The sequence below is a fragment of the Dromiciops gliroides genome, chromosome 3, assembly GCF_019393635.1.
Source record: "Dromiciops gliroides isolate mDroGli1 chromosome 3, mDroGli1.pri, whole genome shotgun sequence".
Lineage (NCBI taxonomy): Eukaryota > Metazoa > Chordata > Mammalia > Microbiotheria > Microbiotheriidae > Dromiciops > Dromiciops gliroides.
In genome coordinates, this window is record NC_057863.1 from 357115364 (window position 1) to 357187452 (window position 72089).

Below are 72089 nucleotides of genomic sequence, written 5' to 3' on the forward strand. Positions count from 1 at the left end.
GTTTTTTTTTTAAAGAAGTGTGTCCATTGTACATGTTTAAGAGAACTGATTACAAAACATTTACCAGTACACTCCTGGGCACATCCTACACTCTGAGGACACGAGATGTTAGGTATGCCCTCCCACTATAGACTCACCTTCCATCCCTGTCAGAGAAGGAGCCCTGGGCTGGATAAGCAATGGAACTGCCAAGGGTGGCTGCTCTTGAATTGCCTGGTCCTGGCAGGCAGGACACAAATGTTTCTGTCACCAGGGTAGGCATGGAACCAACTGAGGACAGAAGGCAAAGCTGCTGTCTCAGCCTCTGAGCCCAGGGGAAGAGGAAGGCCTGCCTTGTGGGAATGAATGCATATGCAGTTGCAGGGCTGTGGGGTGAGCTCATGGCTCTTTCTAAGGCGCTTATCTTGTGGTCTGATCTGGCCCTCTCTGCTCAGCTCCCAGCTGCCAGGCCAGGAGGGGGAGGATTCATGGGGTGGAGCTGAAGGTGAAAGGGATGGGGGAGGAGGGTGCAAGCTGTCATGGCTTACATCAAGGGCAGCTCCTGGTTTAGGCCCCAGAGGTGCTACTGCAGAGGCCATGGGTGAGGAGGTGTCTGTGACTCCCACCCAGAATTAGCACAGTATGAAAAGGAAGCATCCCTAATGGGGCTGGATATATTCAAAGAGAAACCTTTCCCAGGCATAAAGGTGCACTGGGGAACATGCTACACTGATGATAGCTGGAGGGTTCATGACGAAATTCCAGCTCTGGCACCCATCACCTGTGAGACCTAAGGGCCTGTGTTGCTGATGTTTGCTCTCTATGCCTCAGTTTCCTCATCTGTAAAAAGGGAATATTGGACTGGATCATCTCTTCCCTTTCATTTCCAAACGCTCTGGACCTTTGCAGGCAGCCCCAGAATGCTATGGGAAAGCAATGTTTACTGAGAGGGGGCAGAGCCAGAGACATGGGAGCTGAGGGTGAAAGGAAGGGGGGAAGATGCCCTCCAAGACTGAAAGGTGGGACAATAATCCTAATGGCTTCATCTCTCATTTCTAGCATGCTTTGTGGTTTACAAAGCCATCTCTCATCTCATGTTGAATGTAGCATGTCTGGAACCTCAGCAGCTCCATGAAACTCAGACTTTGGGCAAAGAAACATCAGGGATAAAAGCAGGTGATATTCATCTCACTCTACAATTATCATTCACCTTTCTCAGAGTCCCCTGATGCCAAGAGCACCCCAGCAAGAGTTCAGTGAATGAACTTAACAGAGCAAGGTTTACAGGAAGCTCTCTGGGCTATTGTTAGCCTCTGTGTGCTTTTTCCTTGTTCTAGAATTTTCACTGGGGCAGCTAGGTGAGCACTGGCTCTGAAACAGGGAAGACCTGAGTTCAAACCTGACCTCAGACACTTCCTAGCTGTGTGACCCTGAGCAAGTCACTTAATCCCAATTGCCTTAAATATCCAGGGTCATCTCCAATCGTCCTGATAATATATCTTGTCACTGGACCTAGATGGCTCCAAAGGAGAGAGTGAGGCTGGTAACTTTGAATAGCCCTCCCTCACTTAAATCCAATTCGTTGCAAGTCATGACATCTGTCATGGTCCTCTCCGAGAACAAAGGACAAACAACAACAGAACTTTCAACAGATCATTACTGGTCATAGGATAAAATAATTTCACAAGACCCAATAAATAAATAAAATCTTCATAAAACCATAACATCTAAAAGGAGCTAGATGAAGAAACTGAGGTCTATGAAGGTTAAGTGATTTGCCTAAGGTGATTAAGGCAGCTAGGTGGTGCAGTAGATAGAGGGATAGGCCTGGAATCAGGAAGATTCATCTTCCTGAGTTCAAATCCAGCTACAGAGACTTACTAGCTGTGTGACCCTAGGTCAGCCACCTAACCCTATTTGCCTCCGTTCCTCATCTGTAAAGTGAGCTGGAGAAGGAAATGGCAAACGACTCTAGTATCTCTGCCAAGAAAACCCCACAGGGGGTCACAGTCGACCTTACTGATCAACTAAATAACAAGAAGTCTGTGTATCCCCAGCTCCCAGTAAAGCCCCTTGAAGTGACTAATAGCTGTTCCTTTGTTAAATAGAGGGAAGAGCGCTTTTGAGAGCAGAGGGTCTGGATTCAGATCCAGCAGGTCACAGGCATGTATTAAGTGCTTACCCTAGGCCACGCACTATGCCAATTGCCGAGGATAAAAATGCAAGCAGGGGCAGCGAGGTAGCACAGTGGATAAAGCATCGGCTCTGGATTCAGGAGGATGTGAGCTCAAATCCAGCCTCAGACACTTGACACTTACTAGCTGTGTGACCCTGGGCAAGTCACTTAACCCTCATTGCCCCACCAAAAGAAAAATACAAGGGAAAGAGAAAGACAGTGCCTGCCCTCAAGGAGCTTGTGTTCTAATGGGGGAAGACAATACTTCAAAAGGATGGAAAAGAGGGAAAGTCAGCAGCTCAGCTGGAAGGAGGGCAGTCCTGTACTGTTCACTTATTTTTTCTGGGCCTTCTTCTGTACAGTGAGGAAGTGAGGCTCAGTGACCTCCGAGGTCTCTGACCGCTCTTTTTCTGAGTGCCTTCTGCAGCTGGACCTTTCCGTCGCTCTATCAGCCTGGCTGTCTCAGCATCAGGCAGTGCTCGACTATGGTTCACGGGCTGACCAGAGCAAGGACAGGCCCGGTCCGTGTCCAGATGCCTGGAGAGAACAGCAGAAGCCAGAGCATGTTTGTGAACTGACTGACTGACTGACTGGCTTCCGCCTGTATCAGCATCGGTATGTACACTTTGATCTGATCAGCTCACCCGGAAGGTGCTAATTGAGCTGATTAATTGAGCCAATTACCCCGCAATCCCAGGAGTGCTGTTAGCTCCTTCTGGCTCCAGGGGGCCAGGTGTGGAGGCTGCTCTCCCATCTGGCAAAGGCCCCTGTGTTCAGGCTCTTGTGGGAGAGCCTGGGCCTGAACTTCTCTCTGAGCCCAGGAGGTCAACATTCTCTGATGATGGTGGCCAAGGGGGAAGTGGAAAGGAGATGATTCTATACAGGGGCTTCTGGTGGATTTGGGCAGCCAAGTGGCACCACTGAGAGCCTTTGGGGGCAAGAACTGTGTCTTCAAATGAGGCTGGGGGAGTTATGAATATGATGAGAGCCCTTTCCTGTCAAGGGGTGCCCAGCTAAGGGTTCCCTTTGCTAGTTTTGGAGGGTACGTCTGAATGTTGTGTATATGTGTGTGATCAGAATGTTGTGTGTATGTGTGTGTGAGCAGATATACATGAGTGAGCCTGAGAATGAGTGTGCCTAGGAATTAGGGTTTATGAGTGCAAAGGAATGCAAGGGAGTACAAAGTGTTGGAGTGAGTACTGTATCTGAATTTGAATGAAATCGTGTAGCTCCCCCATAGGCAATATTTCATCTCCTGCCTCCATGCCTTTGCAAAGGCTGTTCCCCCCCACCCCATGCCTAGGATTCCCTCCTTATCTATTTCCATTTCTTGGACTTTCTAGCTCTCTTCAAAGCACAGCTAGAATGTTGCCTGCTACATACAAGAGGACTTTTGAGATTCCCCGTGTGCCGGGGACCTACACCTCAAAATGACTTTGGACACATTTCATAGACATATGATCTGTGTTCATATCATATCCCTCCCTCTCGACCAGCAGAAGTGACTGCTTTTGTCTTTGTATCCTAGCACATAGTAGTCACTTAATAATTGCTTGTTGAATTGGATTAAATGTAAGCCTGAACCTGACTTTATGAGCCTTAGTGTATATTCTCTTCTTATGAATAAACTGCCTTTCTGCCCTGCTCCAAGTCCCTGGGAGCCTCATACTGTCCATAACATTTTATCCAGCTAGATATTGACTCTTCTCTCCTTATGAGTGCTATGGCCTTAGGCAGAATACTTCACATTTCTTGGCTTCCCTTTCCTCATCTGTAAAATGAGCATGTTGGACTAGATGAAGTCCTTGGCCTCTTCTAACTCTAAGATTCTGTGAAGCTCCAGTTTACTCCAAATGCTGCTGGAGAATGAGAAAGTAGAGCATGTGTGTACCGGGGTGAGGGAGGAGAGGGCAGCAAAGACAAAGGTTGAACCCGAGTGTTCTGGGATGCTCCCCTTGCCCTGTGCTAAGGACACGGCAGCCTCCAGCCTCCAGAGTGTCAAGCAGAGGGAGGGAGTTTGTGAGTAGCCTGCTTGCCCAGAGCAATGACTCAGCCTCCAGGATCCTCTGCCACAGAGAGGAAAGGGAATGACTCATCAGCAGAGACACATGGAAAGCGAAAAGAAAAATGCAAGACCAGCAAATTCTCAACCTTTTGTCGGCATTTTGGACAAATGTTCTGACCCCTAATGAGCAGGAGGTAGCAGTTAGAGGCTTACAGTGCCTGGAAAAGTACTCTGGTCTGGGACCTGGTATACATCAAAGCTGAGTGTCTTCATCCTCAAAAAGGGGTCATCTTGTCTATCCCCCTGCCTCTGTCATTGTCATCATCAGAAAAAAAAAGGTCAGGATTTGCATTGGAAGGGGTGGGAGGAAAAAATAAATGTAGCCTGCAATATTCATGGTCAGGAAGCCTGTTCACTCTCTGCACTCTCCAAACTTTGCCCTGATTGCTAAGAGCACAATATAATCAACAGGACCAGCCCAAGAACCTGCTTCACCCCATGCCATTTAAATCCTGCTATGTCCCAAGTGCATCCCTTGTCCTTCCTTTCTCACTTTTCATCTTTTGTTCTTGGGATGGTGTTCAAATCAATTTCACCATTGCTTCAGCAAAGAGCCTAAGACCAATAGTCAAATAGCATTTATTAAGCACCTACTGTGTGCTGGGGATACAAAGAAAAGCAAAAGATAGTCCTTGCGTTCAAGGAACTTACTGACTATTGGAAGGAACAACATGTAAACAACTATGTTGATGGCCAATAAGATACATGCGGCATGAATTGGATAATAGATGGAGAGAAGGCACTTGTACTATTGTTTGTCTGTCATTTTCGAAAAGGACCATGACATTGGGAGGTGATGTCATGACTTACACTGAATTGGATTTGAGGAAGGAAGGACACCAACCTCACTGTCTCCTCCACAACCATGACTGGAGATATTTAAGGCAATCAGGGTTAAGTGACTTGCCTAGGTTCACACAGCTAGTAAGTGTCTGAGGTCAAATTTGAACTCAGGTCCTCCCAACTTCAGGGTCAGTACTCTAGCCACTGCACCACTTAGATGCCCTTAACTGGATCCCAGAGTGCAGAGAAAGAAGTCAAAATATAAAAAGACATGACAGATAGCTAGGGAGCCAAGTTGCAAAGGGCCAAACAGAAAATTTTATATTTGATCATGGGGGTGGAATAGGGAGCCACTAGAGGTCATTGAGCAGTGGGCAGAAGGGGATGACGTGGTCATACTTACACTTTAGGAACATCACTTTGGCAGCTGAGTAGAGAGGATGAATTGGAGTAGAGAAAAAGACAAGGCAAATCAGAAGCCCAACCTCTTTATTTTATGGATTTGAAAAACCAAAGTTTTTCAAAGTTCTGTGGCATTATTTCTGTGAACCCTGACTGCCATCCTCACCTCCTGACTCCAAGCTCAGAGCTCTTCCCATGATGCTTTTTCAGTTTATTGGATCGAGTTCCAGGGTCTGACTCTCCTCTAAGGTAGGAAACTCTTCCTAGTTCCTGAATTCAGTTGAATTAACACAACTCAACAAGCATTTATGAAACACCAGTTATGTGTGTGCCCAGCACTAGGCTAAGCTCTGTGGAAGATATGGTAGCACGACACAGTCCCTTCCCTAGCTCAAGGTCATGGCCATGGGCCATTTATAACTCAAACAGCCTGTGAATCAAGGAGGGACAAAATTCACATATCTGACACAATCAAATAGTATTTAGCCAAGTACAAGATGGAGGAGATATGACCAAACAATAGCTCCTGTGAAAGTGACCATATGACTCAGGGGATTTGGTGAACAATAGGCCCTCTGGGAGAACCCGTATAGGCTGGTATCTGAAAAAGACTCATGTGGACTTAGGAGACTCTGGTGCAATAGACAAAGTGCTCATTTTGGAGTGAGAAGACCTGAGGGCCAATTGTGCTTCTGCAACTCACTAATCATGAGTGATCTCATTGAGCCCCAGTTTTTTCACCTGCAAAATGGGAATAATAATGCATGTCCTACCTATCTCCCTGGGATGACTGTGAGCATTACAAGAGTTAAATTGCTATACAGATATCTCAACAGGGGTCAAGTATGATGAGTTTGGAATCAGAGAACCTAAATTCAAATCCTTATTCCATTACTTAATACCCATGTGACCTTGGGCAAGTCACTTAACTTCTCCGGGTCTCAGTGTCCTCATCTATAAAATGAGGGGAGATGGACTAGATGAGTTCTAAATCTTCTCAGTTTAAATCTAGAATATTATCATATGATCCCAATGGCCCGTGCATTCTGAACTCCTTCTCTTCTCTAAGCAGCTCCTTTATTTCTTCATATTGTTCCTAACACTCCAAAATCCATTGTGTTGTTGGGATTTGTCATTTTTCCACTGATGGCTGTTGTTTTTTATATAACTGTCCTTTTCCTAAGTACATTTCTAAAGAACCCTCCTTTGAAACAAAGCCAGTTAAAAAAAGAACCTAACTCCTTGACTACACTTGTTAATGTCTGCAGTGGTGGATATTCGCAGCTCCTTTGCCTTTACACTCTACCAATAGGAAAGAGGGATATTTCCTCACCTCTTCTCTGGAACCAGTATTAGTCATGGCATTTCATCTGAGTGTGAGTGGCCAGCACCTGATGAATCACGACTCTCTCTCTCTCATAGGCAACATTCAATCAATCCTGGATCTGCCCCACACAGAATGGGACACTCTCTCAAATGCATGTATTTCCCAATGCAAGTTCAGCAAGTGTTTATTTAGCCAGAATGAAAAGCACTACACGTGGCAAGAGAGGACAAAAGGGAAGGCCCACGTGTTCCTTGGCTGTTCTTAAGACATCCAGAGAAATCGAGGAAGGTCCCTATCATGTTGGGCAGACTCTTTGGGAGGACATGGACCAGATTCACCCAGGATGAGGCTGGCATGGATAGGCTGTAATCTGCATTGCTGGAGGGAATATCTACCCAAGGAGATCGCAGATCCATTTGTATAATGAAGCATGTGAAAAGCACTGTGTCAGGTGCTGGAAGAGAATAAAAGATATTAATTTATGACAGAGGAGCCCTTGAGAGAGAAGAGAACAGGGAGCTGGCAGGAGCTGAGGAGAAGGGTTTGGAGCACTGTGCCTGATATGGCGACATCAGGCAAGAAGCCACAGTGAGCCGGGAGGGCTGGATTCCGAGGGAAGTCCTCCACTTGGGCTGAGCTTCCTTCTGAGGACTAGGCGGCTTTGGGGCTCCAGCAAGCCACCATCTGGTCACTTCAGAGTCTAGAGAGCCTAGCGAAAGTGTCCCTACTGTTTCTGTTCTTGATCAAATGGCACAGCCTAATCTTGAAAGCATGAAGGGAACCGAGGAAAAACTCTTCCTTTTGACTCACTCGGATGTTTGACCAAACTCAGCTGCTTGACTCTCTCTACCCCCATCTCCCACCACAGCACATTTGCATAGGCCATGGCCTCATGCCTGGCACTCTTTCCCTGCTAGGGTTACCAGCTGGACTGGTATTTTATCACAAAAGTGGAGGACACTTTCACTCATGTATTACAGCTGTTTTGTGATATTTTAGGTTTTGGTTTGGGGAAGCCTATTCCCAACTCATTACCTACCACCTGTTGAAATCCTTATCTTATTATAGGCCTATCTCTAGCACTTCTCCCTATAAATGGATGGGCAGCTAGGTAGTGCAGTGAATATAGAGACTCCCTGGAGTCAGGAGGACATGAGTTCAAATCTCACCTCAGACACTTACTAGCTGTGTGACCCTGGGCCTGAACTCCAATTGCCATAACATCCAGGGCCATCTCCAGTCATCCTGATGTATATCTTGTCACTGGACTCAGATGGCTCTGGAGGAGAGAGTGAGGCTGGTGACTTTGCACAGCCCACCCTCACTTAGATCCAATTTGGTGCAAATCATAACATCACCCCAATTGTCCTCTTCCAGTACAAAGGACTGGATCCCTGCCCCTTTCTTATAGCCCCTACCTACACCTCACTCTAAATGTTCCTCATACTCACCTAGACAAGTTTGTCTCCCTTGCTTCCTTCACTCTATTTTATATGATGCTCCTGTCTTACACATTGAATCTCCCTTTCATTGTTCTTGCTCAGTTGTTTTTTTCAATCATGTCCAACCCTCCATGACCCCATTTGGGATTTTCTTGACAAAGATATTATAGTGATTTGCCATTTCCTTCTCCAGCTCTTTTGACAGATGAGGAAACTAAGTCAAAAAGGTTAAGTGACTTGCCCAGGGTCACACAGCTGGTAAGTATCTAAGGCCAGATTTGAACTCAGGTCTTCCTTACTCCAGACCCAGCACTCTCTCTATTGCACCATGTAGCTTCCTGAATCTCTCTTACTAGACTTTACGTTTCTTAAGGATAGAGATTGCATTGCATTGTCTTTCCATATTGGGTGCAGCTAGGTGATGCAGGCCTGGAGTCAGGAAAACTTGAGTTCAAATCCTGCCTCAAATACTTACTAGCTGTGTGACCCTAGACAAGTCACTTAACTTTTGTCTGCCTCAATTTTCTCATGAAAAATGGGCAAAATAACATCACCTACTTCCCAGGGCTGTTGTAAGGATCAAAGGAGCACTTAACACAGTTTCTGGCACATAGTAAGTATTATATAAATGTGAGTTGTTGTTGTTATTAATCTTTAATAGAAGGACCTTAAGCTTCTTCTGTGTCCTGGACCCCTTCGGCAGTCTGGTGAAGCCTGTGGATGGACCTCTCCTCAGAAGTATGCTTTTAAATGCATAAAATAAAATGCAAAGGCAATGAATTATATTGAAATACATTATATATGGATTACATAAATATATTAAAAGCCACATTCACAAAATCCCAGATTAAGAACCCTTGCCCATGAGCCTTGTTTAGTGCTTTGCACATTATTCTTTTGGACTGGACCACTGATTTTGTTTGTAAAAGGAAATTCTTGGTGACAAAATTGCCTCTCTCAATGCAGCTTCAAGTCTTAGAAGTTCTCTGAGGCACCAAAAGGTTAAGTAATTTGCCCAGAGTCACACAGCTAGTCAATGTCAGGGAGAAGACTTGAACCCACGACTCCTTACTTAGAGGCTAGCTTTCTATGCATTGTACCAGTCTGAAGGAAAAAAATCACTGAATTGAATAAAACATGGTCCAGTTTGAAATTGCATAGGGTGGAACAACGCATATACAAATAACTATAATATAAACTAATATAGATGTGTTTTAAGAGAGGTGTAAACAACATGCTCTGGGGAATATGAGAGGGGAAGGATTGGTACTGTCAGATCAAAATCCATGAAGCTACAGTGATGATGGGGAAGCCCAGAGAAGGTTGAATGCAGGAGATGCATTTTGGCTGTGCATTAAAGGAGGGTGCCTTAGCCACTGGGAACAGTGTGAGCAATGACAGAGGCAGAGCAGAGAAAGGCAATGGCAAATCATGTAATTTGGCCAGGACATGGTGCAGGAAAAGGGGAGGAATGCATGACAAGACTGGAAAGGTGGCATGGTATTAGATTGGGGAGGGCCTTGAATGCCAGGTTAAGGCAGCTGGTCATTATTTAGTAGACAACAGGGAATCACTGAATTACTCCAAGCAGAAGGGGTGCTCAGAGCTGTGCATTAGGAAGATGAATCTGGCAGCAGCAGCAGGGTAAGATGGATTGATTGGAGGAGGGAGGGAAGACTGGAGGCAGGGAGACTGGCTTCTGAAAGAAGGATTTTAGCCAGAAACACATACATACAAACCATACAAACACTCTCTGGAGAGAAAGCTGTATGAATTGGGCAAGAAAAAAACACATGTATCAGAGGAGGAATGGAGGGGAGTTTGAATGTTTGGCAAGGGAAAAAATTGGCTGCCTCTCCCAATTAATCAGGGAGGACTCCCTGGAGAAGGTGGGACCTTACCAGAAGCTGTTTGCAGAAAGAAAGGCAAAGGTTTAGGGAAGCTGAGGTGGGAGGGGGAAGATAAATGGGGTGCTTAGTCCCCAAACCAAGAGCCCTCCAACTACCAGGGAACCCCAACCAGTCTTTCTAGACTAATTTCACATAAATTATTCTCCCTTATGTACTCTATATTCTAACCCCACTGGTCTACTTGTTGTTTTCTGTAGACAATATTCCATTTCTAACATTTATAGCTTTGCATAGGCCGTTCCCCCATTCCTGGAAGGCATTCCCTCCCCATCTCTGCTTCTTGGAACCCCTAGTTCTTGTCAAGGGTCAGTTTAAGTGTTGCACTGGCTTTTCCTAATTCCCAGCTCTACCCCCTCAGTTATTAGAGGCCTCCCTTGCCCAGCCCTGAGCTTACATTGTATACATTTGCATTTGCTTATCTATCTATCATCTATCTCTATCATCTATCTATCTCTATCTATATATCTCTATCATCTATCAACTATCTCTATATCTCTATATTTATCTATCTCTATGTATCATCTACCTATCTATCTCTATATCTACCTCTATCATCTACCTATCTAGCTCTATCATCTGCCTATGTATGTCTCTCCATCATCTACCTACCTATCTACCTATCTCTATCTCTATCATCTGTCTATCTATCCACACATATATATATATATATGTGTGTTCTTGTATATGTATGTATATGCATATGTATATATGTATGTGTAGATATATATATGTTGTTTCTCTATCACTTGGCACAAGTGTCTGGCATACAGTAAGAATGTAATAAATGCTTGTTGAATTGAATAGAACTCCAAGAGTCTGTCATGGAATTTCCGAGCTGGTTGGGGCCTTAGTCCAATTCCTACATTTTACAAAGGAGGAAAGTGACACTTTGGAAAAGAAAAGTGAAGGTCATTTTTTCACTTCATTGCAGAGCTAGGATTAGAACCCATATTCCTTTTCCCATCTATCCCCTAGACCAGGGCTTCTTAAATTTTTCCACTAGCTATCCCTTTTAGCCCGAGAAATGTTTATGTAACCACCAGATATACATAGGTATATAAAATAGATATACAAATCAGACATTTACTGACAAATTTTTCACAACCCCCACATTTCACAACCCATAGATTGAGAAGCTTTGTCCTAGACTCCCTTCTCTGTTACCTTCCCACCCCACCTTCCAAAAAACCAAAAACCACCACCAATTTTCCCCATACTGTAGCTGCAGACTCTTTCCAAGAAATCCTAGAAAGGCCCAGGGTTCTTTGACACAGGGCATAGTGGCCAGCCTTCACATCCCCTTGGGCTATTCTCCCAGAAACCCTGGGAGACTGGAGCTACTGGAGAGTCAGACCTCAAGGGCATGACTAAACTCAGATTTAAAGAATCCCCGGACTCGAAGGGAGGGTATTGGAAGACTTTACTCCAAGGAACCTTTGATTGCTCTCAGCTGCTTCTAAGCTAATCACTATCGTGATGGTATCTGCAAAGGGTAATTCAGATCCAATTTCATGCCCCTGCTGCCATGAGAGTCCGCACCAGCTCCCAAAGAGAACAACCAAAACACTGTGTCCAGAGTGGAAAGTGTCATTACCGGGTTTCAGCTGGCTTCCACGAGACCAACTTTGAGGACTAACTGCTAAGAAACCAGGGCCAGACAGGAATTCTCCCCCTAAACTTCCTATAGGCACAAGGATGTGGGATCAGAGAGGGAACGTAGATGCTTTAAAGCTTGAAGAGTTTGAGGTTTAGAAGTCATTTAGCCCAGAGTCTTATTTTACCGATGGGGAAACTAAGGCCCAGAGATGTGAATTGCTTTTCCCAAGAACACACAGAAAATCAATCAATACACTATACTATGCTCCCTCTCCATACACTGATGATAGGGAGGAATTGCGATGCAAGACCAAGAGCACTGACTAGAGTCAGAGAATCAGATCTGTCCTTTGATACTTACCTGTGTGACCTTGAGCAAGGCACTTAACCACTCCAGGCCTCAGTTTCCTCTTTTGTAAAATAAGAGGGTTGGACTAGAGGGTCTGAGAGGTCCCTTCCTGTGTCAGAGCTCTGACCCTATGGAACATATCCAAAGGAAGGCAACTAGTATCATCAGGAGATATGAACTCATGCCATATATGCTGCTCTGCTTCTGAAAAGAGAAAGCACTGACTTAGAAGAGGGTGCAGCTGGGCCTTCCTTACTCTGAGGTCACTTGGGTAAAAGAAATAATGAAGCTCTGGAGAAAGAATAAAGCACCTTTCAGTGGAGAAGTTAAATAGTCATCTGTGTAGGTTGAGGACCTTGGATTGGATTGGATGGGGAAGCATAAAGAAAGAGGAATTTTGAGGTGATAGATCGATTTCCACATAGCTATGGCAGAACTAGTATGCTCAACTTACTTAACCTTTCTAAAAAGCTTCTTAACAAGGACCCACCAAAAACAAAAACAAAAAACCAGTGCTATTTTAAAAATTGACTCACCGTAGCATTAGGTTTGTTATTTGTTATTGGATAAGAATTACAGAGTAGAAACAAAATGTAGGGGAAAATGAACACTTCTTTAGCTAGCAAAGTTTTAAAAAGTCCTTGAGGGATCAGTGGTAGGAGCAGTCATTTAATATCTTTATAAATTAACTGAAGGAGGGACTGTTCAGTGAAATCTATGTCTACACATGAGAATAAACTCTTCTAGGTAATGAAAAACTAAGCCAATGGGGAAAGACTGACAGTGAATCTTATGAGTCCGTGTGAGTGGGAAGAAAAGTGGCAGATGTTTTAACGTGGGCAAGTGTAAGAGAATGTATTTAGGGATTTTAAAAAATACAAACCACCTGCAAAAATCTAAAACTCTGATCCAAGAGAGGGGCTTGATGTCTGGGCCCACACAGGTGAATTTGTAAAGGGCATAACTAGCATACCACCCCCTTTAGTTTCCAGTTCTTTGCCGCCACAAAAAAGCTGCTATATTTTCATACACAAGGGTCCTTTTCCCCTTTATTTGGCTTCTTTGAGGGTATAGGTCTATTAGTAATATGACTTGGTCAGAGAATATGCATTTATAACTTTGGGAGCATGGCCAAACAATGTATAGTATATGTATGCAATAGAATACTATCATAAGAACTGTTGAAATAATTTCAGAGAAATCTAGGAAGACTTTTACGAATTGATACAGGGTGAACTGATCAGAGTCAAGAGAACAATTGATACTGTAACAACAACATTGTAAAAACAACTTTGAAAGATTTAAGAGCTCTGATTGACACAGTGATTAGACATGATTTGAGAGATGAAGAATGCTACCTAGCTACTGACAGAGAGGTGATGGACTAATATGCAGAATGAGACATGCATTTTTGGACGTGGGCTAATGTGGAAATTTGTTTTCCATGACTATATCCATTTTTTCCAAGGTTTTCATTTTTCTTTGGGGGGAGGGTACATAAAGAGGTAGGAGGGAGAGAAAAAATACCTGTTAATTAAAAGAAATTAAAATAACTAGCCCACCAACACTATGAAACAACATTGTCTCCAACAAAGAACAATATTCATTCACAGATGATTTGTGATGTTCCTGTCATACAGTGTTTCTAACCTATCCCATGCTGACTTCTCTTTGTCATTGCTCTGCCCTCCACTTCAAATCTCCTCTTGAGCTCTCTGGATTTGTCAGCAAATTCTTTGACTTGACCATTTGCTCTATTTAACCTTTCAGAACATGACTTAAACTATCCTTTTCCCCTTACTCCTCCTTCCCTGGGATCTTCCCTTATCCATCTTCTCTTATTATCTACACAGCTCAATCCTAGTCCCTCGTGAAGAGGGGGTCTGAAACCTGGGAGCTAATAAGTACCAGGAGTAGGAGATAGAAGGGAACTCAGCCCATCCAACCCAGTTCCCTCACTCGACCAATAAAAGGCTCAAGAGGTGCAGTGAACGTGGGTTTCTCTCTCAGAATGTTCACCCTTGGGCTGCCATTTCCAACAAGGCCAACAGAGCACGGAGCTCTCTAGCAAAGGACGCTGGAGACTGAACATAAAGCAGAATCCTTTCCTAACCCGCCTCCCTGGTGTGTTTGTGTGTGAAGAAGGAAAAAAGCATCAACCAAAGCACAGTTCATTAGTTGTTATGGCAATGCTCAAGAGGACAGCTTCTCTTTTTTTTAGACTTTTATTTTCCAAATTACATGTAAAAGCAAATGCTGACATCACTTTTTTTTAAACTTTGGGTTCCAACTTCTCTTCCTCCTCCCCCTACCACTCCCACCCCATGAACTATCATCGGAATTGGCTCTAAGAGGGAATAACATAAGATGACAACTTCTTAATAAAAAAAAACCAGCAAAAACCAAAAACAAAAGATGTACATTTTCAAATGTTCCTTAACGGCCCTAATGAGATTTTACAAGTTTATCTGCTACTTCTTCCTGGTTATGTATCTAAATAAATGGTAATTAACACCTGAAGCTATTTTCTCCTCAGTCTGGTCCTCTTCCAAATCTCTCAGGTCTTTGTTTCTAAGATCGGTATAAACAGGTAGTCACCACAACTGCTGAAAGATATGACGGCACTAAAGAAGAGTAAGAAGGAGAGGTAAGAATAGCTAGATCGAGAGAGAAGGGGTTGCAAAATGAGAATAAACAAAAGATTGGGACTCTTTATTATAAAAAAAGGGATAGTCTGAGAGGGAATAGGATCAAAATCTATTCCTCTTCTGGATAAAGAGAACATGGGAAGGGGGGGCAGCTAGGGTGGCACAGTGGTATGTGGCCTACCTGGATCAGGAGGACTTGAGTTCAAATGTGACCTCGTTCCCTTGACACTTACTAGCTGTGTGGACTCTGGGCAAGTCACAGACCCTCCATTGCCCAGGAGAGGAGAGTGAGAGGGGGAGAGGGGGAAGGGAAAGGAAGGGATTCAATAAGTGTTTGAACAGTTTGTGAATGACTACTGAAAGAGCTGGTTGTAAACTCAGCTTTCAAGTGAGCTAGAGAGGACACTCCTGTCCAAGTGCATTATACAGCACCTTTCTTGGGGACTCAGGATCCAGCCTGATGGAACCATAGTCTGGCCTGGTATGGCAATTCCTACATTCCTAGATTGCTTTCAAGGTGCCCCAGGAGCTGTTGGTCTGGTAAGGGAAACAGACTCTGAAACCATTCTCAAACCACAAGGTTTAATCACTACAGTACTCTTTGGCCGGGGCGGGGGGGGGGGGGGCGGCGAAATAAACTTTGCGATGTTTTTATAGCATAAATCAAGCTCTCAACTTCTTACTGGAATTACCATGTAATCTGGTTAGTCCCTCATTCAACATAATATACTAATCAACTACTATTCAACAGTTATTAAGCACTTACTATGGGCAGAGCACTATGCTAGACCCTGGGGGAGATGGAAAGTGTAGATAAAAACAAATCCCCGCCCTATAGTCTATTAGGGGGCTAACACAATACAAATTATACATTGGTTCCCCTAACAAAGCTAACAATAATACAAAGTAATATATGAAAACGTGCTCGAGGGAGGAGCAAACTAAGTGCTTTGTGAAATCCCTTGGGGAGAAAGATTGGTTTTGATTGTGGAGATGAGAGGAACTTCTTGGAGGAAGAAGCATAACATCCAGGAATAAGGAAATGATGGTTCCCACTCTGGTCAGACCACATTTGAAATGCTGGGTAGAGCTCTGCAGGCCAAAGTGGAAGAAGCACATTGATTCATTGGAGCGCATTCCAAAAACAGCAACTAAGATGATGAAGGGCCTGGTGTTCAGCCATATGAAGATTTATTCAAGGAAGTGGAGCATTTGAGCCTAGAGAAGGCTGAGGGAGGACCTCATAGTTGTTTTTCAGTGTCCTGTGTGAGAGTGGTTCACCTAGGGCAGAATTAGGAGCAATGGGTAAAAAGTTACCAGGAGACAAATTTCTGCCAGATGTAAGGAAGCAATTCCTAGCAATTAGAGATGTCTCAAGTAAAATTGGCTGGTGTGAGAGGTAATGGGAGGTCTTCTTGATTGTTGTTTGTCCTTTGATCTTGAAGAGGAGCATGACATTGGGAAGGTGATGTCATGATTTGAAGTAAATTGATGTGAGGGAGGGCTGTGCAAGGTCACCAGACTCACTCTCTCCACCAGAGCCATCTGGATCCAGTGGTAAGAAGTAGGTCGGGATGACTGGAGATGGTCCTGGATGTAGTGGGGGACCTTGGATTTTTGAAGCTAAAGTTTTTCTGAGGTCTCAGTTTGTCTGAGGCAACACCCATTCAGTCAATGGGGGGTCTTAAGTAGGCTGAAATGTTCACTTGTTAAGTATTCAAAGGTATGAGGTTTGGGGGGGGTATGAGTTGGTCTAGTTGGGCACTAAAGTCCCTGACAACTGTGAGATTCCTTGGATTCTGTAAGGAAGTGATATTTGAGTTGGGCTTTCAAGAAAGGCTAGTAATTCAACATATGAAATGAGGCAGGAAGGAAGGACATTCTAGGTATATAGAGACCAGCATAAGCAAAAGCTTGAGGAAAGAAAGAATAGAATTTGCATGGTAGGTGGACAATACTTTAATACGGAAATAACACACAAGGAAGGAAAATAGTGTGAGATGAATCTAGAAAGGTGAGGTTATGCCCAAATGTGGAGCACTTACAATGTCAGGAGAAAAGAAATTGAATTGCTCTTGGTAGACAGAAAGGAAGGAAAATTAGTCAGCTAGGTGGTGTCATGGATAGAATGGATAGAAGAACTGTACTTAGAACCAGAAACAGAACCTGCTACTTCAAACCTCAGAAATTACTAGCAGTGTGACTCAGAGAAAGTCACAACCTCTCTGAGTTGAAATTTCTCATCTGTAAACATAGATAACAACACCTAGCTCAAAGGATTGGTGCAAGGATCAAATGAAGATAACAAATATAAAGCACTCTGCAAACCAAAGTGCTATATAGATGTTAGTTAATACTGTTATTAGGCTTGCAAGGCATGGTGGATGGTTTGGAAGTGTTAGCTGGAAGATTTGTTGAAAGGCTATTACGAAAAAAAACAAAACAAACAAAAAACACAAGGGGGCAAGTAGGTGGCACAGTGGATAAAGCACTGGCCTTGGATTCAGAGGACTTGAGTTCAAAATCCAGCCTCAGACACTTGACACTTAACTAGCTGTGTGACCCTGGACAAGTCATTAACCTCACTGCCCTGCAAAAAAGAAAGAAAGAAAAAAGAAAAGCTATTATGATAATATAGTCAGATGGTAAACATGACCCTCTACTAAGCTGGAAGCAAAGCGAATAAAAGGGAGGGACTGATGTTCAAATTCTGCCAAGGAGAATAGTACTGTGGACAAGGATACCTACTCTAATGCCTCATCATGTTATATAAGTGACAGTGGGTTCCAAAAGCCAGGGGCAATGGGTCATAGATTTGGAGCTGAAGAGATTTTAGATGTCATATGATCTAACCTCTCATTTCACAGGGGAAGCAAATTGAGGTCTTTAGAAGATCAATGATGTGTGCACAAAGCCAAATAGTAGTGTCAGAGGGTTTAGAACCAGGTCTTCTGACGTACACACAACCATTGACACAAATAGAAAAGTGTATGTATGTATGTACATATGTGTGTATATGTCACAACCATATGTGTTTGTGTGTATTATATAGTTATAGATACATATCTTTTTATATGTTATATGATATATTTGTGTGTATATATATGTTGTTGTTGTTTCAGGGTGTCCAATTCTTCATGACCCATTTTGGGGTTTTCTTGGCAAAGATACTGGAATGGTGTGCCATTCTGTCTTCTGGCTCATTTTACAGATAAGGAACTCAGGCAAACAGGGTTAAATGACTTGCCCAGGGTCACACAGCTAGTAAGTGACTGAAGCTGATTTGAACTTGGGTAAGATGAGTCTTCTTGATTCCAGGTTAGACACTCTATCCATCGTTCCACTTAGCTGCCCTCCATTATACATATGTATAGTATATATGTATATATTTACAGATATATAGTATAATGTATAGTATATGTACTACGTAATATAGTATATGTATACTGTATGTGGATATATACTATATATCTGTAAATATACACATATACATACTATATGTACATATATAGTATATGTATGTGTGTGTGTTTGCAGCTAGGTGGTGCAATGGATAGAGCACCAGGCCTGGGGTCAGGAAGACTCATCTTCCTGAGTTCAAATCTGGTCTCAGACATTTACTGGCTGTGTGACCCTAGATAAGTCACTTTAACCTGTTTGCCTCAGTTTCCTGATCTGTAGAATGAGCTGGAGAAGGAAATGGGCAAACCCCTCCAGTATCTTTGCCAAGAAAACCCTTAATGGGGTCATAAAGAATCAGACACAACTAAAATGACTCAATAACAGCAGCTAAATACACATACACACCCCCTCTCAATAGAATTAAACTCCATTACAGGGCAGCTAGGTGGTGCAGTGGATAAAGCACCAGCCCTGGATTCAGAAGGACCTGAGTTCAAATTTGGTCCTAGACACTTGACACTTACTAGCTCTGTGACCCTGGGCAAGTCACTTAACCCCAATTGCCTCACCAAAAAAAAAATGCAGAATGAGAATTAAACTCCATTAAAATGTGAATTTCTTGAGAGCGAGGACAGTTCTGCCTTTCTATTTGTATCCCTAGCACTTAGCACAGTGTTTTGAACACAGTGTTTCATAAATGTTTCATTCATTTACTGCTTTGGAGCCAGAAGATCTAGATTCAAATCTCTTCCCTCTTGCTAGTTGAGCCATATCAGTCATTTCACTGTTCTGTGCTTCAGTGTCTTCATCTGTAAAGTGAGGGGGTGGGTCAGCTGACCTTTAAAGTCCTTACTAGCTCTAAATCCATGACTCCATGATCCTCGCTGCTCAATCTCTCTGACCTCTCACTTTTTCTAATCAGGCCCTTTATTTCTCTACGTGAAAGGAGTCTGCACTATCAATGCCAGAAGATTGTTGTGAATAACAAAGGAGAAAATGGTTGCAATAAACCACATAACTGTCAGCTTTTATCATTTTTATGAGAGGAATATAAAGTGCTATGAGATCAGATGGGAGCAGCCCTGCCTCATCCAATAGGCTGACTAGGCCTGAGCCTCTGGCCTCCAAGGCTAAGTGCCTCCATCTCTGGCTGAAGTGAAGAAGTGTGCTTGCATCCCTCCTGTATTATAGTTGTCATATGAAGAAGGCAATATTCTTGCTCTGTTTGTCTGTCAGCCAATCCTCACATAGCATGATTTCAGAGTTTTTCATCATCCTGGGTACCTTCATCTGGACTATAAAACTAAGATTGCCTGAGCTCTACTCTGGTCTAGTCCAGACCAGATAACTGATCATCTTCAGGGATTCCTCATTAGCCATCAGGGTAAGTTCCAACTCCTCTGCCTGGCATTGAAGTCCCCACCATACGGCATCACTCTACCTTTCTAGCCTTATCCCTGTCCCTGGGAGAGAGCTGTTCCTTCTTTGGTCCAGGAGATGACAGAGTAGGAACACAGCATCAACCAGAGCATTTATTTCCCCCCACATACCCTTGAGTCCTGACTAACCCACCAAGGAAGGGATGGCTGACCACCGATGATCTACAGTGCTTGGTTAGGAAGGAGATACGTAAATGTCTCACTATCAAATTCTTTCAGTGTGTCTGAAGTAGCACGAATTCCCAAACCTGCAACTGCACCCACGTGCAAATGGAAGCGAGCTAGAAATAGCTTTGGAATTATCGACCACTTGGGATTATCTGCATATATGGCTTCTCTTCCTTTAGCGTGGATATCTGAGAGAGGCCAACAATACCATACAAACTCTACAGTTCCATCCCCAAAGCACCAAGCAGCTACATAGTCTACACCACACAAAATATCTAGATAAAAGTTTCAGAAAAACTTACATGCCATCATCTACACAAGACATCTGGACAGATGGATGGCTGTATCGTTCCACATCCATCCCAGATGTTCTGTTGTCTCAGAGCCAGAGCACAAGAGTGATAAGAGACAGAGTGAGTCAGTAACTGAAGGTGGTGGCTGCTGCGGATGGCACAGTGGGACCCATCCTCTCCACCCTCCCAGGCTCCCCCAAACTGTTATGCAGGAATGAGAGAAAGTAACGTGAGCTGCCAGAGGAGGGGGAGCCCAGCCCCAGCTCTCATCAGAGGCAGCACTGTTATTTTTAGTGCCGTAATCAAGAGTGGGGCCCGCCTCTGGATCGGCTCAGGCTGTCTGGGCCGCGTGGGGCTGTTATAAATGGAACAGCTCATATAGCAATCAGTAGCAGCGGGCGAGGGGGCACAAGGCAGGGCAAGCAGCTGCAGCATCTGGAAGACGGAGGGGAGATGGAGGGGAGAAGGAAAAGCAGGCCAGGAGAGGGCAGCCTCTCTGGAGCAGGTTAGTCAGTGCTTGCAGAGCTCAAGTCCACTGTCCAGGCATTCAGGAAAGGACAGGTTTCCCAAACAGCCACCTGTCAGTCTTACTATGGCTAGAGAAGGGGATCATCCACCAGCTGCAATATTTGGGCTGCCCACAAGAGCCACTTGCCCCCAAAGCACTTCCTCTCTGAGCCTATAACACTGCCTGATGTTCCACCATTAGAGATTCATTAAAAGGACCAGAGGCAGCTTGATGTAGTGGATAGAGAGCTGGACTTAAAGTCAGGAAGGTTTGGGTTCAAATCCCACCTAAGATATTAACTGGGTTATCTTAGAAAAAGTCAAATGGGCAGCTAGGTGGTGCAGTAGATAAAGCACCGGCCCTGGATTCAGGAGGACCCGAGTTCAACTCTGGCCTCAGATACTTGACACTTACTAGCTGTGTGACCCTGGACAAGTCACTTAACCCTCATTGCCCCGCCCCCCCCCCAAAAAGTCATATAACCTCTCTCAGCCTTAGTTTTCTCAATGAAAAGAAAAACCTACCTCACAGGGTTATGGCAACAATCAAATGAGATAATGTATTTATAATGTATGCTTTGAACAACTTAAATTTCTGTGAAAACATCAGTGATGGTTACTGGAAACTATTAGCTGTGTGGAATAGTGGCTAGGGAGATGGCCTCAGAGTCAGGAAGTCTCCGACTGTCACATACAGGTCGTGATACCTTGGACAAGTCATTTCACTTCCTCACTGTTTTATAAGGTAGGCAGAAGTTTCTGATTTTCATTGGTAAGGGAGTTCCTCACTGGGAGTTCTCTAAATTGTTAAAATCACAGGTTTGGTTAAAAATTATTATTATTAAGTAACAGCAATAGCTAGCATTTATAGAGCATGTTAAGGTTTACAAAGTGCCTTACAAATATTATCTAGCTTTATCCTCACACAAGAACCCTGGAAAGTAGGTGCTTCTATGATCCTCATTTTACAGATGAGGAAACTGAGGCAGACAATAGTTAAGTGACTTGCCCAGGGTCACACACTTAGTGACTGAGGCTGGATATGAACTCGGGTCTTTCTGACCCCAGGTCTAGTGCTCTATCTCCTTGTACCACTTAATTGTCTTTATATAATTAATAATAAGATTATGATTATTCTAGCAGACAGTCTGGGCTCCCAAAATCTGGAACTATACATCAGGGGCCTCAAAGTTGGGGCAAGAGTGCTTCAGTTTGCTGAGGCAAAGCAAGCAAGGGTTCTGTTTCACCTAAGGTTCTCAAGGATAAGGCCCACTAGTCAGGTCACTGTTCAGGAGCAGATTGGTTTCAGCGACTTCTGAGATCCTTTCCAACCCTGTGAGTCTGATACTGTTATTTACCTCTTTATGACCACAATCAAGAAGGTAGTACAACTGAGCTGCGAGAACAAGAAGGCAGCAGCTGCTCCCAATAACCCAAATAAAAGCCTCGTCTGGGAGGCTCCTTGTTAGTAGGGAGAGCCTAGGCTGCTGTTCTTAACCTGGTCTTACAGCTGAACACAGCTGTGTTCAAGCTAAGGGTGTTGAAAGGAGGGAAAATGAGAAAATCAGATGAGACCTGGTGTCTGTTTACCAGGACGACCTTCCCTGGGTCTTGGTTATTATAACTCTTGTGGCGTTTTTGTCCCTGAAGAAATTCTCATGCAATGGGATGTACTAGAAAGTGGTTGAAGTGCGTGTGTGTATACACACACATATACACAGATGTGTGTACATGTATTACATGTGTTTATATACATGTATAGAGAGGGAGCTTCAGATCACACCTTGTAATGTGAAGGATGGGCATTGATGATTTTCTATCATCAGGTCAGCAATAGCTACATCCGTGATTATATTCACTGAGCCCATCTTCATCCTCTTGGGTGTGACTGTGAGAGAGGTCCCAGGACCTTTACAATGAGTTCAGGCATCAGTGAATCCTGACCATCTCTAGATAAACTCACCTCCCTCCCTTCTTTGTAAAGATGGAGGACTATTAGGGGAATATTGCAATATACTATCAGACTCAGTTGACACAAATTCCTGTTTGGCATTCGAAGCCCCTCCTAACCTGGCCCCTTCCTACCTTTTCAATCTTCTTATACCTCACTCCCTGCCACATACTATTCAATCCAGTGGCATTGACCTCTTTGCTATTCCACAAACAAGACACTCCATCTCTCGACTCTGAGCGTTTCCTCTGGCTGTCCCCCACACCTATAATGTTCTCCATCATCTCTACCAACTAAACTCAGCTCCTTGAAATTCCAACTAAAATCCTACCTTCTAAAATCAGCCTTCCCCAACCCCTCTTAATTCTAGTGCCTTCCCTCCTCTATTAATTATTTCCTATTTATCTTGTATATATGTATATATATGTATGTATATACATATACATATACATATATATATATATATAGCATATTGTCTTTCCCATTAGATTGTGAGCTCCTTGAGGGCAGCAGCTGTCTTTTGACTCTTTTATTTTTATCTGAATTACTTTGCTTTTCTCTTTCTTTTTTAATCTCTTTAATAGCTTTTTTTCATTAATGGAAAGCAGGATCTCAGACTCACAACCTAGAAGTCATCCTGGATTCCTCACTATCTCTCACCCTGCCATAACCAATCTGTTGCACAAGACCTTTACATCTCTCTCTCTCTCCTCTGACACTGCCACCACTGTGGTTCAGGCCCTCATCACCTCACACCTAGATTTTTGCAATAGCCTGCAGGTAGGTGACCCTGGATCAAGTCTCTATTAATACAATCCATCCTCTATTCAGTCACTAGAGTGAGTTTCCTAAAACCACAGGTCTGATCATGCTATACCCCTACTCAATAAACTCTGGTGGCTCCCTGTTACCTCCAGGAGCAGAAAAAAAAAAACCCTATTTGGCATTCAAAGACCTTTATAGCCTAGCCTCCTCCTACCTTTCCAGTCTTCTTATACTTCACTCCCTAATATGCACTCCTCCATCCAGTAACACTGGCTTCCTGACTGTTCCACAAACAAGACATTCCTCCATCTATCTCTCTTGAGCATTCTCTCTGGCTGTCCCCCATGTTTGGAACACTCTGTCTGCTCCACTCAGGCTACGCACTTCCCTGGCTTCCTTTAAGTATCAACTAAAATCCCACCTTCTACAAGAAGATTTCCCCAACCCCTCTTAATTCTAGTGCCTTCTCTCTGTTCACGATTTTCTATTTATCCTATATATAGTTCAAGATCTGTGTGTGCATGTGTGTATGTATGTATGTATATGTATAAACACACACATATACATTTGTTTGCCTATTGTCTCCTCCATTAGACTGTAAGTTCCTTGAGGGCAGGGTCTGTCATTTGCCTCTTTGTATGCCCAGTACTTAGCACAGTGCCTGGCATATAGTAGGCACTTAATAAATGTTTATTCATTAACTGATATATTCCTTGACCAAATTGTAACCAGTGAATCCTAGAATGTTCAAACTAGAAGGGCCCTAAGAGATCATCGATCCTAACACCCTCATTTGACAGATGAGAAACCAAGGCCTAGGGAGAGAAGTGACTCACTGAAGATCATACTGAGCTCATGCCAGGGCCAGGCCTAGAACCCAGGTTTCCGGGATTAGGTGGTGGGCTTTCAAATGGGCTTTTTGACTATATCACACTGCTACCTTGCCCCTGCTCCCATGGGATGCCTTTTCAGTCAGTAAAGCAACCCCCAGACAACTTTGCGTGGGTCCCAAGCCACAGCTTTGCAGCACCTCCCAGAGCCCAGTTCTAGCCGCCTGCTAGTTGGGAGGGTGGAAGGCAGGAATGTTTATTGAATTCGTGTACAAGCATAAATCTATGTCGACCTGCTTCGGAGCAGCGTTCAGCTGCCAGACATGCTGTCTCAAGAAGCACGCTTGACTGCCCGTCCCAGAACCTTTCTAATGCACCAGTATGACAGATGCAGTCCTGACAAGCTTGACACCTCGTATGATGAGGGATCTTGAGAAGTCATCCCATCCAGTCCCCTGTCTTCCTTCCACCAAACCAGCATCCACATCAGGTCCAGGTCTCCTGTCTGGCATGGGAACAACAAAACAACAAGAATAATAATAGCTATCATTTATAGCGAGCTTTAGAGTTTGCAAAACATTTACAAATATCATCTCATTTTATTCTTATAACAACTCTGAGAAGTAGGTGCTATTATTGTCTCCATTTTACATATGAGGAAACTGAGGCAGTCAACAAGCATTTATTAAGTGCTTACTGTATGCCAGGCACTATGCTAAGTGTTGGGTCTGCAAATATAAGCAAAAATAGAGGCACTATCTTCAAGAAGTTTACATTCTAATGGTGGAAGGGAGCTGAACATAGGGATGAGAGGGTGAGAAGAAGGAAGCTGACCTGGGTGTGTGGGGGGGGGCACAGCAGAGGAAGTCTAGATTGCAGCCTGGAAAGGAATGAGACATGACTGGACTCCTTAAAAAGAGGCTCTTGGAGGAGCCATCCAATTGGAGAGAGGGGCCACAGGTATGGAGGGTACTTCCCAGGAAAGAATTCCAGAGCTGAAGTGATCTTCCAGGATGATGAAGAGCCTTCTGGGGCATAAGTCTGGATTGCACCCTGCGGAGAAAATGGTAGGGATTAAGTGACTTGCCCAGGGTCACACAGCTAGGATATGCCTGAGGTCAGACTTGATCCCAGGTCCAGTGCTCTATCCTCCCCACCACCTAGCTGCCAGACAGCCATGTTCTCAGGACCAGAAGTAGAAGGAGACAGAAACGTCATCTCCCCTCCACAGCACAGGCGTGCCTCAGCCATGTGCCTATGACAAGGCACTGGAAACCTCTGCATCCTCACCATAGTCAATGCCCCTGCTCCCAGAATGGGGGGGATTGGAAAACAGACCTACTGACCTTTCTCTCCCCTGACAAGGCTGACCAGACAGATGTTTAGCAGCTGGCAGGTAAGGGAAGCACTATACTGGCATCCTCCTCCAGGACTTCCAGATTTCCTGCTCACTGAGGGCTGTCATATGGTGGAGCCATGTCATGTTGGTGTGGGCCGATGACACAACTCATGTTTCTCCAACACCTCAAAATGCAGAATGCTCATCTGTTGTCTGACAGCCCCGGCGTTCGTCTGCCTGCCAAGCATAGAGAGGCTCACCTAGCACGCTGCAGATGGGTCTGGGGAAAGCACTGAATCACTCTCACAACTGCTGTGCAGTCTGCAGCTGCTGAACCTAAGAGGTATTCTGGCACCAACCATAACTAGATATCCAGCAGTAAGGTCACCCTCAGCTATCCACCAAAGACCTAAGGCAAGGCAAGTGTGCCCCATCGCATCCAGAAGGACAGCAGGAGCAGGATGTCATTGGTCTTCTTGGAAAATGAAGGACAGATGAAAACAACAAGAAGGATTGAGCAGGAGGAAAAATCAAATGAGAAGTTGGCACTCGTGGACTCATGGCTCTACCACCAACACTAGTGGGCTGTGTGACCTTGTGCATAATTCATGCCCTCTCTGGGTTGGGGAAAGGAAATAAGATGAAAGGAGAATGCCTACACCTCCCTAAACCCAGTATTCAGAATTACAATCCTGTTACATGGGAAGGAGGGTACAAGAGAGGGTTTATTACACATGGGGCTAAGGGGAACCTACGGGGAGGTGGAAAGGGTGAATGTGAAAGTAAGAAGAAACAATGTTGAGGGCAGTAGTGGAAAAAGCATAGGCCCTGGATTCAAGAGGACCTGAGTTCAAATCTAGCCTCAGACACTTGACACTTACTAGCTGTGTGACCCTGGGAAAGTCACTTAACCCTCATTGCCCCACACAGAAAAAAAAAATGTTGAGAGAGTGGAGGGTCTAAGGTGGGATGAAGGGAAATGGATGATGATGCAGCAAAGGAGCCTGAGAGGGAGTAGCTGTATAAATAGCAGAAACAATGGTCAACAGTGCCAAAGGCTGCAGAGAGATCAAGAAGAATGAGAATTGAGGAAAGGCCCATGGGGCAGCTAGGTGATGCAGGGGATAGAGTGCTGGGCCTGGAGTCAGGAGGACCTGAGTTCAAATCTGGCCTTAGATACTTACAAGCTGTGTGACTCTGGGCAAGTCACTTAACCCTGACTGCCTGAAAGAGAGCCCCTAAATTTTTCAATTAGGAGATCACTGGTAACTTTGGGGAAGAGTAGTTTCAGTTGTGATGAGGTCAGAAGTCAGATGGAAAGAGATTCAGAAGCAAGTGAATGGAGAGGAAGAGGAGGTAAGAAATACAGAAAGCTTTTGCTTAGAGTTTAGCTGTGAACTGGAGGAAAAATATAGGACAATAGCTTGAGGGTATAGTAGAATCAAGCGAGTGTCTGTTGTTCTTTTGTTTTGTTTTTAAAGTAAGGGTCGGGGGAACCTATGCATGTTTATAGGCAGCAGGGAAAAAAGAGAGTATATTGGGAAAAAGTGAAGATGAGATGAGGGTTGTGGGAATAATATGCTGGCAAAGAATGATTTTGTTCTTGGGAACCCTCTACCCCTGTAAAAATTATTGGGGAACCCCTCAAAGAACTTTTGTTCTTGTGAGTTATATCAAACAATCTTTATCAAATTAGACATTCAAATATTTAAGTATTATTATTGAAAATAATTTTGACATTAAAGACCATCTGAAAGGGTCTTAGGGATCCCCAAGGGTTCTGAGACCACACTTTAAGAGCCACTGCTAGAGGAGATGGGATCAAAGTACAAGTAGAGGGGTTGGCCTGGATGGGAAGAAGGACTATGTCATCATCAGAGACTAGAGTAAAGGACACCATTATTTCCAAAGAATACTAATAACAAATGGCTGAACAAGTTTGATATGTGATTATGATGGAATACTGTTATGCTATAAGAAATGATGAGCAAAATGATTTCAGAAAAACCTAGTAGTAAGACTTACATGAACTGAAGCTGAGTGAAGTGTGCAGAACCAAGAGAACATTGTACGCAGTAACATTGTAAAATGATCAACTGTGAATGACTCAGCTGTTCTCAGCAATACAATGATCCAAGACAACTCCAAAGGACTCATGATGAAAAATGCTCTCCACTTCCAGAGAAAGAACTGATGGAGCCTGAATGCAGATCAAAGAATACTTTTTTAACTTTTTTGGTTTATTTTGTGGAAGTCTTTTTGGTCTGTGTTTTCTTTCACAACATGACTAATATCAAAATATGTTTTGCATGATTGTATAGGTATAGCTTATATCAAATTACTTACTATCTCAGGGAGGAGGGAAGGGAAGAAGGGAGAGAATTTGGAATTAAAAAGATTTTAAATTAATGTTTAAAAAATTTTACATGCAATTGGGAAAAAATAAAATATTATTTAAAAAAGAAGAATACTAACAACAGAGGACCCAACAGATAATGGAAAGACGCATGGTGGGAATAAATTTGCTGCAAACTATTGCCAATGATCAAGCACATGTGACAAAAACAATATATTTTACTTACATACCTGGAAAAGGAGATGGGCAAGTTATGCAACAAGAACAAGGGATAAGAGATAGGCATCTAACTTCCATGAAATATTAATATCAAAGGTCTCTAGTGTTTGATGGATTTGTAAAATGACAGAGACGAGAATGGCATAAGATGAGAATGTATCCATGGCTCAGGATCTGTACCAGTGGAGGGAGTGTCTATACACATCACTTTGGAACATTCAAGTGTTAAAGTCTCTATTGTCCATACATGAAATGTTCTCCCTTCTCATTTGTCTCTACCTTTTCGAATCCTTCTTTTTTTTTTTTTGTCTTTTTGCAGGGCAATGGGGGTTAAGTGACTTGCCCAGGGTCACACAGCTAGTAAGTGTCAAGTGTCTGAGGCCGGATTTGAACTCAGGTACTCCTGAATCCAGGGCCCGTACTTTATCTACTGCGCCACCTAGCCGCCCTCGAATCCTTCTTGAGTAGCAGAGTTTTGTTTTATTTTGTTTTAAGCACTAGTTCACTAGATTTGTGGTCAAAGGACCTGGTTTTGAACCCCATCTCTGACATTTTTACAGGATCTGTGCCACCTTGGCCAAATTTGGGCCTCTGTTTCTTCATCTGCAAAATGGGGGTGATGGAGTAGATGGCTTCTAGGATCCCTTCCAACTTTGGCTCCTATGCTGGTGATTCTTTAAGGCCTTCATCAGTCTTCCTGAAGTCTTCCCGGATTAACCCCAGATAAAAATGATTTTTTGTTCCCCAAAGATTTCCAGAGCACATAGTCATGATCTCTCCTTTGTCTTTATTTTATGCTGTGTAGCATAATTCTTCATGTACATGGCCCCATTAAATTGTTAAACCCTCTGAGGGTTGACACTGTGTTGTTTCTTATCATCACATCCCACAAAGCAGGCATTTAATAAATTTTCATTGAATTAGATGGAGGAAATCTGGCTTTGGGTGGCTCCCACTCTAATTACAGGAACCAGACCTTAAGAAGAAGCCAACCTGAAGCACACAGTGAGATAAAGAGGAAAGAAGACAAGACCAATAGCAGTAGGGGGTGTGGCAAAGGCAGGCCATCTGGGAGAGTTAGGCATAGCCCAGAGGCCTTGAGAGGAAAAGGCAAGATCCCATACAAGAATGATTTATTATCAGGACAAGATCCAAGAATGATATGAGACTTCCTGCTACTGAAGGACAAAAGTATACAAGCTAAGACTTGAAGAAATGGAAATGGAAAGAATGGGAGCTGTTTTCTCAGTAGCACACCTCCCAGAATTTCATTCCTTGCTCCAGGTTCCCCAACATTAATAGGAGCAAGCCCAAATTCCTTAGCCTAGCATACAAGGTCCCATGTAATCTGCGCCCTTGGGTGTGTGTGTGGGGGGGGTGTTCAAGGAGGGCCAGCACCTCTGGTGTGAGGGCTTGCCATGCCCTTTTCAAGGCTGCTCATCTACCTTTGGGGTCCACCTTTCACCCAACTCTCACCTGGGGCTCCAAGAAACTGTAGCATGGGCAGTGACAACACCCTGGTATAACTGTCTCATCAGACAGGCTAAACCAGGTTGAGGGTAACCTGTAGACCACAAACCCATTGGTGATTTAAGGGGATGCCTTCCCCTAATATACAAAGACTTTCCTGACAGAATGGACAAATGAGAACAATTTGTTCCAATGACCGTGAAGGTGGCTGAAGCAAGCACTATGGAATGCTTAGAGCTTGGTCAGGCATCGAAGATGCCAAGGTCATCCTCGGCATCTGGGGCCAACCACAGTCATCCTGACTTCTGTGTCGCCACTGGGCTTCAATGACTCTAGAAGAGAGACTGAAGCTAACAATTTTGTGCAACTCTGACTCACTTAAATCCCATTGATGGAGTCAAAACATCAGGACGGTGATGTCATTGATCTTCTTCCAAAATGGATAACAAACAACAACCTGGTCCCATCCTAGGGCAATGTAATCTTATCTCTCACAAATATCACTCCACCCCATACACACTGTTCTAACCTAGGAAACCAACTCTACAGTCTGATCTGAGGAGTCTGCAAAGATACCTTTCCTACTCACCTATTCTGTGATTTTCTGAAGTTGCCTGAAATTCCACCATTAGTGTTCTTCCTCTGATATTAAGCAATGTGCTCTCTTTTAAGTGAAAATTCCCTGGGGAGGAGCATCACAATAATCAATTACATTTCAAGTGGAAGGAGTTTGCTTGATATTTTTCAACTTCTTCCTGCATGATATTGAGCAGGTAACTCCCTGGCCTCAGTTACCTCACCTGGAAAATGAAAAGGTTGGTCCAAATGGCCTCTGCATTCTCTTACAACTCTATCTCTATCCTGTACCTGAAAAATTAGAGCAACTGGAGGAGGCTGCCTTCAGGTTCCCTGCCCATCAGTGATTCAAGGGGACCCCAGCAGAGAAAGAGTTGACTGTGTTAGGGGGTCTTTATATAGAGATATATATAAGATCATACACACACAAATTCCACCTACCTATCTATCTCCATGGAAGAGAAGATTTGAAGTACCCACTGTGAGCTCTCCATGAACCCACAGCCTCTCACTGAACTATGGAAGTCTCTCCATCTTAAAAACTGATGCCTTTTCTGTTCATCATAATTCACCTTCACCTAAATACAAATGTTATGGGGGGCATCAAATACATAGCAATGTGCCCTCAACTCCAAACCTAGGGCCCAGCCAGGGCTTTCTCCTCAATTATCCCCCAAGTTCACTATGTTCTTAAATTCATTCTTGTCTCTGGACCTTAATCCAGTGTTGTCTGACCCCTCCTCCTCCCCACCATAGGTATGCCTCTTCTAATCCTCCCAACCTGTCCAAATCCCATCCTTTGAAGCCCAGGTTGGGTTTCTCATACCATTCCCAGCAGGCCCAAACTCCCTCTGAATTCCTAATGCACCCAAACTCCAATTATACCATACAATTTAATCCTGGATTCTCCAGGCATTTCCAAAACATGCCACCTGTACTTGGTTATACTCCTCATCCCTCTCCCACTGGAACTTAAACTTGCCCCCTAGAACCCTGGACTCCAAAGGATGAACTTTCCCCTTCTGTTCTCCAGAACTGTGCCATCTCAAGACATTTCCAATCCATGCTTCTGGCTGTATACCTCCCTTCCCCCCACCCACCCCTTTATAGCTCCCATTATATATTATCTTCCCCCATTAGAGTGTAAGGTCCTTGAGTGCATGGGCTGTATTACCTAATTATATTTGTATTCCCAGCATGTCTCAGGTACATAGTAAAATTCAATAAGTGTTTTTTCCTTCACTCATTCATACCCTTTATGCTGTTCCCCAACTCATTCAGGCAAGGTTAGCCTTCTCTTCGCCAAAGAGATTGGATGATTAAGCATTGGCTCCAGCTGTACTGAATTGGGAGGCCACCTGGTATGATAGGAAGAACCCTAGATTTAGAGTCAGAAGGCCTGTGTTTGGATTCAGGGACTGTTACTTGTTTACATGACAGTGGGCAAGTCCTTTCCCTTCCCTGGGCCTCAAATTCCTCACCTGTCAAATCAGGGGAGGGGACTACATGATTCTTGTAGTCCCTCTAAATCCCAAGAGCCTCTGACTTGAACTTGTTCAGTGAAGAAAGAAAAGGGCAAATGCAAATGAAAGCAACCTTCTGGAAGAGAGTGGGGGGGGAGGGGGGATGATGTCAAAGAGAATATAGGGCCATATAGGCTAAAATCTTTTATGCGAAAAGAAATATAGCACCTTCTATTTGTAGGAAACCTGAGATAGCAGCTGAAAGCTTTCTGGTGCTATAGGAAAGAGATGGAAACTGTCCTCCCCCCTCAGCTGTTTAAGGGGGGAGAGTGGGCACTGGAACCCAAATGGATTATGACCCAGCCCATGGTCACACAATAAGAAAGTGGCTGAAGCAAGATAAAGGTCCAGTCAATTCAGCTGCCATGGATCCTTTCCATCTACCTCCACTGTCTGCCAGCCTGGGGTGTCTAGCTTGTGTTTCATTCCACAAATACTTATTGAATATTCTATGTTTAGCACTCTGGGCACAAGAAAAGGGTAAAGCGAGGTTCCTGCTGTCCAGGACTTGGCAGTCTTGCTACAGAACACTGCCATTGCCTTGGAGAGAAGGGTAGTACAATACAGGATGGGTGAGTTGCCTTCATTTGACACTGATCCAAGGTGAGGAGAATCTTCTTGAAAATTAAAACTGACCAATAGTGGCATGTCCATTGCTGAACTCCCCATGACTGGAGATAGTAAAGAAGAGACTGCATGACCACTTGTGAAGGACATTGAAGAGAAAATCTCTGTTCAGGTCTGTGTTAAAGTAGAATTCTGAAATGGTCTTTTACATTTCTGAGATTTCACAGGCTTCTGAGCAGTATAGATAATAACTGCTGGAGGAATCCTAAAGGAGTTCATTGTGATCTAGGGTAATCAAAGAAGGCTTCATGGAGGAGAAGTTACATGACTTGGGCCCTGAAGGACATATAAGCTTTGGGTATGTATAGAGGAAGTTCCAAGAGAAAGGAGCAGAAGAGCAGAAATGAGAATGGGGATAGCATTTAAAGGGGAGAGTGAAGAAACTCACCTGGCTGGCAAAGAGGGCTCAAGTTGTAATGTTGTAAAGAGATGGAATTAGGGGGTAGCTGGGTGGTGCAGTGAATACTGTGCCAGGCCTGGAGTCAGGAAGACTCATCTTCTTGAGTTCAAATCTGGCCTTGGATATCTCCTAGCTATGCGACCCTGTGCAAGTCACTTAACCCTGTTTCCATTGGTTCTTCATCTGGGAAATAAGCTGAAGAAGGAAATAACAAAGTACTCCAGTGTCTTTGCCAAGAAAACCTGAAATGGGGTCATGGAGAGTCAGACACGACTGAAAATTGTGTTAACAACAATGAGACGAGATTATCTGGGTATTATGGAGACCTCGTTTCCCTTGGCTGGAGCCTGCATGAGATCCTGCTTCATTTTACTCCTTCCCTTTAGATCCATAAATCCTTCTTCTGGGGCTTGTTTCCTTTCTCAATTACTATCTGTGCAAAAATACTCCATAGCCCAGCCACCTGATGAGTGTTCTAAGGAACCCTGACACACCACTGAGGTTTGTGGATCTTTCTAAAGGAATGGTTTAGCCCCCTGTTCCCTTCCTCTTTTCGGTTGGGCTGTGGAAGGAAACTAAAGCAGCCCCTCTAGTAAATAGAGTTCTAGTAAACTCTGACTGTGGCTGGGAGCTTAGAGAAGAATACAGAACTGAATTTCAAGAAATGGACTCCAGATTCTACCAAAGGAGCCTCTGTGTTAATGCACTGTTTTCCTTGCTGGCTTGCCCTGAAAGCATGAGACCAGCTCCACATATTTTGAGGGCCCAGAATCAAAGCATCTACAGCTGGAAAAGACCTTAGAGAAAACCTGGTGCAACCCTTCATTTTACAGATGAGAAAACACAGGAGGCTGAACTAGACCTGGCACCGGAGAATCCATGTTTCAATCCTACCTCTGCTAATTACTACCTATGTTAACTTGGGCAAATCATTTAGACTCTCAGGGTCTCAGCTTCTTCATCTAGAAAGTGATGGGGTCAGATTCAATGATCTCTAAGCCCCTTTCTAGTTATACCCATGATTCTATGACCCCCTTCCTCCAACCAACTCAGCTGCCAGACCTGTCCAAGGTGCTGAATTAGAGAACTCTGCTTCTCAGTAAACATTTTGGAGGGCTGAGCTATTCTCAGAATAAGAGATGCTGTTTGTGTCCTCTTGGACCTAAGCTCTCTATGTCTGTCTCCACTGTTCTAGTTTCTCCTTTTCTGGCTAGCCATTCTCTCACCCAAGAGGCCATGATGAGCTCAACTGTGATTCACTCTCCATGAAGGCAGCAGGGTCAAGTTGCGGTTGGGCAGCAAAGGGCAAGTGGGAAGAGACGGTCCATCCACCTTCTCTGCCTTCTCCTTTCTGACATAGCAACTGAAAAGAAAGGATATTAGCAAAGAGTCATAACATGCCAGGGTTGAAAAAGGGACAATGGGTACTGCTGGGCCCTTTCCTGACTTACAGGATCCTCTTAAGCCCTCTCAGTCATTTCAGAAAAGAAAAATGAATATGCAGAAAATCCCTAACATTGATAACAACAGCAATAAGTTTTTCTATCTATCTAGTAGTCTAAGGTTTATAAAGTACTCTGTATAAATTCTCATTTTAATCCTAATGATAATTCTGTGAGGTAGGTAGTACAAGTCTAAACCTCATTTTACAAATGAGGAAACAAGTTCAGTTTCCTTAAATGACTTAAGTTCTTTGTATTTCTCAATACCACAAGCTATTATTCTATGCTCTCATAAATAGTTTCATTTCATTTGGGACTGTCTCATTCATAAAAATATTGCCAAATCTAGCCAAGAGGCCTTCAGTCAATCCTGGTTAGGATTGAAATGTGCATATCATCATGCTTGCATCTGATACCAGAATGACCAGACTGGCATCAGCCAAAAGAGTTGGGTAATACTGCCTAGAGTTGGGTATCAAACTGTTGTTCAGTCATTTGTTTGTGTCCGACTCTTCATGATCCCGTGTACCATAGCACACCAATACTGTCCAAGGAGTTTTCTTGGCAAAGATTCTGAAAGAGTTTGCTATTTCCTTCTTCGGTGGATTAAAGCCAACAGAGGTTAAGTGACTTGTCCAGGGTCTATCCAGTAACTGTCTAAGAACAGATTTAAACTCAGGTCTTCCTGATTCCAGCACTCTATCCCCAGAGCCATCTAGCTGCCTTGGGGTGTTAGATAGGTCCTGCAATACCTCATATGTCCCCCATTCCTGTTTCCCCACCAAGGTCCCTTCCTCACCTCTAGGACCTAATATTAAGGAATGAAGAAATGAGACGTATATTACTATGTATCAAGCACTGTTACCAAGTGCAGGGGACAGGAAATAGAAAAAGTAAAAAAAGACTCCCTGCCCTCAAAGAGCTCATATTCTAATAGGAAAAGACAACCAATATAGGAGAATGGTGACCAGCAAGAGTTGTTTTCTTTTATGAAGTCACAGGGATGGTGAGTAGAGTCATAGGGATTTGGTTGACACTCGCTTTTCTAGGAAGGCAGTGTTGTTGTGATTACTGTTGCCAGAGGTAGGCAAGGAAAAAAGAAGTATGAATCACAGAGGAAATTTGATGGATTTTCACCAAGGTAGGTCTGGGGTCACCTAGATTTGGTGAACTCTCACCAGCGAGTATCATAGAGCAGGAAATAAATCGTCTGGTCAGAGACTGGAAGAAGGTTGGAATGTTGTCATTATATCCTGAAAGAAAGACCGAGGCATCACATCCCCAACTTATTAAAGGAGGAAATTTCACTGGGAAAAGTAGAAATGTAGTTTATGGGGCTGACAGACTCAAGTTCTAGAGCTGGCTCTGTTACAAATTTCCTGTATGACTTTAATCAGATTCCCCTCTCTGGGCTCCAGGGTCCTTCAATGAAGGGGAGAGTCTCAAAGGTGCTTCACAGGTCTAAATTTGGGTAATTCTAGGCTTCTAAGAACTTCCTGACTTTGGAATGGGGGTTGATGGGAGAACCTACCCTCAATGGCTTAGAGAAATGAAAGGAATGGAAAGGGGAGATTATATAGCAACAAGGCATTATGGGAAGTGAGCTGAGAGGTGCCTTGCGAAACTACTAGGCATACTGCTCAAGTCAATTCATCCCAAGACAGCAAGTCCAGATTGACTAAGGCCTATTGTGTACAAGCACTTTGCTAGGGACTCCAACTCCCTTTTCCTTAGGGGAAAAAAATGCCCTACCAGAGAATGGTCTCATAAGAAAGTGTCAAGAAGGAAGAATAAGAGAATCACAGAAATTCAGAGGTAGAAGAAACCATAGGGAACTTGGGCTTGGAATCAGCTAGTGAACAAGGACTTATTGTGCCAGACACAGTGCTAAGGGCTGGGAATACAAAGAAAGGTTAAAAAAAACAGGCCCTGCTCTCAGGGAGTTTACAGTCTAATGTACAAACAAAAATATGTACAAACAAGACATACAGGATAAGTTGTAGATGATCAACAAAGGGAAGGCCCTAGCATTAAAGTGGATTGGGAAAGCCTTCTTGTAAAAAGGAGGACTTGAGCAGAGAATTAAAGTAAGTCAGAGATCCCAGGAAGCAGAGACAAAGAGGGAATTTCAGGAATAGGGAATGGCCAGTGAAAATGCCTGGGGCTGAGTAAAAATTTCTCAGGTGAAAAGGGGTAGTGAGGGAAAAACATTTAAGAAGGCCTGGTCTATTTCATTGACAGACTTCATAGCTAAATTCCATGTCTAGGCTTCCATTTCTTCCTGGGGAGAGGGAGAAGTTTAGAGCCACACTCAATCAGAGGATCCTTCAAAGTATGACTAGAAAGGTAGTTCATGGTGAAAACAATATCAGGTTTCTGACTCTATTGGCCAGTGATAAGGGCTAGGCAGCAGGAGATCTAGGTCCAAGAATCAGCTCAACTGCAAGGGAAAGTGTAATTGTGAGTAATTTGCTTTCCCTCTCCAAGCCTCAGTTTCCCCAGAGAAAAAAATTTGGATAATCATCTCTGCCCTTACAGAGATGCCATGAGTTTCAAGTTAATATACCAGGAAACAATTTAGAATTATAAGCATTGCTCCAATTTATATCTGGTCTTACAGTTCACAAGGTAGGCTGTTCCTCCATCATTTTTTGGTCATGTCTGACTTTTCATGACCCCATTTGGGGTTTTCTTGGCAGAGATATTGTAGTGGTTTGCCATTTCATTCTCCAGCTCATTTTACAGGTGAGGAAACTGAGGCAAACTGGTTAAGTGACTTGCCCAGGGTCACACAGCTAGTAAGTGTCTGAGGCCAGATTTGAACTCAGGAAGATGAGTCAGCATAGTGAGATGAGGCAGAATATTCAATGAGATAAATGTAAAGGGTTTTGTAAATCTCAGAGTGCCAAATCACTATGCTGCCTTCCCTAGTCAGCCATAGGCTCATAGGGCTTTAGATTAATAGCTGAAAGAGACCTCAGAGATCATTGATGCCAAGCTCTCATTTAACAGGTGAGGGGAAAGACCCAAAGAGATTAAAAGTCACAGGGTCACAAATTTAGTAAGTGTCTGTGATAGGATTTGAACACAGATTTTTCCTACCTGCAAGTCCCACACTGTAGCTACTACACCATGCAATTTCAATTTGAGCAGGAAAGTATGGGGGGGGGAGTGAGAAGAGGGTATTACCCCTACCACCTGGCTAGGCAATGACATGGAGCGGGGAATAGGGAGGCCATAGAGAAACTGGGGTGGCAGGAGGAGTCACAGCTCTTACAGAAATCACGTTCCTCAGCAAGTTGCATGGTGTGAATCAGTATCTGTGACCAGGATAAAGGAAGGTGAAGGGATGGGGGTGACAGAATCTCTGCCTGCCAGGAATGTGAATACAGAGCAATGGGGGAGGAAGTGAAAAGGAGGCTGGAGAGAGAGTATTGAATTCCACTTTACAGTGTTTAACCCCAGGCTGGTTTTCCTCTTCCCACTCAGCCCACTCCTTGGTCACCTCCTCCTACTCTCAACCCATCTGCGCTCAGGAACCACAGTTTAGTTTAACTATTCATGAAACAACCAGCACAAGGGTAGGGAATTCTACTAGCCAAAGACTTTCTATACAGGTAAAATCTTCCTACAACTAATCCCATTAGAAATAGGCAAATCATGTAGAAGAGGCTCACTGTGGTAGAGAACTAGGTTGTAAGCATCTGTCCTGTGCCTCTGTATCCTCATAGCACCTAACACAGGTGGCTACCTAAATGTCACCCCCATCTTCCACCAATTCCTCCTTAAGCATCCCATCTGCCTCCTCCAGGAAAAGTCATCTTACCTCCCTTCTTCCCAACAGCCCACTCAAATCAAACATGACCTCTCAGTTTACAAGTGTCTTATACATAAGATAAACAATAGATAGATAGATAGATTATGGATAGATAGATGGATGATACATAGATGGATAGATAGATAGATGGAAGGAACAAGCATTTATTAAGTACCTACTGTACTAAGTGCTTTACAAATATCTCATTTGATCCTCACAACAACACTATGAGGTAAATCCTATTATTCTCCCTATTTTACATTTGAGGAAATTGGGGCAGAGATTGAGTGACTTGCCTAGGATCACATAGCCAGGAAGTACCCTCTAGGTGCCACAGTGATAGAATCCTGACCCTGAAGTCAGAGGACGTGAGTTCAAATCTAGCCTCAGAAAAATTACTAGCTGTGTGACCCTGGACAAGTCACTTCATCTTGTTTGCCTCAGTTTCTTCATCTACAAAATAAGCTGGAGAAGAAAATGGCAAGCTACTCCAGTATCTTTGCCAAGAAAATATCAAATGGGGTAAAAAAAAAAGTCGAACAGGACTAATTGACTAAACAACAACCTTCTATCCACTAGGCCACCTAACTAGATAGAGCATTTATTAAGTATTTCATATGTGCCATGTACCATGCTATGTTCTAGAGATACAAACATAAGATACCAGGACAGCCTCTACTCACAAGAAGTGTACATTCTAATAGGGGAAGCAAAAACCTAGAGAGGAGTTGAACAATGTGTATGAAATGGGGGGATGAATGGGATCTGGCTCAGGGAGAAGAATTACCATGTTTTGCTGATGAGGAAGGAAAGGGGTCCAAAGAATAAACTGCTAGGAGTGAAGTGAGCATGGCTGGGGCCAGCCCTGCATGAAACTGGTAAGCTCCACCAAAGACTCAGCAAGCAGAACAGCAGGACTTGGCTGATGTTTATTGAATGAAGGTAGGGATGAGCACTGGACTAGGAGTTGGGAGACCTTGGTTCTGGCCCTGGTTCTACCATAAAATGTCAAAGCTGGAACCTTAGAGGTCATCTAATCCAACACCTTCATTTTTGGAAAAAGGAAACTAAGGCACAGTAGAGAGGTCCAGTTGCCCACTCATGTCACATAACCAATAAGGACAGAGCCACGACCAGGAGCCAGGTGTCATCATATCCCTACTCTAGTGTCCTCTCCACCAACTCACCAAGGGCTTTGGACAAATCCCTTGGTCCCTCAGCTGTAGTTTCCCCCTCCATAAACTGAGGCAGGTGTAATTAAGAGTAAGGTCCCTTCCACCTCTAATATCTTTTATTGTTGTTCTTCTGTGACTCTAGAAGTGATTTTCATATTACAACAGATGGGCCACAGCAACAGGACTCAGTTGTTTGGGTTATCATGTATTCTCTCTGGGGAGTAATCTTACATAGCAAGCCTTCTTTGATTCCTATCCAAGTAACAGTCACTGTTTTATTTTCAAAAGAGAGTGAATAGGCCCGATTGTCCATTCTTTATATCTTGAGCAGAGAGAACTACGAGGAAGTTCTCTTCATACTTCTTGGCTTTTGATAATTAAAAGCAATACCTAGATTACTACCCAAATGCCAACCCCATCTACCACCAAATCTTCCTTAAGCATCCCATTTGCCTCCACCAGGAAGTCATTTCACTTCCCAGATATCAACAACCCACTCAAAACAAACACAACTTGTCATTAACAAGTACTGCTGACCTGTCAATTCTACTTTTTGAACTTCTCCAATCTGGCATCACCTCTATTCTCACTGCCCCCATCCAAGAGTAGGTCCTTCTTCTAACACCCCTAAGTCATCAGCTATTCTGATCACCTCCTGACAAGTCATCCTGGCTCTGTCTCCATTCTCTAGTTCATCCTGCAAACACTACCAGAGCAATCTTCCTTATAAATAAATCTGGTCATGTCACTCCTATGTTTAAAAATCTTCAGTGGCTTCCCTACTGATTCCTGAGCCGAGTTCAAATTCTTCGGTCTGGAATTCAAGGCCCTCCCCAATCTGTTATCACTATACCTTTCTAGCCTTGCCTGATCCTATCCTCCAAATATTCTAGATTCCATACAGATTGAATTATTCTTTCCCTACCCCAAGCCCTATGCTTTCCTTCTGGACTGGAGAGAGCACTGGACTTGGAGACCCTGATTTTGAATCCTCATCTGGACCCTGGACAAATAACTTAACTTCTCTCAACCTCTGTAAAATGAGGGAATTTAGACTTGCTGCCATGGTCCCTTCTAGCCTTGAATCTATGATTCTCTATGTATTTGCTCACAATACTTGGAATTCCCTCCTCATCTCTGTCTGTTGAGGTCCTCTCTATTCTTTTCCCTGTCCTCCAGAACCTTCATTCTTCAGGTCATAAAGGCTTTATTTTTATTTTTTTGTGGGGCAATGAGGGTTAAGTGACTTGCCCAGGGTCACACAGCTAGTACGTGTCAAGTGTCTGAGCGAGGATTTGAACTCAGGTCTTCCTGAATCCAGGCAAGTACTTATACACTGGGCTATCTAGATGCCCCCCTCTCTATTCTTTAAAGCCTTTCTCAAATGCCTCCCTCTTCAGGAGAGCCTTCCCTGATTTTCCCCTCTTAGTGACAATATTCCTCCCTAGTTCTTATGTGAACTTACTTTTGTACCTTAGTACGTCATTTATCATCTAATATCATGGATCATAGTTTATCTGTGGCATCTTATCTCCCATTAGACTAAAAATCTCCATGAAAGCAGGGATATTATTTTATGTAAGCTTTGTGGTACTCCTAACACCAGCAAAAGCAAACTATTAATAAATTGTTGAATTATAACAATTTCTAAAAGTATGCTCACTACAATAAAGTTCCATGATTATTAAACAACATTGAAAGATGTTCCATGAACTAGTTTAATGGCATTTTGCTAATGAGTTCAAATGTTAAATTAAAAATGACTTTGGAATTATCTTCTGTTTTCACAAATAGCCCATATAGGAAATAGCCACAGCTCTGTCCAGAGTTATAACTAAGGCAAAACAGGCAAAATGTTGTCCTAAGTACCCAACATCTGAGAAAACAATGGAAAATTATGCATCCCCACAAGATGGTGACTGATATTTCTTCCTCACTGGGGTCCAGAGAGAGATCACAGTCCCCCCTACTCTTACCTTTACCAGCCCATTGCCCCTTGAGGCTTAGGAGGTGGGTGGAGGGTGGAGAAGGTTGGTATGAGAAGGAGGCCTCTGGTAGTTGAGGAAATGGAGACCAAGGAGAGGCCAGGGAGTAGGGTCAACAGTGGTGGAGGTAGGAGGAAGAAAGGGAAAGGATGTATTGTCCCCTCTACTCCCATAACTACATCAACATAGGAACTGTCTTAGACTGCTTGGAATTTTATCCCTGCGGCTTAGCACAGAGACTAGCACATAGCAGATGCTTAATAACAGTTTCCATTCATTTATTCATTCCCTGATAAATCTAGTACCCTACGCACAGTCTTCTTTTTCACCCCAAACTCCTCCCACTTTGGTTCCCCTCAACTCCCCCTACTTTCCCCCAGCTCCTCAGCCTTGACCATACATAGAGCATACCTCAGCTATCCATTCTCCATGCCTGAATTTTCCCCAGATGCCAGAATTCCTAGCTATGTCTCTGAGTCTGCCTTCTCATCATTTATCTGATAAAGTATTGGGGGAAGGCAGGAAGGAGGTAAAAAACAGGAGTTTGATTCCCTAAATTGTGTACCTGAAACTAGAATAACATCTTCTGGCTAGACATTGAGGACACCCAGATGATCCCAATGTCCATTAGCCCATTCTGGTCACTGCCAGTATATGCTAAATTTGCATATACATGATCCCTATAAAGATAGCCCTCTGCTTACCCCCACAGCATTCTTTTTATTTTTTAGGATAGTACAGAGCAGTGTAGTACAGTAGGAAGAGCACTAGCTCTTGAGTCAGAGGACCTGAGTGTAAATCCTACCTTTGATAGTTACCATTTCTGTGACTTTGGACAAATCACTTGACCCCCATGAGCCTCTGTTTTCTCATCTGTCAAAATAACGAGGTTAGACTAGATGACCAGCTCCAGAACTATGATCCCAGAAGGGGATCTTTCCCCCACCTTCCTCCTATTCCCCTCTCCTCCCTGCCTTCCACAAAACTTCTCTCTGCATTACAGCCCTTCTCTTGACTGGGGTGAGTGCGAGGAAATGCCCTCTAAGCCACCACCTGCTGTTTTCTGCCTCATTGCAAAGAAAGGTTCATTCAACATGACAACTCGCTCTGTGACTCGGGGCTAGAGGGGGAACAGGGCTAGAGGGGGAACAGAGCCAGCTGAGGCTTCCTGACTTGTGGCACTAGACACTTTGGACTGAGAATTAGGCATGAGAACAGGGGAAGGATGGAGAATGGTGGAAGGGAGAATGTCAAATGGAGGTGGGGGCAGAATGTGGGGAGAGAAGAAGGAAGACTATGTCACCCAGTGCCCTATCACCTTCCCCTATTAGTTGCCACCAAATTTTACCCAGGTCTTCTGAGAGGGCTGACAAACAATCAAATATATGAACAGTTATTAAGCACCCCCCCTGCATGCAGGGCACTGAGCCAGGTGCAGAAGGAGCTAAAGATCAATACCCCTGTGGGGTACCTACTTTCAAATAGTTTACAATCTGGGAAGAAGTCATAAAGCATGGATACAAATAACCAAAATACAAGATAATATGTGACCATTTCAGGCTAGAGGTTACAAAGTAATATAAGAAAAATATAAGAAACCAAGATGACACAACTTAGAACAGGGGCATAGAGGTGAAGAAAGGCAGATTGTGGCTTGACATAAGGAAAGACTTGCTGATAACTAGAGCTATACAGCAGTGGAGAGGGCTGCATCAGAGTTGGTGCATCCCATTCACTTGGGGTCTTCCTGATGAAGCTGCATGACCACTTACTCATGAGGGATGTCTTAAGGGCAATGAATCCCTGCTCAGATTTACATTAGACCAACTGGTCTCTGAGGACCCTCCAAACTATGAGATACTCTATCACTATGATCCACAGCTTGGAGGGCAGGATAGGAATAAACCCATCCCTAGAGTTTGTTGCTTTCGTTCTTAGTATCAGCCTTGAAGAACCCCCATCAGCTCATTCCTCTCTATAATCATTTCTCACCCCATCAGAAAAACTGCCCTCACAAATCACAGGGAGCACAGAATGCTCATTCCGGCCTCCAAGCCCCCAGTAGGGATGCAGGTTCCTCCCCCCCCCCCAAAAAAGGCCTCTTGTGGGCCACTGAGCAGAAAGTAAGGGTTTGGGGCCACTGCTCTTCTGACACCCTCCCTCACCCTCATGAGAAGAGTACAGAAAGTGGCCAGACCACTGGGAAAATACCCGTTTCCCCATGGGAAAGTAGGATCCCTATACCTGTGGCAGCCAATTTACTGGCTGGAGTCATGCCTCTTTTCCTCCCCTTCCATTTTTTGGTCTGTCTTTGTCTATTCTGATGCTGCTCTGGGAAGCCCCTGCCTCAGACAGAATAAGCTTCAGGGTGGCAGCTAGATGGCACAGTGGATAGAGCACCGGCCCTAGACTCAGGAAGACCTGAGTTCAAATCCGGCCTTAGACACTTAACACTTACTAGCTGTGTGACCCTGGGCAAGTCACTTAACCCCAGCTGCCTCACCAAAAAAAAAAAAAAAAAAGCATAAGCTTCAGGGAGGAGATGACATAACTCATTCTTGGCAATGGAGAGAGCCAGAAAAGAAAAGTTAGGGGGAGTCATCTCTGTGGCATTAACCTTGCTTGGGAAAATCCTAACCGATGCATTTTTCTTAGGAGTAAAGGAGAAGAGATTCCACTGTGACCTAAGTCCCTAAATACTCTAGCTCTTTTTTATGTTCTATTGTAGTTTTATTTATTTTACAAAATATTTCTTAATTTTATTTTATCTAGTTCAGCCTGCATTCAGGAGTGCTTGTAGGCTATGATATGGTGTTTGAACACTTGTGATGTAAACCATCAGGTCTACTACAGAGTTATAAGGGTCCCTCATTGTTGTATAAGGAAATGAGTTTGGGGGGTGGAGAAGAATGGTCATTGAGGATAATAAAAGTACCAGCATCAAAGGTGAAAAGTGGGTATCACTGTTAATGGCTCCTGATACAACTCTCGGCTGTCCTGGGTATCACAATATGCCTCTCAGAATTGCTTCTGATGGGGGCAACTAGTGATGCATTGGATAAAGTACCAGCCCTGATTCTGGAGGACCTGAGTTCAAATCTGACCTCAGATATTTGAAACTTACTAACTGTGTGACCCTGGGCAAGTCACTTAACCCTCAGTGCCCCCACAAAAAAAAAAGAAAAGAAAAGAAAAAGAATCCTTCTGAAGCTTGCTTTACAGCTATATGAGGAGTAAGGATAACCTCTCCTTAGCTATTTTCCTTGAGAATGTTGGAGAGAGTTGACCTCCACATAGCAGCTTTATAAAAATGGTAAACAGGTGGCTTGGTAACCTCCACAGCTTTGATGGAAGCATTTCAAATGCCACCTCATGCCTCAGGAGAATGGGAGGGCTTGGGAACAGAGGGAGGTGGAGGAGGAACTATTAATGGGTCCTTCAAAGAATCCAGCCTCATTACCATCACTTGGAGGTCCTTCGTGTGTGTGTGTGTGTGTGTGTGTGTGTGTGTGTGTGCGCGCGCGTTCGCACTGCCTCCTTTCCTCCCACTGCCCCAAAAGCCTCAATCACAGTAGCTCGTTTTCTCAGAGTGACTGACCGACCACTCAGGGCTCATCAGCACGGCCTGACCTAGTTTAGAGTTGCTGAGGTCTAGGAGAGTGTGGCCAGCAGAGCTCATCAGAGGTAGGCTCAGGCTCGCTCTGTTCTACCTCTCCCTCAGCTCTCCATGAAGCAAAGAGCTCCCTGGGTAGGAGTCAGAGATGCAAAGGAATAGAGAATCTTCATCCCTGCCTGGAGGCTGGGGGCTGGGAGCCCTGGACCAGCATTCTGGTCCCTCTCTGGATTGAGGAGAAGGGGGAAGGGCAGAGTCTTTGCTGAGATGAGGAAGAATTATAGAGAGGAATGAGCAGATTTTTAAAAAGGCCAGTTTCTCAAGGCTCACAGGCTTGAAAAGTGGAAGTGATTTTAGAAACCCACTAATTCAATATTTTCTAATGAGGGTAATTCCCCCTGATCTGGTGGCCTTGGGCCTGAGAGAGAAAGTTCAGGTGTGGGTGGGGGGTGGGGTGGGGGCCTTAGGAGCTGAGTCTGTCCTCTGGCCCCTCAGGAAGCCTCTTGCTAATAATGTACCTTTAGTACCAAAAGGTCCCTGCTGTCCCCAGGGTGCCAGCAGACTAGCAGCCTGGGACCCTCTGGGCTCTCCCTTCCCCCTCTCCCCAGCAACAGCAAGCTCATGTCCTGTTGTTTCTCTTTCTAAGCCTGCTGAGTGGGCAGCTCTTCATGCTCAATGGACAATCTCTTCGAGATAACCCAGTTTGGGGACCCATGGGAACTAGCCAGGAGCCTCTGGTCAGGCAGACATCTTAGCAAAGAATCCACCAGGAGGAGCCAGGACTTGGGACCATCCCCATATATGGTCACTGGGAAAGACCTCCACAGACCACAGAGGGGCTCCCAATTCCCCTCATTACACAGAGGTGAAGAAGCTGAGGCCCTTTGAGGTAAAGTGACTTACCCAGGATCACATAGGCAATAAGAAGGCCAGGCAGGATTCAAACCGAAGCCCTCTACCTTCTGACCCTACACTTTGACCTGACTCCCTTCTGAGGTAAAGGAGGAGTGGGGTCAGCTCTTTGGTATCAAGAAGTGGTTGGGGTTTCAGGAAGGGGTGGTGGTAGTAGAAACATGTTCAGTGACCTCTGACCCATTAGTTTAAATTTGGCAACCACTTACAGCCCCATCTAACATTCTTCCCCCAGCCTATCCCAAAGACAAATACAAGCATGCTCACATGATACAGAGATGCCTACCCCCCCGCCCCAAACCTAAACATGACTGGTGCATGTTTGTATTGTCCTGTGTCTGTCCTAAACTATCCTTCACACATCCTTAGTTCCCACAAATGTGGCCTCCTCACATAGGATATATATGACTCGTGCTCAGGGAGCCCACATGTGATAGGCTGAAGCAAACATGTTCCTCACAGCAGCCTCGGGTGGTGTGCTGACAGTGCCCCCATTCCCCCCAACCCCCCTTTGCAGAACTGGCCCGATCTGTTGCCAGAGATTTTTCTGCCTCCCTGCCTGCTGTCTCCTGCTCTCTGGGCCTGGGGCAATTCAGAAGCATTGACCTCTAAGTGTGTCAGATGAGCTAGCCTCAGCCTCCACCTGTCTTCTCAACCCTTCCTGTCCCTTCCTGTCCCATTTCCCCTCCCCCACCTATCCTCCCCCCCCCCACATACACACACTCCTAGCTGCTGATTAGAATAGCAAAGATAATAAAAGACTGTTTGCCATGTTTAACAAGGGCATGTCACAGCTTGGTTACTAATAAGAGGGCAGAGACACTGATAAATAAAAGGAGGGGGGTGGTGTGAACTTTGTAAGTGAAAACATTGGGAGCGGGGATAAGCAATTGGCCCCTCCCTGCCTCAAACTCAAATGTGAAGTATAATATGCTCAGAAATTATCTCCTCCAGGAAGCCTGACCTGATTAACCCTGCCTCAGTCTGGACTAGGATTCATCAGGGCTGAGGTTAGACCAACCAAGGAGATAAAAAGGACATTTTTGATTGTATAAAATAGAATGATTTCTTCACAATCAAAAATTAGTGCAGTTAGAACTGGAAAGGAAATAGTTAACTGGGGAACATCTTTGCAGCACACTTCTCAAATTATGTTCTGATCTCTAAAATATATAAAGAAACAATGTAACAGATATGAACAAGAGCTATTCACCAATAGACAACCAGCTGGTCAAAGGGTACAAGGAGACTTCTCAAAAGAAGAAAGGCAAAGTATCAACAACCATAAGAAAAAAATGTTCCAATTGCTAAGAGTTAGAGAAGGCTAAGATTCTACTTCACAGCCACTGGAGAGGAAAAGATAACAAGAAATAAACAAAATAACAATCTTTTTTTTTCCTTAATCTGAGGCCAGGTCCTGCCTCAGCCACTTATTAATAGTCTTACGTAGAATCAGGCTTTTCTGGGTCTCAGTTTCCTCATTTGGAAAATGAAGGTGATAGTTCCTATCTTGCCTATGTCACAAGGTTGTGTGACAAAAAAGACCCTGTATGTGAAAAAGTGCTTTGTACATCTGGGTTCTTCAAGGTCAGACCAGCATTGTTTATGTTAGCTGGAAAGACTTCTCACTTCTTCCCTAGCTTGGGTTCAATCCCTTTCTCCCTCCCTGCACTGGGTTGGGCTGATGCAGCCACTCAAATCTACTACATTGTGATTCCTTCCCCTCCCACTCCCCCCCATATACAGCATAAACACACAGAACCAGAAGGGTAAATGAAGGAGAAATAAGGGGACCCAGTCTGGTGACTGTGACAGACTGTCTGTTTGTGGTCTAAAAACTACCCAGAAACAGTTCAGAGGGCTTTATCACCTCACTGGCCATAGGAGTTTTCAGTCAGTCATCAAGCATTTATCAAACAACTCAGTTCATGACAGGCATTGTGCTAAGCACTAGGGATACAAAGAAAGGCAAAAAACAATCCCTGCCCTCAAGGAGCTCACAGTCTCATGGGAGAGAGAGCATGTAACAACTATGTCCAAACAAGATAAATATAGGATAAAGTCCAGGTAATGAATGGCATGAGGAAGGCACTAGCCAGAAAGGCCTCCTGAAGAAGGAGGGATTTAAACTGAATCATGAACAAATCCAGGGAAGCCAGAAGACAGAGATGAGAAGGGAGAGCTTCCAGGAAGGGAAGAGAGCCAGGGAAAAGATGTGGAAATCTCTCACAAACACAGTTTTCTAAGGCAAATAACAGCAACAGCGACCATGATAATAATTCACATTCACATAGGGTTTTAAGGGTTTGCAAAACATTTCTCGTACACTGTTTCATTTGACCTTCCCAACAACCTTGTTAAGCAGAAACTGTTAACAATGGGGCAGATAGGGCAGCTAGGTGGCACAGTGGATAAAGCACTGTTCCTGGATTCAGAAGGACCTCAGTTTAAATCCAGCCTCAGACACTTGACAATTACTAGGTGTGTGACCCTAGGCAAGTCACTTAACCCACATTGCCCTGCAAAAAAAAAACAAAACTAAAACTAAAACTAAAACTAAAAACTAAAACAATGGGGCAGATAGGTGGCAAAGTGGATACCCCACAAGCCCTGTAGTCAGGAGGATCTGAGTTCAATTCCAACCTCAGACACTTACTAGCTATATGACTCTGGGCAAGTTATTTAACCCCAATTGTCTCCAAAAGAAACAAAATACTATTAATATTTCCATCTTAAAGATGAGGAAGCTGAGGTTTAGAAAGGTAGGGGACTTATCTAGGGTCATACAGCTATTCTGAGGCAGGATTCAAATCCAGTCCACTGCTATCCACTCTGCCACACACAAAAAAGGGTTGCAAGCTACACTGGTGGAGGGATTAGACATGCCAATGAATTTCTGACTCCTTAAAGAAAAGAAGTCTTTTGGGGTATTATTTCTTCATGTCCCCTCCTTATACTCCTTCTTGTCCCCCTATTTTGCATGCATGCTTTGCCCTTGAGGAATTTGTGTTTCTATTGTGGGTCTGTCTGCTCCATATGGAGGGTCAAGACAGAGCAGATGAAGAAAGAGAAAGAAGAGAGAAAAACAAAATGGTAGGATGGCTTCACCATTTACCAGCTGAATGCTCATCAAAGGCCTTAATCTTTCTGAGCCTTAATTTACCCCACTCTAATAAGGAACCATGGATCCATCTTCAAGCCCCCAAGAGGAGTGCTCTATGAATACAAAGTTTTGTACTGTCTGTATTCCCTTGGCCCTAAAAAAAGGGCACTAGGGACAATTAGAAAAAGATCTAATAGGCCCAGGCAGTAGGCTCTCCAGGGGTGGGACTGACAGAGTGCTGATTCTCCCAAAGCAACTTCTTTACTAAAAGGGAATCTTCAGTACCCTGGGAAAAGGGCCAAGGCCAGAAAGAAGCCTCTGCTTAGTTTGGCCAACACTACTGTGCCAACGACCTCTATGCCAAACCGATCCCAGGAGATGCCAGAGATTGCTGGGCCCCAGAGGACAGAACTAAGAATAATAGGCAGAATTTGCAGGGACTCAGATCTAGGCTTAATGAAAAGGAAAACTGTCTGACAATTAGCTAGCCAACAGTGAGTCCCTGCCCCCCAACCTTAGCTGGAGGTAGTGGGTTCACTTGGTTGAGAGGTCCCTGATCCAAGGCCAGATGATCTTGTTGGGGATGTCCTTGGGGGGATTCCTATGCAAATGCTATTTTAACTCTGAGAATCCTGAGGACTCTGAGATTCTGGGGTGCTTTTCCCCTGGATCTATCCAGACAGAATTCTCAAAAGTGCCTTCTGGGACCTCACCACACAAAGGAGTCCTATCCTGAATGCTAGTGGCTATTTGAAAGGAAGCATGGTATTTTGAAATCAAAGGCCCTAGACTGTACTTCTGGTTCTGCTGCTTACCTCTGTGATCTTGCCCAACTCACCTAACATCTCTGTGTCTCAGTTTCGTCATCTGTTAAATCAGGAAGTTGGCCTTTATGACTTTTATGATCTCTAAGGACCCTTCCAGCTCTATGTGCGTGTGTGTGTGTGTGTGTCTGTCTGTCTGTCTGTCTGTCTGTCTGTCTGTCTGTCTCTGTCTCTCTGTGACATGTACATACACACACACATGTGCACACACACACACACACACGGATATAGACAGAAAAAAAAAGGTAATCATTCTCTTGATGGAGAATGAGTGGGCAGAAGCTGCTTCAGCCTGACCTCCTAGTCAGAACTAGAGGGTCATTCTCTTCCATTTGGCAAGGTCCTTGTGTCCTTCACTAGCTTAGGTTCAGTCCCACCCTGCACTGGGTTTGGTTGATGCAACCACTCAAATCTGCTCTGTTGCCTGTGATGCCTTCCCCTCCCACTCCCCCATTCACAACACAAACACACAGAACCAGAAGGGTAAATGAAGGAGAGAGGAGGGTATCCAAGAAAAGCCTGTTTGGTGATTTCCCAGTGGAACTGAAGGACCTAGACCTTTTACCTCCCAATTGGGTCCATTTGTCCCTGAGTAGTACTTCCCATGGGAGGACAAACAAAGACTCGATGCCACATACCCTGGCTATAATGAGGTAGGGCACAGTTGGGAGGAGACAGGGCAGCTGGGACCTTTTGCCAGACCCATCCAGCTGGGGGGTGACCCTGAACATTCAGAGCATCTGCCTAATAGGATGTGGCACTTTGGCCTCCATGGTGTTATAAATATCCTGTGTCACAGTAACTGGGTCTGACACCCGCTCCCAGACACATGGGCATGCTCCCTGGTGCCCACTACCACCCAACCCCCTCATGCAGCATTTTAGACCCCTGCCAGCTCCACACCCAGATACAAGAGGCAAAGGCAGAAGAGGCATCCTCACATTCCTAATACCATAACAAAAGTCCTCTCCTTGATACCTAACAGGACACTTCCTCCCAGAGAAAGCAGTAGAGTAGAAGGGAGCTCTCCCAGACAACTAGGATAACTTGGGCAAAGGGTCAATTGTGATTTAGGAAGAACTAAGTTTGGAAGGGGCAGGGAGGAAGGGAAGCAATTAATTAGCTCATCCCTGGAAGAAGAGGGGATTGTTATGACCAAACAGAATGGGCAGGACTGGTCAATGCAGCACTTTGGGAAACAGTTCTCCCCATTCTGCCCAGTGCTCCAGATCTTGTCTTGGGAACACATAGCTAGTGACAGGTGAGACGATATAGCCACAAATGCCTGCTTTGCTCTTCTTCCTACCTGACTAAAAGTCACTGATATAGGTCTCCCTCCTCCCAGATTTGCCAAGTTGTGCCAGTTTAGAGGGTTCTTTGGCCCATCATGATGGAGGAAGCAGTTGGAAGTTCTAGAGCAAGGTAGAGAGAAGTACCAAGATCTCAGCAGTGTTAGCTGGTAAACTTCCTGTCCCTTTCTCAAGGCCATAGCCAGGAGCCCTGATGTCAACTTAGCAGGGAAACTGATGAGAAGCTCACTTTGGACTTGAAGGACAAAATGCCATCATCATCCTCACCACCATTACATGTTATTAAGTAACTAAGTAACAAAGCTATGTACAACTAAATTTCCATCTCTACTATATAGAGCTTCAACCCTGAAGTTTTCTCACCCTGTTCTAAAGCAGCTTTGCATTCTGAGCATGTGGTGGGCCTATTACAGAGAAAGGAGATCGGGATTAGTCATAGAATCACAATCATAGAATTTTTGCTTTGGAGGAACTTCAGGGGCCAACGTGAGGGGGCTGGACTCAACTTCCCACACAACTGAATAAGAATCTTCTCTGCTACCTCCCCCAACATGGAGCCATGTAGTCCTTGCCTAAAGTCCTCCAGTGAAAAAGAGCCCCCTCCTTCAAGTCTATTCCATTGTGGGAGAGTTCCCATCATGAGAAAGGTTTTCCTTATATTACTGAGTTGGTAGCACTCTCTCCCCCCTCTCCCCTTCCTCCTCTCCCCTCTTTTTCTCTGTTTTCTCTCTCTCTCTCTCTCCTCTCTTCTCTTTCTCTGTCTCTTCTCTTCTTTGTCTCCCCTCTTCTTGTTCTTTTTGTTGTTCTTCTTCCTCTCTCTCTTCTCTTCTCTATCCTCTCTCCTTCTTCTCCTTCCTCTCTCTATTCTCTTCTTTGTCTCCTTCTTCTTCCTCCTCCTCCTCTTCCTCCTCCTCCTCTCTCTCTTCTCTTCTTTCTCTCTTCTTCTTCCTCCCCCTTTTCTCTCCCTCTCCCCCCCCTCTCCCTCTCCCTCTCCCCCCTCCCTCCCTCCCTCTCCTCCACCCCTCTCTCTCTCTCTCTGTCTTCCTCCCTTCCCTCCCCACCATGCCCTCAACTTCCACCCATTGATCCTGGTTGTCTTCTGAAACCAAGCAGGAAAAAGCTACTCCTTCTTCCATATGACAGCCCTTCACATGCCTAAAGACAGTTATCATGTATGCCCTGCGCCTTCTCTCTCCTGCAGGCTAGACACTCCCAGTTTCCTCACCCTTTCCTCACTTCTACAGCATGAACTTGAGGCCCTCACCATCCCGGTGGACATTATAAAAAGCAAGCTGTGCTCTTCACTACAGGCTTCAGGTGCTAACAATGGAAATGACTAGAGGTGAAATCCAGCTTGCCTCTATTTGGGAGAGCTCTTAAGCCTTTTTTTTTTTTATCACAGAGAGAGCCAAAGGCATGAGAGAGCACAAACCCTCCTTTTGTGAAGCTTACAGCCTAATGGGAGAGGCAGAGTAGATAAGAAACTTAACAAAGAATCATGGTGGCATTAGGAACCTCATAAACCTGATCCCCCTTAGTTAAGATATGGAACCCGAGAGCCAATTAGTGATAGCCAATCAAGTATTTATTAAGTACCTACTATGTGCCTGGCACTATTTTAGGCACCAGGGATATAGGACAGAAAGGAAACAATGCTAGTCCTCTCAAAGAGCTTACAGTTGGGGGTTGAGGAGGGAAAACTTCCATCACTGGTACCAGAACCTAGGTCTCCTGCTGCCTAATCCAGAGCTCTTCCCACAGCTGCAGGCTGCCCTTCTAAGATATCTAAGCACATAATAGTATGGCTGGACCAAGTTAACTGTTATTCATTTCTTTGCTCTTTCATTCAATATTTATTAAGCACATATGTTTAAGGCACCGTGCTAGGTGCTAGGGATACAAAGACAAGCCAGCTGCCCATCTCCGAATGGGGTTGGATACTGCTAGAAACATCGAAAGGACCAGAGAGCTAGTCAAGCAACCCCCTTGCAACAGTCCAGTAGAGCAGGCTATTTATATACCTGGAAAACTGGGCTCCAGAGCCCTAGCAGTCTTTGTCTCCATTCTCTCTCCATCTCTCTCAATCTTCTTGCCTTGTCCTTTCCCTCCCCCTTTCTGCTGACTCACACTGGGAGCCAATAATCACACCCCAGTCAGACGCATATAATTAAGCCCAAGTTACCCATAATATCTCAGTGAGAAGAGATGGTGCTCCAGGAAGCTTCAGAGATGGTCTAAGTTGTTCCATGGGAGAGATGTAGGAAGGAAGGACTAGGAGGCCAGTGTAATATGTCCTCATCGATGGGAAGGAGAGGGGGCACTTTGCCCACTTTTCTGGGGGCATGCATCAAGATGGAGAATAAGTGGCTTGATCTCTTTATGCTGCCCAATGGCGCCATTAGGGTGTGTCCTAGCTGCTCTAACGAGGATGCAAAGAAGGCTTTTTCTGCTGTGGCTGATTATTTTATGAATATCCATTTTTCCTTGGAGAGTGTGGACTTCTGCCACCCCTTCTGAACTGTACAATAACCTTTGGGGCACAAAAAGTAAACTTCTCAGCCCCTAATGATCCCAATATCACAGATCATAGATTTAGAATTAGATGTTATTTAGTCCAACTCTGTCATTTTATAGATGAGGAAACTCAAGTAGTTAAGTGACTTGCCTAGTCTCACGCAACTTCTAAATATCAGAGCAGAGATTTGAACCCAGATCTTTGAGCTCCAAATCCAACTGTTGCGCCCATTGTTTTCCAGTAACTTATAGGTGAGGAAGTAAATGTAATCTATTCTAATATATTGCCCTTTCTTATCCCTAAGAAAGAAAAGCAGTATAAGATTGAAACTAGATGGGGGTAGGGGGCAGCTAGGTGGTGCAGTGGATAAAGCACTGGCCCTGGATTCAGGACCTGAGTTCAAATCCAGCCTCAGACACTTGACATTTACTAGCTGTGTGACCCTGGGCAAGTCATTTAACTCTCATTTACCCACCAAAAAAAAAAAAGAAAAAAGAAAATCAAAAGAAACTAGATGAGGGGAGAGGAGAAGGTGGGGGTAAATCCCAATGAGTAGACAAGATTGAAACAAGATAAAAAGAGCACTAGATAGAAAGTCTGAAAATTTTAACCCTGTTTTATTTCCATTGCACAAGAGCTAGAAGAAGCTGAAATTACTCCTCACCTGGACAGAAAAACTAGGAAAAAATCTCTATAATACTAGGGAGGAGTTGGTGGCAGCTACCAGACCATCCTTCATTATTCACCCCAGAGACAGTAGTAGAGCAAGGCTTAAGGTAGCATGCTATAAATGGAAAAGGCACTGGACTTGGAATTAGATCTGGGTTCAAATCCTGCCTCTGAAATTTATTATTTATAATTATAACTGTCACTTATATGGCATTTCAGAGTTTGCCAAGAATTTTACCCATATGAACTTGTAGTCTCTGGGCTCCCTGTCCTAATCCACACTCCAACTAGCAGGTCAAGTCACCAGACCGAGGCTACTGCTTTCCTTAAAATTCTAGAGGTCGGGGCAGCTAGATGGCACAGTGGATAGAGCACCAGCCCTGGAGTCAGGAGTACCTGAGTTCAAATCCGGCCTCAGACACTTAACACTTACTGGCTGTGTGACCCTGGGCAAGTCACTTAACCCCAATTGCCTCACCAAAAAACAAAAACAAAAACAAAAACAAATTCTAGAGGTCACCTAGAGAGGATGGAAGTACCTTTCTGATACCATGGAACATAAGCTCCTCTCCAGTATGTTCCCCAAATATCAATTAACTAGTTAGTATCACCTTAATATCACCTGCTATGCACGATAATTCCTAGACCTCTGATCTAGACTTCCAGTCTTTCAAAGCTCACAAAGTTCTGTTCCATTCAGTATAGAACGCCCATTCACCTAAGGTCAGGAAAGAGTAAGTGCTACTCAGAGAAAACCAATGCACCATGTATTCACAGCCACATGGTGATCAGATGAGAGAGGGACTCCCCTACCCAACAGGCTACAGCATTTTTTTCTTTGCACTCAAAAGCTGTCAGGGAGAGGAAGGGCTTTCCTGTTGGTTTGAGACTTTTGTATGCACATTCAGCTCAACAGCCCAGAAGCCAATTAAAAGATTTTTGGTCACCACACAATAAGTAGATAGGAAACAAACATCAGAGAATGCACTGACTCTGGGAAAAGACCTCTCCATAATGCATTTCTAGAAATAGACTCACCACACCTCCTTGTGAATGAATTAGCCCAGGAATCTTTCACTGACTCTGCTCCTCAGGTGCAGAAATACAATTTCACTGATAATTCTTGTTGTTGTTCAGCTTTTTTAGTCATGTCTGACTCTTTGTGATGCCATTTGGGAGTATCTTGGCAATGGGAAAACTGAGGCAAACAGGGTTAAGTGACTTGCTCCAGGTCACACAGCTAGAAAGTATCTGAGGCTGGATTTGAACTCAGGTCTTCCAGACTGCAGATCTAGCACTCTATCCACTGGGTCACCTAACTGCCCCTTTACTGGTTTAGGAAATTTTCTTTACCATTGTAATTGGTAATTCGTTCTGCAACATAAAGTCTTCAAGATCTGCCTGGCATATTGGGAAGTCAAGCTGCCCAGTATCACACTGCCAGCATATGTCAACGTCAGGATTGAACCCAGGTCTTCCTGACTCCAAGTCTGGCTCTAACCACTAAGCCACTTTGCCTCCTGCTCCTTAATATTACTTGGATAATCCTCCCATCACAGATTCCCTCTTAACATGAAATGCCCAGGTTTGCTTTTTTTACTTTTTATTTCTCCAGGTCATTATCCCTACTCTGGTAGAACCTCAAAAGCTTTAGTGCTATTATTATCCCCATTTTACAGATGAGGAAACTGAGGCAAATAGCGGTCAAGTGACTTGCCTGTGGTCAATCAGCTAGTAAGTATCTGAGACTGTATTTGAAATCAGGTCTTCCTTATTCCAGGCTTATCCACGACACCAACTAGCTTCCTCATGATGGGCCACCCTCCCCCAGAGGCTGGTATAATCTCTATGACTTATAGTACTGTGCAGCCAGAGAGAAGGCCATGGATCATTCCTCCGTGTCAGTGTTCGCCTCCAAGGACCCTTTGTCTGTGCCAAATTGCTCCTCTGCTGGCAGCTCTCCTCTAGTTCCTTCTCCCCAGTGACATCCCATTGCTCCATTAAAGCACTCCTGCTTCCTCTCAGGCCTCCTTTCATTGTTGCTGATGCTGTCCTCTGTAGCTCCCTGGGCAGGTCTAACTGTCGGACCTGTGTTATTCCTCAGCCCTCCTTCATCACCCTGTCTAGTCCAGCTACAGGAGACTGAGCAGACAGAACCATTATCATATAACTGTGTAATTTAAGATTCTAAATGTGGATTCTAATCTGTTCCTCCAGTTTTGGGGGAAACTGACTAAAATCACTGATAAAAAGAGTTTAGGTTTTTAAGGGTTTATTGAAAAATAGAAAGAAAAAGATTGATAACAGAATTCCAACAGCCTGGCATTCATATCTTTCCTCAAATTTCCTGTGAAGTCCCCTGCCGCCACCACCACCATCAAGTCAGGAACCCAAAAGAGCGAGAGCTCTCCGCACAGGCTCTCTTTCCTCCTGTCTCCTCCCAGAAAATAGGAGGCTCCTCAAGTTGATTGGCTGGTAGCCTTGATAGCACCCATGAGCAAACATCACTTCCTGATGGCAAGGAAAAGCCACATGGCCTTGTCCTCTGAGGCATTTTCCTCATGGTGGAGCTTTCCCACAGCAAGTCTCCAGTAGGTGGCATCATTCCAATCATTACATAATGAAGAGACCAATTCTAGACAGGTGACCAGATAGGGAAAGGCTGACAGTGAGACACCTCATTCACACCTGTATCCATCATGCCTTGGGCCTTTTTGAAGCTTGATGCAGTGTTGGTGAAGTAAAAAGAATGGACGGTTTATAGGAGGAGAAACTAGGTTTTACAACAGGTCTCTCGTTGGTTACCTAGATAACCCAGAGTGGGTCACCTGGTCTGTCTCCACCTTAGCTTTCTGATGTATAAAATAAAAGGTTTAGAAAGAAGCAATACTACTTCCTTGTACCTCTGAACCCCTCCCCTCTGCTTTTTGCAAAGGTGGGTAACTATGGGTGTGAAACACTGTATATAATGCTACACTTGGCTTACATTTCTGTTAGATTTGTTGAACTAGGTATTTTTTCCTCTCTTTTTTTTTTTTTGCTTTAGTATAAGAGATAGATGCTTGAGAGGAAAATAAAGGAGTATATATTGGGAAATGTAGGTGATATGAAAATAAAAGATATCAATAGGGGAAGGAGAGAAGGAAGGGAGGAAGGGAGGAAGGAAGAAAGGAAGGAAGGGAGGAAGGAAGAAAGGAAGGAAGGAAGGAAGGAAGGAAGGAAGGAAGGAAGGAAGGAAGGAAGGAAGGAAGGAAGGAAGGAAGGAAAGAAGGGAGGAAGGAAGGAGGGAGGGAGGGAGGGAGAGAGGGAGGAAGGAAATAAGCATTTATTAGATGCCTATTATAGGATAGGCACTGTGCTAAGTGCTTAACATGTATCATGCCATTTGATCCTCATAATAACCCTGGGAGGTAGATGCTTTGTTTTCCCCATTTTATAGATGAGGAAACTGAAGCAAAGGCTGAATAGCTCAGGATCACACAGGTAAGGCTGAATTTGAACTCAGGCCTTCCTGACTCTAGGCCCAACTCTCTATCCACTCTGCCAGACAGGCGCCTCCTTCTAGGTCTATGCTACTCAGATTTCACATTTGTTTGAAGTCTGTTGGCCTTATCTATTTCTATGTGGTTTTGCTTTCCAAACTTTGATTCTTTTCACAAAACCTTGCTAATATAATTTCATCCACACCAGATAACCCCTGAATGGGTATGAACCCAGGGGCCTTATTCATCGATCTGAGGGCCCCACTGGTTTGGAGATCCCTGACATTAGTCCATCTACTGACTCCACACAGGGCCGCTCCCACTGAGCCATAGACCACCAGAGTGACCAAAACATAGGACTGCTTAAAAATAGCCTCCTGAGAACTGTTTAGTTGAATAAACTGGAAGTATTTAGTTTGAAGAGAAGACTCCAGGAAAACAGAGTCATGAGCTTTATTTAAGTAGTTGAAGGGCCATCATGGGGAAAAAGGAGAATTAGATTTGTGGTAATTCACCCCAGAGGATGGACCTGGGTAGATGGAAATTACAAAGAAGCAAATTGCTTGCTCTCTCTCTTATTTATTTATTTGGGGGTGGGGGCGGAGCAATGAGGGTTAAGTGACTTGCCCAGGGTCACACAGCTAGTAAGTGTCAAGTGTCTGAGGTCAGATTAGAACTCAGGTCCTCCTGAATCCAGGACCGGTGCTTTATCCACTGTGCCACCTAGCTGTCCCCCAAAGAAGCAACTTTCACCTGGGATATATGTGAGGGGAAAACTTCCTAATAAGCACTGCCTAGAAGTGGTAGGATCTAACTCTGATGTGGCACTCTAAGGTTTGCAAAGTGCTGTATGTGTAATATCCCATTTGATTTTATTCTCACAAAAACCCTGAGATGCAGATGTAATTGTGATATCTATTTTACAGATAAGGAAACCAAGGCTGGGAGTAGTTAAGTGACCTGTCCAGGGTCACGCAGGTAGTCTGAGGCAGGATTTGAACTCAGCTTCTGCTCTAGCATCCCATCCATTGGGCCACCTAGTTGCTACACACACACACACACACACACACACACACACACACACTGCAATGGGATGCCTGAGGAGATAGTGAGTCTCCTGTCACTGGAAGTCTTCAAGTGGAGGCATCTTACCCATTTGTCAAGAATGTTGTCAAGTGAGTTCCTATTCAGGGACAAGTTGAACTAGAAGGTCCCTGAGAGCCCTTAGGTTTTGTGATTTCATGATTCCATGAACATCAGTCCCAAGCTTAAGGATGCCACAGGTTCAGATATTACACAATCCAATCCGATCCAATAAGCATTTATTAGGTGTCTCCTGTGTGCCAAGTGCTGTGCTAAGTGCTGGGGATATAATCAATCAAAAGAAAGACAGTCCCTGCCTTCAAGGAGCTTACAATCTAAAGGGAGAAGAACATGCAAAAAAGAGCCAGGAAAGGGGAGAGGCAGGAGGCCAGGGTACCAGGGGAACCCCCCCCCCCTCACTGCAGTGCGGAGGCATGTGTTCTGTGCGGGTGAAACCAGGCAGGGCAGAAGATGCAAAGTGAATTGTAAACACAAACACACTTAGGTCTCTGTTCCAGTTTCTTTACTTAGTCATCAAGCTCTTCTACATGCCGAACCTGGACCTTGTCTTTGTAGGAGCCTTGGCAAGTATCAGAGCTTCAGCTTCCTTTATGTAAACTAGGGGCAAAAATACTTCCTGGCCTAAGAAGGCTGTTGTGCAATTTGGATCTATGCCCAAAGGGCTATAAAGCTGTGCATACCCTTTGACCCAGCATATCATGACTACGTCTGTACCCCAATAATCAGAGGGAAATGGAAAGGACAAAAATATTTATAGCAGCTCTTTGTGTGGTGTCAAAGAATTGGAAATTAAGGGAATGCTCATCAATTGGGGAATGGCTGGACAAGCTGTGGTACATGATTATGATGGCATACTATTGTGCTGTAAGAAATAATGAAGGGAATAGTTTCAGAAAAACCTGGAAAGGCTTATATGAACTGATACAGAGGAAAGTGAGCAGAACCAGAGGAACATTGTGGAAAGTAAAGCAGTGTTGCACAATGATCAACTGTAAATGACTTCGCTCCTTTGGTCAATAAAATGATCCACAACAATTCCAAAGGACTCATGATGAAAAATTCAACTCCAGAGAAAGAAGTGATGAACTCTGGGTACGGATTGAAGCATTTTTTTCACTTTATTTTTCTTGGTTTTGCAAAATGTCTAAAATAGAAATATGTTTTGCATGACTTCACGTGTAAAATAGATATCATATTGCTTGCCTTCTCAATAGGTGGTGGAGGGGCTGGAGAGAGAGAGAGAATATGTAACTCAAATTTTTTAAATGAATGTTTAAAAAAATGCTAAGACTGTTGTGAGGATAGTGTTTTCCAAAGTGTAAGGCACTAATGTGAGTTATCATTATCATCATCATCACCACCACCACCAAACTGATTTCTTTTAACAGATGTGGAGCCTCATCCAAGTAAACAAAAAGAGAATCTACTCAGTCTTCTATGGGGTCACCAGCTCCTAAAGGGTGACTGATACTAACCTCTTCAGTCTTACTCATGGGATTTGGTCCCATTCAGTACAGCTGAAGGGGGTTTGGGGAGGTGGTCTCCTGCTAAACCTTATTTCTCATTTTCCTTTAAATCCAGGCATTTAATAAATAAACAAATAAGCAAACAAACAAATAAATAGATGAAAAGACAGGGAACTAGACAGACAGATAGATAGATAGATAGATAGATAGATAGATAGATAGATAGATAGATAGATAGATAGATAGATAGATGGATGGATGGATGGATGGATGGATGGATGGATGGATGGATGGATGGATGGATGGATGGATGGATGGATGGATGGATGGATGGATGGATGGATGGATGAATAAATAAATAGATGGGTGGATGAGTGGGTGGGTGGTTGGGTAAGCAAGCAAATAAATAATATAATGGATGGGTGATTTAATTAATTAATTAATCGGTTGGTTGGTTGGTAAATAAATAAATCCAGGCATTAGAGGAACCCAAGCCTGAGGAATGGATATGTGGGAACATACAAAGCCTAGGAGGCAATTCTAAATCACCTTTCATCCTCTGAACTGTTCTTCCTCTTCCTAAGCCTCAGAGACAGTACCTGCCATGGGCTGGAGCCAAAAGCTCCCATGGTGCACTCTGAGACTTTGGGAGGCAGGGAACCAAGGAAACCCATGGACAGAAGGCACAATCCAAGAGGGATCTGAATAGAATGTTCGAGCTGGACAGGTCCTTAGAAATCATTTAGACCAATCCTCTCCTTTTATAGCTGAATTATCTAGGACTGGTATGAGAGACTGAGTTTAACACAAAGACCAAAATAATATTCCCCACTCAACTTCTCGAGGGAGCATGTTTATTTTTATTCCCAGTCATCTGAGGCCACCCCGTGGGCCTGCTTGTGCAAAATTAAGCTCCAGCTGAATTCTCTGATCCCACTGGTAGCTTTATGCTTAGGGAAACTGCAATCTCTAAGTGCTAGAAATCATCATTCAAGGCCCAGCTCAATTTTCCCATTCTCTGAGAAACCCTCCCTAACCAATTCCAGCTTCAACAAACATTCATGACGTTTGCAAGTAAAGAACTAAGTGAGTGTATGGAACACAAAGATTAAATGAGACAAGGTCCTTGCCCTCACTGAACTGACAGTTTCTACTCAAGACCTTTTTTCCTGTGGCAGCTAGGTGGCTCAGTGATAAAACTCTGGCCCTAGAATCAAGAAGATGAGTTCAAATTCATCCTCAGACATTTACTAACTGTGTGTCCCTGGATAAGTCACTTCGCCTCTATCTGCCTCAGTTTCCTCATCTTCAAAATGGAGATAATAATAACACCTACCTCCTAAGGGAGTTGTGAGGATCAAAGGGGATGTTTGAAAATACTCAGTACGGTGCCTGGCACATATTAAGTGCCTAATAAATGACTATTTCCTTCCTTCTTCTCCATTAATATAGCTTCTTCTGGTGTCTGTCTGTTCTACTCATGCTGAAACTGGTCATATACTGACTGCTTTATAACATTTTGAGAAATTATCATGAAAAAGGCAATTAATTTCTCCTGCCCTAACAGCTGCAAAAGATTCAGAAAAATATAGGTAGTTTAATTCTGCTTTGGGAGAACGGGTGCTCACACCAATGAACTCATAAATAATCAATCTATAGCTTTTTGGAGGATAAATTTCATTTTCCTACCATACTATAAACTCCTGGAAGGCTGATATTAGGTATTTTCTAAATGTTGTCTTTCCCCCAGGGTTGGCACAACTGTTCAGAACACAGTAGGTGCTTAATAAATGTTTATTGAGGGGGAGTAGTGCAGTGAATAGAGCACCATCCCTGGGTTCAGGAGGACCTGAGTTCAAATCTGGCCTCAGACACTTGACACTTACTAGCTATGTAACCCTGGGCAAGTCACTTAACCCCTAATTGCCTCACAAAAAAAAGAAAAAAATTTATTGAATTGTATTGTGATCCTTTACTTACTTTAACTCACTACTGGTACAGCTCACCTCCTCAATTAGACTGACTCTAAGCTACCTGAGAGCATGGCTGGAATTTTAAATGTATTGGTAGGTCGATATCACCCAAGACCTTTTGCACCACCACCACCCTTTCCCCACTGTCTTGATCAATGTGTGTGGCCTAGGGGAAAAAAAAAGTGTTGTAATAAGGAGAGATCTGAGTTCTAATCCCACCTCTGGCATCTCTTAGCTTTGAGAATGAATAAGTCCCCCCCTCTCAATCTCAATCCTCTCCTGGTAAAATGGGGGTATTTGCCCTACCACATGAGACTTTGTGAAGCTAAAATTAGATGCTGTATGTATAGAAAAACAGTAAAGCAGCCTATTCATGTAATTACTATTAGCCAATGCACACTTGCTAGTGGGCAGGAACTCAAGGAGTCCAATGGACTCATGGCTCAGAGACCAAGACCTTGTCAGCTTCAGGATATCAAACTCCTACCCATGTGTGAGTCTTAGATTTCATCAATGAAGAGAACTGCCAGTATGGAAGCTCCCTCCACCATGCAGACCAGAACCTCACCTATAGCTCAAAAAAGTTAAGTAATTTATCCATGGTCACATACCTAGTACAATTATCCCTTCCACAGCATGACTTTCCCCATTGTGGTTTTGCTATATTGTGGGTTGGCCTAAGATATTAAATGGGAATTTGGGGGAGTTTTACTCAAGCTACAGTCAACACACGAAGACCAGGAGATGACAAAGAAAAGGTTTAGGAACTCAGAAATCCATAAAATACATATTGTATTGAATAATATCAACATATTTTATCTTTTCATGCTATAATAATTCAGACTTCTTCTCTGGTATGAAAAGAGAGCCAAAAGATTTTATGCAGATTTCCCAGATAGGGCAACAGGGCGCTGTGCCCCTATCTCTAGCAATGTGGAAGGGATAACTGTATTTGTCAGAGGTAAGATCTGAACCAAGCTGTTTCTAATAGGAAGGTGGACTCTATCCAGTAGCCAAAAAAAATTACACATACATGTGTACATACACAAATCCCTAAACAACCAAACATACACACACACACACACACACACACACATGCACATGCACACGTCTTCCAGTCCTCCCCTCCCCTCCACAAAGGGCAAAGATTCCATGTTTCCCACCAGGCCCCTGGGCACATGAAAGCCTGACCAGGCATTGCCACCCCACTCCCACAGAGCTGAGAAGGCCTGACCTTCGCTGCCCTGCATGGCAGGGAGTGCTCAGTCCCTGTTTTCAAGCCAGAAGAGAAAAGCAACTCAGCGAGGGTCTGCCTCTTCCCCGGCTAAATGAAATACATTCAGCCACGTCTCCCCAAAACCCACTTAAATGCACACTGTTTGTCTTTGGTGCCTGGGAAGCAGGGATCTAATGAACATGAAAAGTCCAGGGTGCTCAGAAGTTGTCTTTGAAACTTCCCTGGGCTTCCTTTGTCAGAGAGCTCCCAGTGCCTTTCAAAGGGTTCCCTCACTCCCTTGCTCCCTCTTTGTAACAAGCGAGAGCAGGGCTAATTATAAAGAAATCTTCACCTATCCTCAATGCTGCTAGATAAGTGTTAGGGTTTCCCTAGAACTAAGAGATTGGCTGGGGAATCAAGTGCTCCCATTTACTTCCCTCTTCCACCATCCAGCTCCCAGACCAGGCCTCTTGCCCTATCTCCTCCTGGTCCATTCCTCTAGACTATTCCTGGAACAAAGCCTAGTCCTTATTCACCAGTCTCCTTCCTGTGCCTCTACCTACACCTGGAATCCCACCTCCAACAGGAAGCCTTCCCAGATTGCTCAGATGAAAAGAGTTGATGTTAGGGCCAACCCTGGGCAAAAATCGGGACGGAGGCTAGTAGCCACAGGATTTAGAGTCCAGAGATATGATTTCCCATCCCAGCTGTCCTGTTTACTAGTATAGATCCTTATTCTACTTCCCACTCAAACAGATGACCAGGATCCCAGAAAACAAAGCTAGATGAATCTTCCCATTGGGATTTAGAAGTATAGTAAAAGACCAGGAGGTTCTTCTTTAATGCTATTTACTTGGGCCCCCATTCCTGTGTTCTCCCCAATATCAATGCCAGCAATTAGCACCCCAGGATCCTTTAACCAATTGACATCAATTACCTTATGCAAAGGAAGAGTTTCTGGTAATCTATAGCAAGAATAGAAATAGAAATATTTTCTCCAGCAACAGGGGCAGATTCCCCATCCCCACTCCTTGACCGCCTTAGTCCTTGGGGAGAGTGGCCTTCATCTTAAAGGGCCATATCAGCATTCATTCCATCAAGGTCTTCTTGAATTCAGAATAGCTACTAGATGAGTCGCTCCCTTGTAGGAAGATAAGACTGCATGGTCACTTCACTGATCAGCCAGGTCCTTCCAGTAGGTTTAGGGGCTCACTGGCATTTTACCAGGCTTGGCTGCCCACAAAATTTGGCACTGGCTCCAGCTTCTAGACCTTGAGCAGGGCACTCTCCCACCCTTCTGAAGTTCACAAGGTCACTGCCTAATCCAATACTCCTTCACCTAAGAACAAGAAGGAAAAAAGGCAATGGACCCATATCCATGAGCTCCATGTGTACATAGATGGAGAGATTAAAGTCTGAGGTATCTCTTCCCACCTAGGGGCTTATACCATGCCCTCCTCACTCAAAACAGCCAAGCAAGAGAGAGTGCTGGAGTTGCCCTATAATATTTTTTTTTGGTATGATGATACAGTGGATAGAGTATCAGGCCTATATTCAAGAAGACCTGAGTTCAAATCTGACCTCAGATACTTACTAGGTGGGTGACCCTAGGCAAGTCCCTTTATCTCTGTTTGCCTCAGTTTCCTCATCTGTGAAATGGAGGTAATAATAGCATTTGCCTGCCTGGGATGAGGCTGCTGGGTGGCTTAAGGGAAAGAGCCCAAGTCCTAGCTAGAGTCAGGAAGATTCTACTTTCTGAGTTCAAAAACAGCCTCAGATACTTACTAGCTGTGTGACTCTGAATAAGCCACCTCACCCTGTTTGCCTCAGTTTCCTCATCTGTAAAATGAGCTGGAGAAGGAAATGGCAAGCCACACCAGAACCTTTGCCAAGAAAACTCCAAATGGGGTCCAAAGAGTCGGACATCTCTGAAACAACTGCACAACAACAAAATCTCCCTGGGTTGTTATGAGGATCAAATGGGATAATGATTGTGGAGTGCACATAGTAAATGCTATATAAATGTTACCTATTATTGTTGCTGTTTAGTCATTTTCAGTCATGTCATGACCCCTTCTGGGGTTTTCTTGGCAAAGATACTGGAGCGGTTTTCCATTTCCTTCTCCAACTCATTTTACAGAGGAGGAAACTGAGGCAAACAGGTGAAGTGACTTGCCCAGAGTCACACAGTTAGTATGAGAGGCTGTAAGTGAACTCATGGCCCCCCGACTTCAAGACAATTCAACACACTCACTGCTCCACCTAGATGCCTATTATTATCATCATCATTACTCTTATTAAGCAAACCCAATTCTAGCTCACCAGTCAATCAAAAAACCACAGAGTAAGTGGAGCAGAAACGCTCATAGAAATCTAGCTGTGAAAAGCCAGCTCCTTTAACATCATCAACACTTCCAAAAGGAGGCTCCCCCAGAGCATGTGCTCCTAGTCCTCATTGGACAGGCCCCCATCAAACTCCCCACAACTGCCTGGACAAGACACCCAATTTCTCTGCATTTTTATTTCCTCACATATAAGATGAAGGGGTTAAACCAGCTGCTCCCTGATGTCCCTTTTCACTTGAGATCAAATGCTCTTCACAACCTCCCTCATCTGCCTTGGGGCAGAATCTTCAGTCCTCTCTTCTCTCAGGAACCTCCTTTCCCCCACCCCACCCCCCAACATGTTCTCATCGGTTCATCTTCTAGTATCCTAATAGTAATAATATTGATGATGATGATGATAAAAGCTAACAGTGACATAGCATTTACTCTGTGCCAGGCATTGTATCAAGTGTTTTACAATTATTATCACATTTGCCACTTACAGCCCTGGGAAGTAGGCGCTATCGTTACCCTGATTGTAAGGATAAGTCACTTGCCCAAGAACACCCAGCTAGTAAGCATTTGTGGACAAATTTGAACTCAGGTCTCTGTGACTCCAGGCCCAATGTTCTATCCCAGGGCTTCATAAAATTTTTCCACTCATGACCCCTTTTTGCCGGAGAATTTTTAATGCGAGCTCAGATATATAGGCATATAAAATAAGTACACACATCAAATATTTATTGTCAAATTTTTTGCAACCCCCACATTCAGTTCCACAACCCCATATGGAGTTGTGGCCCATAGTTTAAGAAACTTTGTTCTAACCAATGTGCCATCTAGCTGTCCCAGATAAAATGCTGGACCTCAAGTTAGGAAAATCTGGGTTCCGATCCTGCCTTCAGTATTTACTGATTATGTGGCCATAGACAAGTAAGTGGGCAGCTAGAAGGTACAGTGGATAGAGCACTAGGCCTGGAGCCAGAAAACTCCTCTCCCTGAATTCAAATCCAGCCTCAGACACTTCCTAGCTATGTGACCCTGGGCAAGTCACTGCACCCTGTTTGCCTCAGTTTCCTCATTTGGAAAATGAGCTGGAGAAGGAAATGACAAACCATTCCAGTATCTTTGCCAAGAAAACCCTAAATGGGGTCACTAAGAGTTGGACACAACTGAACACCATGTACCAGACAATTTTGTTCTTGAGCCTTGATTTTTTCATTTGTAAAATGGAGATAATAATACCAATACTACTCCCCTCACAGGGCTGTTGGGAGGATCAAGTGTATAATGAAATGTTAGTAAATAGTCACTGAAACTGTAGTAATGATAATGCCCAAAGTCTGGTCAGTGCATTACTTTTCCCAGAATCTGTAAAAGAAAACACAGAGAAAGGTTATCTACACTTTACATAATCAACTCTCCAATATCAATGGATCAATTAAGCATGTAAATGCCTACTATGCTGTACACTGTGTTATACTCTCCTCTCCCCCACCTCCACCCCAGGGGGCTACAAAGACAAAAATGGCTTCAAGGAGCTATTCAGGGAAACAGCGTGCACACAGATAATTAAATCCAAAATCCAAAACATAAGCAAATAAATGCAATGGAATGAAAGGAATTGTGGGGGAGGGGCTGCACTAGCAACTGGAGGAATCAGGAAAGGACTCCTGAGGAGGTGGTGCTGGAGTCAAGCTTTATATCCACATTAAAGAAGATCAAAGACACATGTAATTCAAAAAGAGGGATAATCAGAAAGCATCTACCTTTCCCTTTGGAGTGCACTTAGATTCACAGAAACATATCCTCTATTGTTTACAGAAGGCTTTTCTCCCAACAATCCTGGAATGTAGGCAATGCAAATATCATTATTCCAATTGTCCATGTGAATATGTCCATTCAGTCCACTGAACTGAGGCGCAGAGAGATAAGTGACTTGTTCCTGGCCATATGTTGGATGGAGGGGGAGGAGGGGAGAGAGAGAGAGAGAGAGAGAGAGAGAGAGAGAGAGAGAGAGAGAGAGAGAGAGAGAGGAGGGAAGGAAGGAAGGAAGGAAGGAAGGAAGAAAGAAAGAAAGAAAGAAAGAAAGAAAGAAAGAAAGAAAGAAAGAAAGAAAGAAAGAAAGAAAGAAAGAAAGAAAGAAAGAAAGAAAGAAAGAAAGAAAGAAAGAGGAAGGACAGGTAGACAGATAAACTAGTAGATGATAGATAGATAGATAGATAGACAGATGATAGACAGACAGATAGATGATAGACAGAGAGAGAGACAGAGGTAAATAGTAGAAAGACAGAGGGAATATTTGTTAAGTGTTTACTATGTGCCAGGCATTGTGCTAAGTTCTGTGGATACAAATACAAGTAGGACCATCCCTACCCTCAAGTAGCTTACATTCCAATGGAGGAGGACAATACATAAAGAAGTGCTGAAAAGTTGGAGGTCGAGGAGCATCTCATATCTCCATGGGAGCATGGTGAGGACAACAGGTAAAATTCTGATGGAATCCTGGGCCCCCTGGAAAGACAAAGCAAAAAGCTGCCCTGTCAAAGGCTGGGGACACACAACTTGAGTACAAATTTACAGTGAGTTAGAGATAATCAGAAAATAGGACTATGTCTAAGAGACAGTGGGAAGCATTAGAAGTAGGACTTGAACCCAAGTCTCCTGATATCCAACTCAGCCATTTTTATTATGCCATATATATATATATATGATTGAAAATACTCAAAGATCCCTTCTATAATCAGCCTTCACCCTGCTATTAGTGACTTGGGACCTGGCTGAGCAGCAGAGGGGAGAAGACGTTTAAGAATTCATAAGATGGCAATTCCCATCTGGAAGAACCAGAAATTGTGTGTGTGTGTGTGTGTGTGTATTGTGTATGTGTACATATGTGTGCTTACATGTGTGTGTGTGCACATACATATAAGGAACAGAAAACCTGAGTTCAAGACCCGCTTCTGACACAATTAACTCTGAAGACTTCTAACACTTCTCTGAACCTCTGGCTTGTTTTTTCATCTAAAATGGGGATAGGAACTGGACGAACAATTCCATTGGTATAGAGAACTCCCAGGTGAGGAAACTCTCCATTGATACAGATCAATATCTTGTCTACAACTTAGAGAATTGCCCTCATGTTTTGGGGCAGCTAGGTGGTACAGTGGATAAAGCATCAACCTTGGATTCAGGAGGACTTGAGTTCAAATCCAGCCTCAGACACTTGACACTTACTAGCTGTGTGACCCTGGGCAAGTCACTTAACCCTCATTGGCCTGCTCCAAAAAAAAAATGTTTTGTAAAGAGCAAATTACTCTAGAAACATATCATCATCATCATTACTAACATTGTTATTATTAGTACATATAAAGTGAGGGAATGTGATATAGTGAAAATTAGTGGGAAAAGCCCTGATTTATACTCTGAGGATCTGGGTTCAAATCCCATCTCTTACTGCCTTGTGATTATGGGCAAGTCCCTTCCCATTTCCTGGGCCTCTGTAAAATGAAAAGATTGGGCTAAATGCTTCACGAGAGAACCATAGTGAATAGCACATCCCATAATTCTATAAACATACATTCTTTCATCAGAGATACTAAGGAGAAGTCAAACTCTGAAAGGAAGTAAGGCCCCTGGCCCTCCCTCACTCTGGAATCCTCATCCATTCACTACTACTTATGCCAGCTGGAGTCAAAGGAGCCTTACGGAGAACGAACACTATTTTTGCAGAAAGGAATCCAAGGCAGACAAACCCCACCCTTCCTCAGCCTGCCTCCACCCACAAAGCAGATGTTTCCAGATGGGGCCACTTTGAGAAGCCAGCTCTGAAAGAGTCGAATGGCTATTCAACTGGGCTCAGAGAGCTTCCACAGAGGCTGGGTAGGTATGAGTGTCATGTCAGACTGGGCCCTCTAGACAGACACAGAGATGGAAGGAAAGACTTGGAAAAATAGAGACCCAACAGGGGAAATACCCCCAGCACCTTGGCATCAGACCGAGGACAGAATAATTGTGGGTGGAGAGGTACATGAAAGAAAGGATAAAGTGAGAATGATAAGTAAAAGGCACAGAGGGGGTGGATCAGAATGTGTGAAGATTTTTGTGACCCAAAGTAATAGTCTAAACATATGACAAAAAAGAAAGGATGGGGAAACAGGCAAGCCACCAAGAATGAGAAGATGTGGGCAGACATACTATGTCAGAGAGAGAGGGTATCTCAGATGATGGGGTTTTTCCAAGGGTCTGTGTCAAGTGTGTATGTTTGTGTGTGCACGTGTGCCAAGGTGTGTGTGAGAGTCAGATGCCAAGATGTAGAAAGGTTAGAGACACAGGCAAGAAGGAGAAAGAGAAGGAACAGAGAGAAGGTGGAAAGAGGAAAGAGAAAGGAAAATGGAAGGAGAGAAGGAGAGGAGAAGAGCTCTCAAAGGCATGTGGAGCGAGGCCGTTGTTGCCTGGCAGAAATAACTGCAGACATCTCAGCCCAGCAGGATTGGATTTTCTCCCCACCCACCGTGAGAGCCTCCAGCTCTGAACTACCTGACATCTTCTTGTTCCCCTCTTTGCCACAAGCACAAGGATGCTAATTAATGAGCCAAGCCCCTGCTGCCTGCCTGTCTCACTACCTACCTCAAAGACTCCCCTCCTGGGCCCAACTGCCCTGTGCTCTCCTAAGGCCAGCTCCCCCAGGCTTCTCTCTCCTTCATATTGCCCCTTTATCTCCTCTCCCACCTTTCTCTGCCCACGGTCTCCTTTCCTTCTTCTACCCAAACAATCCTTCACCAACTCACCCCAACCAGCTCCCCTTTCTTTGCTCCCTTCCCCATACATACCTTTTCATTGGCAAAATCAGGATGGCAGCTGATAATAATAGGCTTTTAGTCTTGGTATCCTTTTCTGCTCTCTGCTAGCTCTTCAGATCCCTCCTTTCCCAGGGGCCTTTGACGGTTTTTCCTCTAGGCCATACACAGTAACTGTGGGTGTCCCCCTTTAGTCTGTCCTAGGTCCTCTTCTCTTTTCTTTTCCACATTTATTTATTTTATTTTTAATTTATGGAATAAAACAAGAATTTCCACAGCATAGTACAATAAAAAGATGATTGCATATGAAACTGCAACTCTATTATGTATAACTTGCTATTCCTTTTAAATATATAATAAAGTTATCATGTAAATTTCTTTTTTCCTTTTTTTATTTGCCTCCCCACCCCCTGCCTTAGAAACAGCTACCATTAGACACAAATAGGTTTATATATGTAAAATTATCCTATATATACTTCTATTTATCAGTTCTTTTTCTGGATGCAGATAGCATCTTTCTTCATATGTCCTTTATAGTTAATTGAGATATTCATAACAGTCAAAATGACTTAGTTGCTTAAAGTCATTCTTAACACAATATTGCTGTGGCTGGATACAGTGTTCTCTTGGTTCTGCTCATTTTGCTCTTCATTACTTCATGCAAGTCTTTTCCCCTTCTTTTTTCACTCCAAACTACCTGACATGGTAATCTCATCAGCTCCCATAGGTTCAGTTCTCATCTTTATACAGATGTCTCCCAAATCTATGTATCCAGAACTAAACTCACACATTTCTAACTGCCTCTTAGACATTTGACCTAGATGTCCCTTAAGCATCTCAAACTCAAAATGCCCCAGACAGAACTCATTATTTTCCCTTTCAAATTTCCTTATTACTGATGAGAATACCATCTTCCTCCCAGTCACCCAGGCTTGCTACTTCAGTGTCATACTTGACTCCTCACTCTCATTGACCAGGTTCACTGGTAAATGATTTTTTTTTTGTTTTCTTGGTGAGGCAATTGGGGTTAAGTGACTTGCCCAGGGTCACACAGCTAGTAAGTGTCAAGTGTCTGAGGTCAGATTTGAACTCAGGTATTCCTGACTCCAGGGCTGGTACTCGATCCACTGCACCACCTAGCTGCCCTACTGGTAAATATTTAACAACCGGCTCTCTAAAAAGACACTACACACTTAATGTTTTGTTTTGTTTTGTTTTGTAGGGCAATGAGGGTTAAGTGACTTGCCCAGGGTCACACAGCTAGTGTCAAGTGTGTGAGGCTGGATTTGAACTCAAGTCCTCCTGAATCCAAGACCAGTGCTTTATCTACTGTGCCACCTAGCTGCCCCAAGTATGATTGGCATCAATACTTTTTTTTTAAGTGAGGCAATTGGGATTAAGTGACTTGCCCAGGGTCACATAGCTAATAAGTGTTAAGTGAGTGTCTGAGGCCAGATTTGAACTCAGGTACTCCTGAATCCAGGGCTGGTGCTCTATGCACTGTGTCACCTAGCTGCCCCCACACTTATTTTTAATCTTTATTATTAATATTTCTCCATCACTTTCTTAAGTCTAGACAATCAACAAAACAATAAATCAAGCCCCATTTTTTAGCTTTTGCCTCTTTCCAAGATGTAAATACTCACACTACAAATTTAACAATTGGATCTTTTTTTAACTTACAAAATAAAACAAGCATTTCTATAACAGAGTGTAATGAAAAAGATTTGCGCATGAAACTGCAAATCTATTATGTACAACTTGATATTCCTTTTAAATATATATAATAAAGTTATCATGTAAATTTTTTTCCTCCCCCCC